Here is a 72,089-nt window from a genome sequence, read left to right on the forward strand (position 1 = left end):
GTCATTAAGGCATCAGTATTGACCACCTTTCAAGGGGACTAAAATGTTATCCCGGAGAATTTAGTAGGTTTCCCTACTATGAGAAACTACAAATTGTACATTCATTTGATACTATGCATATTGAAAGGAATGTAACAAGATATCATGGAAAATATTGGATGGAAGATGTGACAAAGAAAAAATTGCCAAAATTTTTAGTGACATTCATGATTTCAATCATGCAATGAAAAGTATCATTGAATCAAATAGCAATGGAGACTAGATTAATGAAAATGTCCTTCCTTGGTTATTTATGGAGCACCAAAGTAATGTCATAAAAGAAGTCATAAAAAAAATTCAATTTCCTACAGGATATGTTGCAAATATAAGAAATATCATATCAAAGAAAAGTGAACTTGGCCCAAGGTTGAAAACCCATGATTGGCATACATTCATCAAGGTAATTCGTAGTCTTTTGTATTTACAATATATTTGTGAAACTGCATTCAATTTTCATTGTATTACATTAGAAAAGAATGAAATGATTAGTTGACAATTATTGCAAAATGTGCTACCCCTATCACTAACAAAAAACTTTGATAATAATATCAAAAAAGTGATATATGATCTTGGAAAATACATGAGGTAAGTAGTGATATTCGTTCAATATATCAAAAAAGGAATATATTGTAAACTCTAGTATTTATAAATTTTTGTGTCTTGAATTCGTTGTAGGTGGTTTTCATCTAAAGAAATCCATAAAGAAGATATTAAATATTGGAAGAAAATATTTTGTCTTCAATGTTTTTCAATGCACAAGAACACTACCTCATACACCAAGTTGAGGAGATTGAATTGTGTGCACCTATATAGCATATGTCAATGTGTATGGTTGAGAGACACTTGAAACTTTTGAAGGGTTTGGTTCAACAAAGAGTACATCTAGAGGGTTATATAATTGAGGTCTACATATGGAATACCATTTGATGGTGTACATTAATCAATATCTTCATAATCTTGCAACAAAGACCCATATAGATTGCATTTGAGATCTTGACACCATTAAAAAATTCAAAGGGGAGTACTTGATGGGGAATGGTAGATTTAGGAAAGTGAAAGGTAATAAATTATGAGATTTTATTGTAATTAATTAATTCTTAATCTTTAGAATAAATCTTTTGTAAGCCATCTATTTACTTTTGTACAACTACTAAAGAGCAGGATGTAATACATTTATTTATTGCAAACAATCAAAGATTGGATAACGGTATAGATTGAATGATATCAAAATTTTGGTCATAGATTAAAATGGGAATTCATTTCTTCATTGGTTAAACATGACCATTGTAATGGAGATCCTAATGTTACACAAAAGGAAATCAATTTAGCATATGGTTTAAGAGATCTCCAACTACTTATAAGTTTGTTAATCAATAGTATGTTTTTGAACTCGTGATGAAATAATTTATACATGTTTGAAATTATTGTAGGTGAAACATCACAAGACTATTTTATGCAATGGTTATAATTTTTTCATCAAATATTTAGATGACACAAAGAGAACTTGTGATTCTGGGATAAATGCAGTCTTCTAAGTGACCAATATTTCATCTATTTTAAGTCATCTATTTATTTTTTTACATCTGTTAAAGAGTGGGATGCAATACACATATTTATTGCAAACAAACAAGATTGGCTAATAGTATGGATTTAACGATGTCAACATTCTAGTCATAGATTAAAATGGGAATTTATTTATTCATTGGTTAAACAAGATCATTTTCATGGATGTCCTAATGTTACAGAAAAGGAAATAGATTTAGCATATGGTTTAAGAAGTCTCCAACTACTTAAAAGGTTGTTAATCAACCATATGTTTTTGAACTCATAATGCAATAATTTATACATGCTTGATATTATTGTAGGTGAAACACCATAAGGCTATGTTATGCAATGGTTATAAATTTCACATCAAAGACTTAGATGACACAAAGAGAACTTGTGATTTTGGGATGAGTGCAATCTTTCAAGTGACCAATATTTCATCTAGAAATGACTTACATCCTCAACAATCTCAAAACTGATACTATGGTATTTTGGTTAATATAATTGACTGTGACTTTAATTCCTTCAAATTATTTCTCTTTGTCATCAAATGGTACAGACTATGACTCAATCAAAATGATTTTGATAGAACTGTTATTGAGCATGAGCATGAATTTCCAATGATTAATATAAGGTTGTTTGAGCTAGTTGGGGATAAGCCCTACGCTCTTCCAAGCCAATGTGCATAGGTATTTTACTCGGAGGTTCCATATAAACCAGGTTGGTCATTTATTTTTATACATGATCCAAGGGGAAGGCTGATAAAGTATAATGCAATGGAAGAAGAAGATACCAAGGAAGAGGAAGACTTAGATCATGATCAAGAGTTACTCGATGATGTTCTTGATGCAAATGATGCTACTACTAATCATGATGATGATGCTTCTACTCAAGATGATGACGATGATGATGACAATGATGACAACCAAGATAGGGGTAATGATGATGTTGATAATGGTGATGATCTTGATGATGAGATGGATGAAGAATAATATTAATGATGGGGGGTTTGATTAGCTAACATTGGAGTGGGTTTGATTATCAATGAGAAGAATAAATGTATAGCTATGTGATCAATGCCTATGCTATTCAATATTTAGTTCTTGATAGATCAATGATTAGTTTGATTATTTTGTCATGTACCTTTTACTATTTATAATTCATATGTGATGCTAATATTTGATGTAATTTTGAGTATATGTATCATGAATTTATTAGCTAACATAAGATAATTTATTTACTATTGTACAAACCTAAAGCCATTTCATGAGCATCCCACGCAATCTCCTAGATCATCAGGTATCAGTCAGTACACCCTATAGAGATTAATGTCTTTTACTATTTTTAAAATATCTCTCTCATTGTCACTTATCTCTCTTATTTTGTAGAGTTCAGGCACCTAAAGATGGGTATATGTCATATTTGTCTTCCTCAAGTGAGGAAAATGTAGGAATGGAAGAAGCAAGTGAGACATTTAGTATGTCTAAATCAAGGATATTGACTTGAGGTCAAAATATCATAAATAAATTCAATAAGGACATGAAATTATTCCATGGTTAAGTGGGGTCATGCTCTTATGATGATGAGAGTTAAGTCGACTCTGGTGTGCCCTTTAGGTTGAAATATCTACAAAAACAATGGGTCCCCAATGAACTTCCTCCAATAAACACTAATTTTTGTGTTGGAGAGATGATATATTGCATAGCACCATCCTCATTACATGGTGTTTCCCAAGTTTCAATTCATATCTTTTTTCTCTAAGGTTTTGAGTGAAGTAAAGTGTCAATCTCTCGAGTCTGATTCTAGATTGTCGATAGGATGGCCTTTCTTCTCATCATTCCTTTGATCTAACCTAATGTGGGAAATCATATGAGCAATGCACTAGTCCAAGACTAGGTGATTAGGGTTTGGAGGGTCTGTTATGTGTTCCTCTAATGAGAAGAAGGCCTAGATATCTTCATGATTCATCTTTTTCTATTCTTAATCATATTGAAGATAACAATTAATATTATGCTATAGTTCCATGAAGGTCAATGTAGATGATCTAGTTTAGAATGCAAGAGAAGTGGATAAATCTTCAAAAATGGTGGAAGAACCCTGGTCAAAGGTGGTATGACTCTCTTTGAAATATAATTGATATATTATATTTAATCAATATGTCTACATTGTAAAGTTAACAAGTCAATTGGCTCATAAATTAATTCTAGATCATCAAATGATGACTACATCGATGAGTGGTGTTTTAAGAAGGAATTAAAAGGGTTAAAGGTTGACATCTCCTCAGTCATCATATCTCAAATGATCAATGTTTGGCATATTCCCTCTTGTCAATGATGCATAAAAGATAGCCAATGCAGGAATATGAGAACTTGACACATGAAATGAATGGACCCACATTGTAGAACAAAAATGATAATTAAGGCATTTTTGAATCTCAATTGTCAAATCCTAGAAATCTATGGTTCTTGTTGTGTTGCATGTAGATTAGTAACACTTAAGTTTAAAGTTACAAAAGTGTGATCATAGTTCATGTGCATTTGTTACCAAGTCACTGTGGTTAGTAGAATAAAAACATATTAAGTTGCATCCTAGTGAAAAATATTGGAGTTAATCACATGGTCATTGATGATTAACTTAAACCCTAGGTTAAGGTCATGACTAAGAAAAAGGAAGCAATTGCATCATTGCGAGAAAGTTAAGGTAACTCATGGTCAAAGTTCCAATAGACTGAAAACATAGAAATGACATGGTCACTGGGTTAGATGCATGGTTAAAGATCAAGGTTGCAAAATAGTGAAAGAAAATAAATCACAAGAACACTGGTGGTTTGAGATAACTCACAGTTAAGGTAGAAACTAAGAAAAAAAAGGAATCATATCATTGCAATAATTTTAAAGTAACTTGGAGCTAAGGATGCCAAACCACGAGAGTTAGTAATCACATGATCGCAGGATAAAAGACATTCAAGAAATGTCAAGTTGCAATAGGCAACTATAGTAATAACTAATATCAAATTAGTTATCACATAGTCGTAGGTTAGAAGTGGTAGTTAAATTTAATTTTGCAAAATTGTGATAAAAACTAATGAGCAGTTGTGACCAAGTCGTTGCAGTTAATGGAATAAAGACATGTTAAGCTGCAACCCAACAAAAAAGGTTGAAGTCAATCTCATTATCGCACCAGATGAAGGCATCAAATGAGTGAAGATATAACATAAAATGGTATTCAATCTAAATTTTCAGATTTAGAGATATCGACGATGGTTGTATTCTTCTTTTTAGAAATGAATGAAGTTTAACTAATGTGGAAAAATATAATGGGACCCATGAAAGCGAGAGTAAGGAATAAAACAAAGAAGGTTTATCAAGATTTAATTTGGACCATTGATCTTAGATTGACGATGGTAATTAAAAAATGTAGTAAATGTTGGAATATGAATTATATGGACTTGGCGCCAAATAGTGGAATATGAAGAGAATGTTGATTTCTATAGGATATTTGAGATTGCATGAAGTTGAATAGTCATGGTATGTTTTCAAGAATATCACAAATTTAGAATTTTAAATGGAAAAGATGCCATGTGTCCATATCCTTAGATAATTTTAGATTTTATTCTCATTTTCTCTTTGTGACTATTGCTCTATTGAACTGAGGGAGGACATGAAACTATAAATGTATTTTATTTTGATAATACAAAGGTCAAAAAAATTGATGGTGAATTGGTCAGTAATTCCATTTACCATATTTTATTTTCATACTTTATTGCCCATTGTTATATTATTTTTGCATTGAGAGTTGAAGGACAATGATATATGATCCTATGATAATTAGGTGGATTCCATTTCACTTTGATGTTTGCAGTATAGGTAATTCTATTTACTTTCTTCATATATGATTTTGCTTCATCTCTTTTTGGTTTTATAACATGTGAGATAACTTAATTGGGAATTGAAGGATATATGTATATGAATCTATTAATAACTTGTTGAATTCCATTTCATTCAAGTCTAGTAGTCAAAGAAATCCTATTTTCCCTCATGTGTATTTCCTCTTCTATTCCTCTTTGCATTTAGATAAGTGAAATCTATAGTTAGAATAGGAGTAAGAGTTAGAAATCTTAAGATAATCTATTATGATAATTCCATTGAGTGTGATAGGTTATTCAAATCCACCTTTCTTGAATTGTTTGTGTCTAAAAGCGATTTGGTTATCATTTACTACTCTCAAGTTAAGAGCTTAATTCTATCAAAATTTTTGATCTAATAAAGACATATTCATTGCACATCATTAAAATTCTTAACGAAGTTGTACCTTGTAATTTAGAGGAAAGTTATAGAACACATACAATGACCCATTTTTTGGTAACATCCTTTTGTCACTCCAAAACATTAGGTATCAAAGAGTGAAGATTATGCAATCTAATAGGAGAACAAACTATCAACCAACACATTGTTTGGGCCTATTTTCCATGGATGACATAAAGGTCTCTTACAACAAGGTTATTGAATTCATGGAGTATATTAGACCTTGATATGATTACAATAGTTGGATGCAAATTGTTAAATATAAAAAAAGTATGTGTAGGTATGTGCTCGCAAAAAATTATATACAACAAAAATTTAGTGAAAAAAGTAAAATAGTAGCTATATACATTGACAAAAGGCCAAAAGCATTAGAGAATATTGTAGGTTTTACAAATAGTACATGACCTGCGTGAACTAAGAAGTGACCCAATTGTGTATCTGAGGTGTGCGAGGGAAATCATGTTTTTGCATGTGTGATAAAATCAATACATGGAGGCAAATAGATTCTTATTGATTAAAATTTGAATTGCATAGATACAAACAAAGCCACTATCATGGGAGAGGTAGTGCATACTATGCACATTTAAAATCTACTCCAATCAATGAATCCAACACACCATTAAATTTTAATATTTCTTTTTCTAACTTAGAATAACAACACATGTATTTTAAAATGTCTCAATGATTTTTTTTTGAAATTCATAGCTACAGTATGGATCAACAACCACAGGATATACATGGCGGTATTGGTTCTTCTCGATAGGTAAAACTCATTGTTGTTCTACAAATTAGATACAAGAAATATTTTAATGCATACTTTTTATAATGTTTTATCCTTCACTACTATTTTTTATTGATTTTAAATATAGAGCTAATAGCATTTCTCTTGCAAATGAGTGTTGATCAAGATAAGGGAAAGGAAAAAGTAGTCCATTAGGATGAGGAGCCACATGATGAGTTGGATGAATTTATTATTGATTTTGCATCAGTCACTAATCATGTGGCTGTAGTGCAAAAGATGATTTGTTCTATACGAAAAAGGATAATGCAATTGGCATCAACTCAACCTTAGACTCTTGAATTACAAAAGATGGAAAATAGGTTGATAAACCTAGTTCATACATATACAATAAGTATTAGTGTAGTTTTTAATTATAACAAAAGTTCAATTATGATTTTTATACTATGCTCTTTTATTTATGTCATTAAATAAAATTACTATGTTATTTTTACAAAGGATGTTGATGGTGTAGAGGGGTGATGCCCCAGAGGATGATACTTCAGGTGTTTCAAGTACATTTCATATTCTATCCTACACTTGTGTTTTTCTCAAACATTAGTTGTTTAATAGTTCTAACAATTTGGTTTTATTGTGCTCTAGCAATCTTATTTTTAGCTCCTACCATTGATCCTCTATTCACTGTGCTACCTTCTACAAGGAATAGAATTGAAGAGAAACTAATGACTACAAATTTGGCAACACTTGTCATGGCAAAAAATGTAGTGGTAACGCCTATTAGTAAGTAGATTCTTCTTTTTCTCTCTAATTTTTCTTGTGTTTATTCAATTTGAATTAATAAAACTTATGGGGAATTTTGTACTATTGGATTAATTTTATGTAGGAGGTGATGAGGACCTTTCAGGGTACACCCATGTTATATGTATGGGAATAATAAAGAATTATGATCAATTTCTCATTAGCAATAATGATGGTCTTCCCCAGAAAGTAGCACAACTTCCACGTACTTTAAAGATTGTTCCTTTATTTTACCATACAATCTTATACTCATAATCAAATGCACTAACCTCTTGTGTAGTTCTTTGGAATAACTACTAATCCTATTATTATTTTGCAAGGAATAATATATTTTATGAAAAACTTAATGATGAATGTTTGCATATATTTGGGCCGACAATACGCATAGGGTATCATATTTTGATTTCATTGCTAGATCATGTTTCCTTTGATCAATTTCTTCAAGTAAATTTAAAGATAGCTTTAGTTCATTTATGAATCTAACAACTTTTTTCTTTTCTTAAAAGGTGGAATTTGCAAATGAAAGACTTAAAGGACCAACTCATTGATGTCATGACAACACTTTTTGAACTCAACATCTTTCAAAGACTTAGGCTCCTTGAGAAAGAGGGCTAGAGTTTGAATTATATTACGTACAAATATAGGACCCAAATGAAAAAAGAAAACCTTGTTATGAGAGGCCCCCCTATATTCCTATTATTGAGTGAGAGAATCTTAAAAAAGAATGCCACTGAGAAAAAAACAATAGCTGATGGAGAAATGGTATCACCGAAGGAAAGAAGGTATGTCATAATATTAAGAATGAAATTATGTAAGAATTACTCTTAATGCTTATGTGATCTAATATATTTCAAAATTTGAATTGGTTTCCTAGAAAATCATAGGCAATCGAAGCAGGAAAAATAAAAGCAAGGGCAACATAAGTTTAGCACAGGTGGATATTCAAAACTTGCTGCATGAATTGTAAGTACAAGTAAATGAAATATTATATCCAAATATTTATAAATTATAGAGAATTTGGTCTTTGATGAAATTGATTACAAATTTTTTTTATGGTACCAACAAAAAATGTAGGCCATGGATTTTTTTAAAATAACTTCTCAAGGGGGTAAGAATTTAGGCTACACAAAAGGCTATACAGTTGTGGCTAAATGACTCTGAGCAATGTGTGTGCAAGGTTCTTATGTTGGATCTATCAATGAGGTAAATAATTCAATTTATTTTTATTTTGAATTCAATACTTTAGCAATTAATGTATTTTATATTAAGTTCAAAAAATATAAGTCACTATATTTGTTTTAAGGAAAGAGTGATTATATATTTGTTTAAAACTGTAAACTAGATATATTTATATGTATTAAAATGAATTATTAAGATTTCTCAATATTTTATCCAAGGGCGATGAGGACCTTCTTGGGTGTACCCATGTTAGATGTATGGAAGCAATAAATAATTTTGATCAATTGCCTATTAGCAATGAAGATGGTCATCCCTTGAAAGTAGCCTAGCTTCTAAGTACTTTAAAGATTATTCCTTTTTTTTACTATACAATTTCATACTAATAATCAAATGCACTAACCACCCGTGCAGTCCCTTGTAATAACTACTAATCCCATCATTATTTTGTAGGGAATAATATATTTTATGAAAAACTTAATCATGAATTTTTGCATATATTTGGACCGACCATACACACGGGGTATCATATTTTGATTTCATTGCTAGATCATGTTTCCTTTGATCAATTTCTTCAAGTAAATTAAAAGGTAGCTTCAGGTCATTTATAGATCTAACATTTTTTTTTATTTTCTTAAAAGATGGAATTTACAAATGAAAGAGTTAAAGGACCAACTCATTAATGCCATGACAACACTTTTTGGACCCAGCATCTTTCAAAGACTTGGGCTCCTTGAGAAAGTGGGTCAAGCTTTGAAGAATATTAAGTACTACTATAGGACCCAAATTTTACAAAAAAACATTTTTACGATAGGCCCCCCTATATTTCTATTATTGAGTGAAAGAATCTTAAAAAGGATGTCACTGAGAAAAAAGTAATAGCTGATGGAGAAATGGTACCACTTGAGGAAAGAGGGTATGCCATAATATTAAGAATGAAATTATGTAATAATTACTCTTAATACTTATGTGATGTAACATATTTTGAACTTCACATAGGTTTCCTGACACATCAAAGGCAACTGGAGCAAGAAAACAGAAGCATGGGTAGCACAAGCTCGACTCAGGTGGATATTCAAAACTTGCTGCATGAATTGTAAGTATAAGTAAATGGAGAGATATATGCAAACATTTATAAATTGTAAACAATTTAGTCTTGATGAAATTGTTTACAAAAAAATTCATGATACCAAACAAAAATGTAGGCCCTGGAGTTTGTAAAAACAACTTCTCAAGAGGACAAGAAATTAGGCCACACAAAAGGCTATACAGTCATGGTTGCCTTACTCTAAGCAGTGAGTGTGCAAGGTTCTTATTTTGGATCTATCGATGAGATAAATTAAATTTATTTTTATTTCAAATTGAATACCTTATAAATTACTGTATTTGATATTAATTTCTAAAAATATAAGTCATCATATTTGTTTTAAGTAAGGAAACAATGATTATATATTTGTTTAAAACTTTAAAATGAATATATTTATATGTATTAAAATGGATGATTAAGATTTCTTAGAATTTTTCTTGTGTTTATATGTATATATTATTGATAAATGCACTAATTATTTATAATGGATTCCAGCTTGCTAATCCTGATACATCAGCCAAGAACCATAGAGGTGATGATTCAAATGTGGATCTTAGTACTCAAGGTATATATTTTCTATTCAATTTTTTGTTTTGAATTATTAATAAAAGTAAAAATTTTAAATTGAATTTGGTTTAGTAATACAATTTTAACTATAATATTTGTTGAGATTATGAAAAGGTCTTAGATTGTAGTTGTAAGGGATGTAGAGGTTGTTACTGATGAGTGTGTTGAGGTGCAAGTTGGCAGTCAAGATGATGTGGTTGGATAAGGTAAAGAGAACTACAATGTTCTTTAAAATCTTTAAAGTCTCAACTATTTTTAAAATTTAACCCTTTAATTTGTTATTGTATAGGACTTTCCTTTGCAAAGGACAATGAGTGCACATCATGGGTGAGAAGAAATATTGATGATGACATGGATATACCTTTGCAACAATATAGGAAAGGACAAAAAAAGAAAAAAAGAAAAAGGAAATGATTCATGTGAACTTATGTAACTTATTTATGTAACTTATTTTATAATGACTAATGTTTATGTCTAGATGTTTAATTTATGTTGTATTGAATATTGTTAATGTGAATTTTCTAATGAAACTTATGTGTTAATTAATGTTATCATGTGATAATTCATGAATGTTACATTTTATTAATAGTATGAATGAATTTTAGATGTTAATAAGGAATTTAGATGTTAGGGGGGGTGGGGTGGTGTCACCAAATGAGCTTCCACCGTCATGTGGTTGTCCCTGATTAGTAGAGAATATTAAACTATTCTTGAAACCAAGTGAAGCTCAATATTAACCTATGATTGTATGGCAACTAACTTTGTGAATCTCTTTGTTTTAGGTGATGTAGGAGGATGACATAGTCAAACTCATTGATTTATGAAATTTATTTGTAGTGTATGAAGTATTCTAAAGATAAGCTTTCTATGGGATTGCCTCAAATTATTCCTCTCTAAGGTATTCTATTGTTTCTAGTTAGCTACAATCATGTTTGATTGCATTGTTATTTTTGCATCAATGTCTTGGATCACATTCTATGATTCATCATATAAATAAGAGAATGATATTAGAAAGCAATATCCAAAATAAATAACATAATTAAAGTATTTAGCTTGATTTCTTTTGAATTTCTTGTAGAATTAATGTTGTTGGGATTTATCTCACTTCTGCTTACTATTGGGCATACAAGAATTGCAAAGATTTGTACATCTGAGAGCTTAAGAGACTCTTTCCTTCCATGTCTAAAGGAGGAGACCCCGGAAGAAGAAGATAGTAGTGTTGAGGAGACTAAAAAGTTTTCAATACATAAAAATCTCACGTCATAGCTTCTCATTAAATACCATTAAGGTGGAGTTTGGCAACAAATGAGGTTGCAACTCGTCATTGTGCTTCAAAGTTGGAATTTTTTTCTTGTATATTCATATCAAATGGAGCTATTTTTCTAATGGAAAGAAAATTAAATGATCTTGTCCTTTTTTATTTTGATGTAGGGGAAGGTTCCTCTTATATCACAAGATGCACTCCATCAACTACATATCTTCGTTTTTGTATTGGCAGTTTCTCATGTCTTGTCTTTCATTGTAACTATGATACCAAAATGGGCAAAGGTATGAGTCACTAGGCTTTCTTCCTCTTATTGTTATATGCAAAAGAAATTTGTGTTCATGGTTAAATATTAGAATACTTTTATAAATTAAGAAATGGAAATCATGGGACGAAGAGACTAAAATGCTAGATTATAAATTTTCAACTAGTTAGTCTAATATTTTCCATTTTCTTGTTGAATGATTACATTTGATAACTTTTTTTTGTAAATTGGGAGACATGAAGAAGAATTTGAATAGTGGAAACAAATGATATTAGATATTCATGATTTTTTTTAAAATTTTAAATGAATCTTGTCATACAAATTGACTTGATATGTTGGGAGGTAGTAGATTTAAAAGGAAAAAAAAATCTTCAAGGGTATATGAATACAACATAATTCATGTGTTTGTGCATTCTATTGTTTCACAGTGTTCTCATGAACTATCATCATTGTTTCTTTCAAGTGTGGTGATATGTTAAATAGTATTATAGGGAGGAAGTAGAGGATCCTAAAGTCTAGTCAAAGATTTGTCTTCAAAACATGGCCAAATTAGAAAAAGAGGCCACCACAATATACCATGTACCTAAACCTATGTTTCATTTTTTTGAGAGTGGGGCACACTAGTTTCTTCAAAATGGACTCACACTATATGTTCTATATGACATGCAACACTTAATGAAGAAAGCAGGTAACCTTTATAATTTCACAATTTATAATCCTAGTTGCAAGTTACAATATGAAAAAGTCAAACTTGATTGGCCACATCTCTAGGTTTAGATATGATATCTACTAGTTTGAATTTTGAATTTTACTTTTAAAATACTTTGGTTAAATTATAGTTTATATGTGAATATGTAAATTGTTGTTTCCAAATACCAAGTTCTATTGGCATTAAGTTATTATTGCCATTAGTGACAACACTTATCTATCTCAGTTTACACCGAGCATCTAGTGTTAACCGAGCTTCACAACTTACACTGAACTTTGAAGTTTACATCAAGCATCATAGTGTGTACCAAGAATCTCAGTGTTTATCGAGTGATGGAAGTGCAATGTTTACCGAGTGATGGAAGTGCAGTGTTTACCAAGTAATGAAAGTATAGTGTTTATCGAGTAATGGAAGTGTAGTGTTTACCAAGTAATGGAAGTTTAGTGTTTACTGAGTAATGGAAGTGTAGTGTTTACTAAGTAATGGAAGTGTAGTGTTTACCTAGTGAAATCAAGGTAAACGAAGGATTTAGTTTTTACTGAGTGACACTATATCTACCGAGTCTCCAATGGTTATCAAGTTCCAAGCTATGTTGTGTGGAAAAAGCTTCTACTTCTACCGAGTGAATGACAATGCCGAGTAATGCAGTGGATGCCGAGTATCAAAAGGTCACCAAGTCAACTTGAAGAACCTAAGTTTTCTACTGTTTGGCTGACTCGGTAATAATTTTTTCACTTGTATTTTGGCCAAAATTATTGGAATGGTATATATGTAATGTATTATATCATTTGCAAGATATAATAAGTATGTTAAGAAATGGACATGTAATGCTTTGAGAAGAATAAAAGAAAATCAGTAGCAGAGCAAAGTATTCAGCAAGGTCTACAAGGAGCAGTCAAGATTCATCAGTCACAAGACGTGATCTATACTTCAAGGATCTAATTAGCAATCAAGATGTAAGTAGATCCACTATTTCATCCTAACAGGTGAATCAATTTTGTAAATCCTTTAACAAGGTAGACTTAACAATCTTTGTACAAATCTCCTAACAGAGTGGATACTTCAATGTATGTTTGTAAATCCTCTAACAAGGTAGACCTAGCAGTCCTTTGTGCTCCTAATAGGGCAGATCACCAGAAGTGGTCAATGTAAGCCTTAACAGGCCAACTTTATATTTTAGTATTGAAGTTTTGTGGGTATCATCCCCACCCCAGTTTTATTTTCTATTTGGAAGGTTTCTAGGTTACCAGATCATTGTGTACATGTGTTATAAATGTGTGATCTCTCATATATGCAGTAGATTAGATGAATGAATGGTGAATAGTATATATGGTTAAAGTGCTAAATTTTTTTAGAGTTTTGAAGTTACTGATTCGCCCCTCCCCTCTCAGTAACCTGTCGTATCTTGAATATTTCCAATAATTGGTAACAGAGCATTATGGTTCTTAGGACAAAGTTTGACTGCTTGAGCAAAGATCTAAAAGACAAATGGAGATATTCACACTTGACAAAGCAATTAAAAATGAAAAGCTAGATCTGGAAATGGTCATGGCTCAACTCAAAGAAGTAAAGGAGCATATTTCTCAATCCCTGAAGAGAAAGAAGGAACTTGTAAGACAAATGAATGACCATCAGTATGTTGACGAAAATATTGAAGAGCTTTTACCATCAAGTAGCTCAAATGAAGAAAATGAGGCAATCAAGGAACTCCTAGCAAATAATGGCTCTCTACAGGAAGAAGTAAGAAAACTTAAAAGAGAACAAGAAATCCAATCAATTAGGCTATGTGAAATCTTGGAACAAAGAAACAAATTTGAAAATGAGATAAATGAAAGGATCAATGCAAATTAAAGTCTTATCAGTCAACTATCTAATATAAATGAAGAAATCATGAATTTGAGATCTAAAAATGAAAGCCTAAGGATTGATTTAAACATTGAAAGACAAATTAGTGAAAGTTTGGGAAATGACCTAAATGTTGAAAAAAAATCAATTAGAGAATGATGAATTCTCAAGAAGATATGAATCAATTAAACCAACAAAATGAGAAAAATCTTCATAGACAAAAGGGTAAAGCAGGACTTGGATATAATGAAGAAGGTGAATCCTTCAAACAAGGTGCTCAAAAGAATCAGAAACCTACTTGAAATCATTGTGGTAAGTTAGGTCATACATCAAACAAATGTTGGAGCAATGGAAAAACAAAATTCAATGGAAAATGCTACAATTGCAATCAACATGGTCACAAAGCTAATGAATGCAAGGAAAAACCAAAATTTGAAGGCAAATTTTACAAATGCAAGAAGCATGGTCACAAGACATTCCAATGTAGATCAAAATCATTCAATCTAGTCGAACAACTTGTTAAGGAAATCTTTGGATGGGATTATAATACCTAGTGTAGATGTCATTATTTTGGAGAATATGAACACATTGGAAAAGACTGCTCAAGGCATCACTTCAGAAAAAGAGATACAACATTAAGATGTTATACATGCACTAAAATCGGTCATATAGCCAAGAATTTCATGAATATAGGAAGAATTGAAAATGAAAAGAAAGCTAAAGCTGATAAGATTCAGAAATAGATGAGACAACAGTGGATTCCTAAATCTACTGAGTAGAATAGTTCAAACAATGGCCATGTCACTCAAGAAATGGGTGACTCCACCATCTCTAGTTAGATCCATAAGCAAGGATATGGAACTACATCTTCAAGTGATATCTCAAGTAGTTCCAAATAAAAGAAAGCAAAATGATCAATTAGTATTTCAGATACACAAGAAAGCATATCCTTCATCAAGTCACATCTACCGAGGAAAGTCATTTGAAGACCTTGTCGAGCAAGATCAGGAGCAATAAATGTTTTGTTCGATCACTGAGTTGTAAGCTTCCATCGAGAAAGTGTATGAATGAAATCCTGTCAAGAACTATGTCATCTCAGCTACCTTTGTACTGAGCATTAATGATAAATTTTTTGTCAAAAAGTGCAGAATTTGATTTCATTCTTCATCGCGATTACAGAGCTAAGAAATTTCCAACAATTCCAAAGCAATTCCAAGCAATTTTAAGCGATTCTCTAGTGAAGAATTTGTTCAAATCTTTCTTACACCTACCGAGCAACAATGGAATCTAGGAGTAGTAGTAGGAGCAAGGTAAAGAAGGGTTCAGAGATGCTAGTAAAGGGTGCAGAATGGAAAGTGCCTAACTCTAAAATTTTTCCGGCCATTGCAGAATCTCTTGACCCTAATGGAGCTCAATCTCAAATTCCAACAAAGTTACTTCTTATCAATGATATTCGTACTCATTTCAGATGTTTTGTTCAAGAGATTGGAAACCTAGAAATGGATAGTGCGCTAGGAGAAATGAGTGTTGAAGGCTCTTCAAAACTTGAGCATAAGCATCTAGAGACGAAAGGGTTAACCCATACCTCACATATGCCAAGAAGTTTCCAAATGAAGTGGATCAGGTACATACTCAGTCATGTTCACAATGGGCAACTATGGTTAGACCAACTAGTGTTAATCACCAAGAAGAATATTCATTAGATTACTGGTCTCCCCATACTTAGCAAAGCCAAAACTACCAAAGAGGAGTTATAGAAGAAAACCCTAGCTGAGTGGGATGGTAGAGGTTTGAAGGTTAGCACTGTATCTAATGTTGAATTAAGGTTTGGAATTCATGTCGTTGCCCACAAAATTTATAGCTCCAATCATTTGAACAGTGTGCCCTGTGAGGCTATGGATTTGGCATTCAAAATTGTTAAGAAAAATCTTAAATTTTACTTGTCAGAATTATTATTGAAACAATTGAACAAGAATATGGATGGCATTAGGACTTCAAAGAATAATCCTTGCAAATTTGGTTCCTTGTTGACTTGTTTATTTTTCTATGTTCAAAAATTCTTTCCATCAAAGGGCTCAGTTGTCAAAAACACAACTTCAGACTTCAACTAAAAAAATAAGCTACAAAAATGCATCAAAACCTAAAAATACCTGAACCAATGTCTCCATTTTAGAACCAGCCTTTTGGTGCTTCTTTCAGATCGAAAAAATATCTCTGTATGCTCAAGTTATGGCAAAAAAACCAACAGTAGCTCCAAAATAGAACCTGGAGAGGTGCAAGGTAGATGATGTAGTGCTGACATCATGCTAATGTCAACAACTCATGGGCTTAAATTTGATGGCCTAAAGACCATCACTGCAAAAAAGAATGCCACATGGCATGCCACGTGACAACCACGTGGCAAGCATCTGATCTGGCAGTGATCACGTGGTAAAGTGCCACATGGCAGCCCTACCACATGTCACACGTGGACTACATCAAGTGTACACATGCTGGAAGGTGAGTTGGCATCCACGCAGGTTGAATTGGTGTACAAATGATAGCTCTCTGTGATTCCACACAGACAGGAGGCTGATCGGTGGAGTGGAGCGGCAGGAAGGCTAGTGGAGCAGAGGGTGGTGGGAGCAAGTGGCATTGCCCAGCCGCGGTAGCTGGTGAGTAGCCCAGCAGTGGCGACAGTGCTACGAAAGGCAGAGTTGCACATTGGCGGGCCCGTGGTGGCATGACGACGGAGCTCCCAATTTTATATTTTTTTAATTTTTTGATGCTGATCATCTGTACGATCGTACAGAAGCCCTCCAACCTAAAAAAAATTTCCTCTCAGAGCTTTGTCTCCAAAAATGAAAATTTTTATATGAATCCTAATTGCAAACAACCTTTTGGATCTAATGGCAGTGTCCATTTGGGCTGAAAGTGCTCCAAAATTTCACTCTATCCCTGATTTAAAGAAAAAATGCACAAACAAACTAGGGTTTGTGACTTCAAATCACGGCTTCAAAAATTCTTCAAAAAAGTAGTAGCAAGAGGCTTTGATACCATGTTGGAGTTGATGAAATCCAACTCTGAAGATGCCCAAGATCACTTGCATGCAAATAACTTGTCAAAGGGACGCCAAGGAAGGAATAGCATGGAGCAAGGGAAAAACCCTAAATGGACATGAGAGACCACAAGATATTACAACACAAGAAAATATGTATTTACAATGAGAATGTTATGAAAATACAATGAGGGATCCCGAATATAAAGAGCTACAAGAATCTCCTAGAACAAGCTAGAAGATGCTAGGAGATAAGTGTGACAACTAAGCATTCATCCATATGAGGTGGAAAGTCCTTGAACAAAGTGAGAGGATAAGTATGATTTAGGAGAGAAAAAACTCCTGTATTGTCAACAACTTATAACGAACTACTAGACTACAACTAAAAAATGATATGAATTTACCTAAGTAAGCTTAAGTAAATAGAATAAATAATTAATAATTAATTAATTACTCTAACATTTTATACTGTAGTATTGAAGTTTTGTGGGTATCATCCCCACCCCAGTTTTACTTTCTCTTTGGAAGGTTTCTGGGTTACCAAATCACTGTGTACATGTGTTATAAATGTTTGATCTCTCATATATGCAGTAGATTAGATGAATGAATGGTGAATAGAATATATGGTTAAAGTGCTGAATTGTTTTAGAGTTTTGAAGTTATTGATTCACCCCTCCCCTCTCAGCAACTTGTCATATCTTGAATATTTTCAACAAAGTTCACCTTTTGATTTTAATATTTTATGATATTTCATTCTTTTTTGTAGATCAATTTGCAGGCGATTCTAATCATTTTCTATTGTCCATGCTAATTAAAAATCTTGATCACATGAATATGGTGCATCAACCTCAAATGAAGATTAATATCATTGAAATTTCTACTATCCTTGCACAATAGTCAAAATCAAAAGCTTCTATAGTAATGGTTGGTGCCATGTCTAATCTAGCAAGTCATTTGCGTAAGAGCATGCATTGGACTTATGAGGCTTCCAATCTTCATGATGATATAAACAACTAGAACAAGTACTTTTAAGCCATAATTGAAGAGTGTTTGAAGCAATTTGTAAAAAAGGTGATAAATTTAATTGTTCTTTTCCTTTCTTGAATGCACATGTTGTTAGACACATATGAAATGAGTATTAAATATCTAGTAATATGTAGAGTTGGTCAATATAATTGCAACGTTAAACTTCTTTAGATACAATCCTAAAGAGGTGCCAAGAAATTGTTTAAAAGAATAAGAAATGCTTATAGACAAGGAAAGTGGAGATTTTCCTAGCAAAACATAGATGTTAGATAGTAAAGGAGTTTCATCACAATAACTTCTTGCATTTTTTCTCTACAGGAACCTATCATGATATCTTTGATTAACTTTTGGGTTTTCAGGTTGCTTATTCTAGTTCAATTCTTGACATGATGGTTGTCTCATTAAAGAATCTTTCTACAACCACTATTGTAGCTAGAACAACAATTGGTGCAACATATCTTATTGCACATATCATATCATCTATACCAAATTATTCATATTATAATAAGGCATGTCTTTGTTTCTTATATTCCTAGTTATTTCTAGCATCACTAGATAATTACTGAAACTTTTGGGCTTTTCTTATTTTAGCATCTGAGGCACAAGGGTTCTCAATACATAGGATCTCTCTTGTCTAGGCTTTCCTAGAGGCTCTATTTCATCAATTTTTGCAAGCTATGGCATAATCAAATAATGAAACAAGGGTTGGTACCCATCGAATTCTTTCAATTGTCCTTGTGTCATCTTCTACTTGTCCTTGGCCTAAGTCTCATCCTCTAGATTCACTAGGAGTACAGGGACTCAAGAAGACATTTTCAAGAAGTGTTTAAGTGTTTTCTTCAACATCTTCCTTATTTGAGAAACTAAGAAAGGAAAAAGAATCTCACCATGGAGACAAAAATTAAGATAATGCTCAAGAAAATGAAATAAAAGATATTTAGAAGATGCAAAAAAATTGGTACATACCTCAAGAGGTGGATGGACCAAAAAGTGATGCTGATATTAAACACTATACAATTTATCCAAGCCCTAACCAAACCCATAGCTTGAAGCTTCCTGCATTATGTTCTATAACTGATGGAAATCCCTTGAGGAAAGCTATGAAGAATGTGGTAAGTATACTCTACATGTTATATGTCTTAAACCTTTTTTAGTATCTCTCTTTGAAAGAATTATATTTTCCCATTTCATATGGTCTGGTAGAAATTTTAACTTTAGGGTTGAAATATTCTTTTTACTTCTAAAACTATCAAGAAAAAAGCTCTCTAAGGTTGAGGCAACATCAAATAGCACTTTTACCTTCTATTGGGACTTAAAATTGCCTTCTCAATTCGAGTACCATTCCAAGCTTTTGAACTCTTTAAAACACATTTAATTTATGTGTACCCGACTATCCTCTTGAGGCCTAAGAGGTCTTTAAGATTTCTAAAATATTGCATTCAACATATCCACTCATCCCATTAAGATTTTTTTCCATTCAAATTTATTTTACGAAGTTCTATTTTGAGCAATGTCAGAATATGTATTTTTGCCCAAGTGTCAAACAATGATAGGAGGCCTAGCTTGAATTTGAATATCTTGCACCTATTAATGTTTCATGACTTTGCACTTTGGGAATGATTATTATCCATATCATAGAACCTATGTTTCATATTTCAAGTCATTTTGACATGTTTTGACTAGGTTTTGATTCCCTCAAAGTCAATTGTTTAGAATTTTGGGAGGCCTTGTTTGACCGTTTATAACTTTCACCCAATTGACTAGAATGAGAAAATTCCTATTGCATTGAATTCTAGAGGTTAGAGACATGTTATTTTTCAAATTTGAGCTTATGACAAATGCGTTTGATCAGTTTTCAAATGAAATTTCATATACAATTTGTAAAGTTTTACTGGCATCATAAAGTGTAGATTGATTGATACCCCTATTTGTGATGTTGTAACTCAAAATATATGATAGGAAATATCAAATGGATTACACCATTATATTCTACTCTAAAAATACTTTAAGTGTGTTAGTTTGCAAATCTTGACGAATCCATCTATACACTTTCCCAAGTCCATTCTATTTGAGAAAATCACTTTTCTACCATTGTTCTTACTCCTACAAATCCAAGTAGCCCATTTTGATTGCTCACAAAATTTTCCTTGCTATTAATAATGAGACCAAATCCTATATTTATATTATCCTCATGATATTCAACTAATGTTCCAATTTTCATGCTCCCAAGTGTCTATTTGCCATATTTTCAAAGCCAAAACTGAATACCATCTATGGTTTTTTAACATGTTTGCTTGCTAGAAGTTTCACAAAGGCAACTTTGATAGCAAATATCTTTTGACTAAGAATTATTCATGAGAAGAGATTTGATAGGGTAGGAGAAAGCAGAACAAAGAACTAGTATGTCAGCTTTGAGGTATTAGTCAAGTGTTTTGGTCAATTTTTAAAGATGGTCAGAGGACCCCTTGGTAGGAAGTTGACAATTTGCAAAAAGAGTTGGAAATGAGTTTCAGAGTTTTATTCACTAGTCGAGTTTGATTTGAAATTAATGCTAGATGATTAATGGAACAATTTGACAATTTAATTGATTGAAATTTTTTTTTTTTTTTAGTTGGACCTACTTTGGGGCTTGACTAAATGGTATCAGACTGATAAGGTATATTGGGGATTAAAAATTTTCTAAATGGGAGGATTATAATGATTCTAATCATTATGAATTTTAATATGGGCACACATTATTCAAAGTTGAAAAGGTGGCAAGGTGACATGTTTAATATAAGCTCGCAAAGCCAAGTTTGTTTGATGCCTACATGTTGTTCAAGTGTGGAATATTACGATGTGATCTACTAGCAAGTAATATGTTTACATATGGAGTGTCAAAGGAAAGTGTGAATGTTCCCAGTCCAACCATTGAAGCACTAGAAGGCATTTATACTTTAGTAAGTTGGGAAAACCATTTGCCACCAAAACACATTCTTCCATGGGATCCCACACTAATGTTAACAAGTCCCAAAAAAGGGGGAATCCCAATTATGGTTCATTTGCATGGTGGAATTCATGAGCCACAATCTGATGGGTGTCCACTTGCCTAGTTTACAGAAAATTTTAAGGAGAAAGGGGTAGCATGGAAGAAGGTAGGATACCACAACAACAATCTCTAGTCTCCTAGCAACTTTTGGTGTCATAATCATACCTTGGGTTCTAACTAGAGTTAACCTCCTTGCTAGTCTTGTAGGAACCTATATTATCCGCAATCCCAACTTAGAGAAGCCATTAAATTTTCCATCTGGGCCTGAGTGCAATTTCCATATCCTCATCTTTGATAGGAGCTTTGTAACCAATGGTTCCATTTACATGAACTCCACTGGCAACAATCCCCACATTCATCCTCAATGACAACTAGAGTACTTTAGAGATGCTAATATAGTGAACAAGAGGGCCTGCCCTTTTAGAAAAGAAGAGTCGAAAGATGAAGTTACATGGACCCTAGCAACACATTTAAACAATTGCTAATCTTTCCCTTGTGGCAGGTATGAGGGAAATCATAGGTGTTTTGGAATCAAGCACCAATCCCTGACAGATGTTACCCACACATTCCCAGTTAATGTGTGGTTTCACACAAGTCTATTTGTTGCCTCACTCTTCACTTGGACATTGGAAGCAAGATATGCCAAAGATATGGATTATGAGCTTTTGCCTTTCTCTTTATCAAGCTCTGACATTAGGTAACTACGTGTTGTTTCAAATGGTCTAGTGTCCAGCTCACATGTGGAGTGGCCAAACATAAATGGCTCTATATCAAAAGTCTTTACATATTTCATGGTGGCTATAGAAATATGGATCATGGATGGAAAAAGGAGAGGCAAGAGGGAGAGATCACACCAACGACATAGTAGAGAGCATGGTAAAGGAGGTGTCACCAAGCATTTTGGATAGAAATCATTGGGAGAAACCATAGATGGTAGGAGGTTTTAAATTTTATTTTCAAAGAGTTATCCCACATTGATAGTGAGAACGAAGAATTGGTTTTTATACAATAACAAGCTAGTGGTAGTTGTCTAAAGGACACACCTTTTGAGACAAGACGAGCTTTCTCACATGGGGCCCAACTTAAGTAATTTGACCTCAAGCCAGATTTTGAATAGATATGAAACATGGAGTGATGACATTAATGATGACATGACATATGTGTGGATCTGACAGACAAATGAAATCATGAAAAGGGGCCAACTAATAATGAATCATGAAATGACACATGGTAGAGGACTCTACATGTGGCATGCTTCTCGAGTTGATGATATGGTAGGAAAGACATGTGGCGCAAGGTTGCTATGTCATGATGACATGGTATTGTGTTGAGGTGTCATGCAACATAGTGATTAGCCACCACATGGCATGGTATATGAGGTGGACATAGTGATGTGGCATAGTGATGAGGCAATGACAAGGTAGATGACATGGATAGAGGTGCCACACGTCACAACATCACTATGTCATGATCATGTGGCATTGTGCTAAGGTGTCATGTGACATAGTGACCCAATCAAAGGTTGCCACATGGTAGAAGAACTAGGCAGATGTGGAAGAATAGGGACCAATCTAGTTGTGCCACATGGCACCTAGGTGGTGGGTGTTAGATGACTGTGTAGAGACAAACCAATCAGAGCATGACATGTGTCAAGCTTAGTCAAACCTAGTTTGACCCAGAGGAAAATTTCAAAAAAAAGGAAAAAATTAATATTTTATTATCTTTTCCTCCTAAAATCATGTAAAGTTAGTTTTAAATCAAAATGGTTTTTAACCTATAGTTTAAACTTTAGGTTGAAATTTTTTTTTTCTAAAATGTAGTCTAAAAGCAATTTTAGAGACCTGGAATTCATTTTGTGACTTTGCGATAAGAAAGTATAGCACTATTATATATCTTCAAAACCAATAGAGAACAAAATTTCCATTTTTGGAGCTTGTTTCTACACAGGAAGCAATTGTTTCAAGTTATGCAAGGGTTTTTTCCTCAAGTGTCCATTTTTTAGTTACATTTAGTTAGGGTAGTTCAAATTTTATTTCCAATGAAATGGTGAACTGAATGAACATAAGATGTAGTTTGAATGTAGTTAGGAGTGAATTTAATCACCTTTAAGTCAGTTAAATGAAGATTTTATCAGTGTTTCAGATGCATCTTAGATATTTTGGAAAAGTAAGTGTTTTCATCACTAAGCAAGAGATATTTTCAATTTTTTATAGAACAATGATTAAGATCATATTAGATTTTAGTTATAGAAAAATGAGAGATGTTTTACAATAGCAGGGAATGAATATTCAAGTAGACACATGTCACTTCTAGATCAAATTCAGGATTTCATTCTTTTCCTATAGCTTTGTCCTTCTTATTCTTTTTTAGGGTTCCAATCTTGAGATTTTTCTCACTATTGAGACCAAGGTTCCAATTCTAGAGAAAATTTCTCATTGTTATGATACCATGTTGGTTCCAATATTGAGTTTTCTTAGTATTGTGAGACCAGGGTTCTAGTTTTTTATATGTTTTCAGGACTTTGATACCATTCTTCAACATATTTCTCTTGTATGAACAACAGTAATTAAGATAATGCAAATAGTTCTAATATATTTAGGGGTTTTACGAGTTGTTTGCATGCTCCTTGAATGTATAGTTTCAAGGAAATGAGTACAATGAGCAATAATCTCCTTAGTTTCATTCTTATTCTTGTCTCCTATCTCTATAATCTGCAATGTTTTGTGGTTTAGGGACAAAGAACTTAGACCCATTTGTATCCCCTTAAGGTTGTATGTCTAATATGTTTTTTTGTTGGAACAAAGAGCCAAGTAAATGCTTAATGTATTTGATAGGGTTGTTGGTTATTTGAGAAGGATATTTTATGAGAATGAGGTCTTTATGAATGTTGATGTCTGATTCACAAAGTGATCAGATAGATCTAATATCTTGATGTATGGAATCTGTCAATGGTATCATAGATGTATGTGTGTAATTCATGGAATTTCTCAATAGATAAGGCATTGATCAGCTACAAGATCAACTTGTTCTTACTATTACATATTTGGGGATTTGTTGAAATCAACATTTTAGTCATCTATTTACTTTTCTGTTTAAGAACTGGAAGGATGCCCTCAGTTAGCTTATCAATTTCTTAGGTCATGTTATTAGTTGTGTCATGTCTATGATCTTTGCATAATTATAGAAGATATAAGGGTTTAATATGCTTTTTTTAGATTCAATCTATGCTTTTAATATTAGTACCATATGAAGAATCTAACAGGTCCACCCACCTAGGTTTTGTAAAGCCTGAAGTAGAAGAAGGGTCTAGCCTTATAATTGGCCCCATGTTTGAAAAGATATGTTGTAGATCGGAAGTAGCTTCCCCTATATGTATTATATTCTCATTAGGGTAATTTGAAACCATAACATTTCAAAACACAAATACTATCCTCAGTATTTACTCAGGCAATATACCTTGAAAATATACCAGCAAATTTTGAGGTAGTTACCAATACTTATAGTCTTGCATTACTCTTCTCTTGTGTCAAGGTAATCTATGTTTTAACTTTTAAGTTATATGGCTAAATTTATCTTTAATTGCATTAGTTCTTTGTTTAAGGAATATTGCTTACTTAAAATGCTCGTGTTTTCCTTTACAAGTTATTTCCTTAGTTTATTGTGCATTTCTTTACTTGGACATAAAAGTTGGATTATGGAAAATGCTTTCCTAAGGAGTAACATTATTTATCACAACCTTGTAAAGGTAGGGTCAAGTTTGGTAAGTTGAATAAAATGGATATCTATTTGTTTATGCTAATTGATGATAGATTCTAAATGTGCAACAATGATTGCAATGGGTGGGATTCATCAATAAAGCTATACTTATGTTCTTGTTGGCCCGTGACTTTAATACAACATATATGTATAATCTTGAAGAAGAGATGCACAACATTGTACTTGTGCCTTATAATTAGACATTTTTAGGCCTTGGGATACCACTTTCTCCATTGGTCCTAAGTAATAAAATCAGAGTACTGCATTTTGATTAATTTTTGTGATCTGATTTCAATTATCCTCTATTGAATATTATTTTGATCTCTGTTCATTCACTAGGGTAAAAACATTTTTATATTTGTTTAATTAGGTGTTGATGTAGATGGAACTATTTTGAAGAGTATAGGATTCCTTGTTTGTCAACATGGTTGATGCTTCTTGTCAATGAGCCTTGTCACTATTGAAAATAATTATGCAATTGTATGTTGTCTTTGATGTTACACAAAATGCCAAGCCTTACTGAGCAAGTAAGTGATCTTCAAGCTCACTTGGGCATTGAATATAGTTTCTTGTGTATGTTGAGCATTTCAGTTATAACCAAGTTAAAAGTTAGTTCTTACCAAGCTCACTCTAGCATGGAAGGAAGATTTTGTCTTAACCAAGTTCACTCAATTACCAAAGAAAAGTTTGCATGGATCCTAAGTTGACTGAGTTGACTTAGTTACCAAAGGAAAGTTAGTTCAGAATTAGTATTGACTAAGTTGGGTTGGTTAATGAAGAGTTTATCTGAGTTCACCAAGTACTCAATTCTATATTAGTCGACTAGCAACATATTAAGTTTGATTGATTAATTGGTTAATTCAAGTCAACTTAAGGGATGAAAATTGTTTGTTTAAAATTATATTCAACCTGACTTAACAAGTTTATTCATATAAGTATAAGGTCAAGTTGAGGATTGAATTAACAAAGCAGGGGATTGAAGAAGACAAATTAAGGAAGTGAAATGGAAGGATATCAAAGTATCCAAGTTGATCAAGTTGCAAAGAACATTCTGATCAAATAGGATCAAGTATTAATGCTAGAATAGAGACCTAAAATCAGAAAAGACAATTGCATCAACAATCAAGTCAAGTAATTTTTACTCTCTAATAATTGTAGTAGTGATTCAAATCTCCTAATATAGTTAGCCTAACAACTATTTGGTAAATCCTCTAACAAGGTGACATTTCTAGATTGAAGTTTCTAAAGACCTCTAACAAGGCCACTCCTAATAGGGTGAATTAAATCCTATAACAAGTTCACACCTAATAGTATGTTTTTCAACCTTTCACTATGTTGGCTCCTAATAGGGCTCACTTTAGAAGAGTGAAAAGCAATAACTAGTTGCAATTGCTGGTTTTCCCAAATTGGGTTTCCATGTTAAATCTTGTTGTCTAATGTGTGTTTATGTTATTTGCTTTATGTTTCTACAACTAAGTTAAGTAAGGTTAATCACATTTAAATATCTTAAGATCTACATATCGAGTGACAGTAACATATTCAATTTTAACTGAGTTACAATAAGTTATTGGTTCTATATTTTGTTGACATCTTAAAGGGCCTTTTGGATTTTTTTTTGTGGTAACTGATTCACCCCTCCCCCTTTAATTACTCCCTTCCATTTCCAATATTCGCATCATACTAATCCAAAGATGGAATATACATGTTTGCAAAGTTCAAATCATAGTATACTAATTCAAAGTTTCCAGCTTTCTTTCACATTAAGGAGCATTTCTCTTTATCATGAAAGTAAGTATATATTTCTAAACTACTTTAGTTATTTGAGGACCTTCTTTATGATCCTGATACATGTCATTCCCAGTGGACTAAACCAGCAAAAATAATTTTTTTGTGATATGTTTGACATTTTTATCTCAAAGTATATCATCTAATGGTTTAGTGAACATCAATAGCATGCAACTCCAAATACATTTATGATCTATGTATTAAATATATGTTGTTTAATTCAACACAAACATACAAAAGTTATGTTTGGCCTTATTTGAGCAATCTTGTATGTTCAAGTGATAGACAATGTGATCCAAAGGATGTGATTATTGTTGATCTCAGATTGGTTTTAACAAGTGAGTGTCAACACACTTAAGCCATTTACTTAGTTCATGCTGAACTAGTAATACATGCCAAGCACAACATGTAAATATTAGACCATGCCAAGTTGTAATGAGTGACAAGTCACTCTAGTGCTGAGAAGATAGACCATACCGAGTGATTTAGATCCTGATTAAATAGGAGATGCTGAGTAAATAGTGGATGTTGAGTAATGCAAGTGCCAAGTCATAAGAAAAAATATAGTATCTTCTAAGCACAAATGAATTCATATGTTGAGTGACATAGTTTTGACATATTTGTTCTTAATGGCACAAAAAACCATGTAAACCATTTTTAAGCCAACTTAAGGATAGATTATGACCTTTTGGAGATAAGGATGAATCTATATGTGGATTCCCTATGTAATTACATGCAATCAATTAGAAAATGGAAAGGTTTAAGCATAAAAATGGATGAATCTCAGCCCTAGATTCATACCTAACCCTAAGCCACTAGATTCATCTTAAGGAAGACAAAGCCCTAAACTCCTAATAGTGTATAAGGGGTGAATTATTGAATTGGAAGAGCAAACAAGATAATTTATAGAGTGTTCAGGGTGACTTAGTAGTAAGAGTAAATTGCAGAATCAATTAGAGAAGAACAGGGGATAGAGAAGGATACATCATCGATACATCAGATTATGAAGGATGTGTTAAGATAAACCACAGACAGAAATAAAAAACTACATGCAAATATAACCAATAACAGAAAATAATAGAACACACAGAAATGAACAAAGGCACCAAGATTTAACGTGGTTCACCCAATCCCTGGGCTACGTCCACCAAACAGCAAGTCTGATCTTATTACAATCCAGTGATTACAACCTGATTACAATCTGTAATTCCTTACAGCTCAATACCACCGCAAGAACCAATTTCATATCACCACATATAAAAATACCCAACCCTAAGCCCTTTTTATACAAGTATTAAACCGCTTTAGGGTTATAACATGTCGACCATATGTCGGCCATAATATGTCGGCTACCATGTCGGCTACTTCCAAAAAAAAAAAATTCTATTTATGAAGTATGTACAGTACTTTCCTAATCAGTCACCACAATCTAACAATCTCCCACTTGGGGACTGATCAGGCTCCACACTAAACAACAATCTCCCACTTAGAGACTGATCCTGTAGCAATACAACTAACGCATGGGGCTCCCACTGGATCAAACTGTAAACACCTAAATTTGATTACACTGCTTTGGTAATCTAATTTAGCCATCTCTAAAGGCATCATTAATTAAATTCTTATTTAATTAATCCTTTGCCATCCCTAGTTGATTAATTTAATTAATCATCTATAGTCATAATTGATAAATCAAATAATCTATTATTTATCAATTAAATCCTTTTCTCCTATCTAATTCCAAAAATTCCCATTTATTAAATAAATCTATTTAAATGAAATCCTCAAATTCAAAAACCCCTAACCTATCTCTAATCCTCCATTTAGCCTAATCCACCCCATCCACCCATACTAACCAAGCTTAGCCACTAACTCACCCACCCTCATTAATGCCATCCACTTGCACATCTCTAACATCTCTAATCTAATCCTAAACCCAAGCCTAATCCACCCCCTAATGTTGTCACATTCCTTAAACAAGTTTAAGACTTTCCTAATCCAAACCAAAGTCTCTCCTCAAAAAACCCAACCACTAAGTCATGAGTGCTCTTACAAAACATAAAAGACTCTTACAAGCCCACTCATGACTCTTACACCCATCTTCCACACTCTTCCCTCTTCCACACTCATTCCTCTTACATCCCTCTTACATACTCAACCCCACTCATCATGCCTTTAACCAACCCTTTACCCTACCCTCTCACACTCATCCTCCTTGTGACAAGTGTCACCTTCCCATTGGTGCTAAACAAGCACAATTCATGTGCTCCCCTTTGAGTGCATCTTAGCCCTCCTTAAGCCTTCATCCATCCTTGCATCTAAGCCCTCCATCTCTCTACCCCTTAGCCTATAAATTGAATCCCATCCCAAGCCATTTCATCAACAATCTTTGAGCTAAAGTTACCATGCTATTTTGAGAACCAAAGCCATCAATATTACCCTTATAATGCCAAATTGAGAGCTCACAAAGCTACCAATTTGCCATTACCCATCTCCATTGAAGCAACTTTTGAGCATCTTGAGCATACATCCATAGCAAAAGGACACATCTACAGAATCAAGAAAGCATGCAGTATTTTCTCTTGTGAGGTTTGCACTTCTTGTTTGCTTTCTTTGTCTAAGCATATATGTGAATTTAGTTTTTGGTTTGTGAATGTTTACTTTATTTGTTAATTTTCTTTGCATACTAATTCTTGTTCTACATTTTGGCACGCCCGGTGGGACCCCACTATGGGTCATTTAATCATCTATTTTCATCTATATGTCATTTTTTCTAACCATCTAATGTTTGTTGTTGTTTGAGTGTGTTGTGAGGGTGTTTTTCTTATTTTTACAGGTTAAAGAACGCACTTAGGAAGAAGAAATACCATCTAAAAAAAAAAATTTGCGTTTTTCAACTTTTTTGGCGCAGTTTTGGCGTCTACAACCTGTTCTGTCTGCGAAAATCTACGTCTACAAAAATCAACGTTTGTGCAAATCGACGTTTGGGAAAATTGACTTTTAGTGGTTCCGTAGGATTTAGACCATTTTAAGCATTTTTATGCGTAGAAAAAACAACAAAAAAAGTTAAAAAAATTTTTCCCATAGTTAAGCTCTCATTTTTTGAAGATTTTGGCTAACTAACTAAATTTCTTTTTTTTTGTCTCATTGCAGGTTGGAGCACATATGGAACCACTAACCATGTTTCTTGCAGGTTTTCATGTTGCTAAAAAATGAACTTGAATGCTTAACCATTTGTCTTTGAATGCATGTTGCTAAAAAATGAACTTGAATGGTTAAACACATTTTCCATTGAATGAATTTTGCTCAAAACACACTCTTGAATGCCATGGATTAAAATCAACTTTCCTTGGAATGCATGCTTAAAACAAAAAATCCAATCTTGAATGCCAAGGATCAATTAACCATTGCAATATCAAACACTTCATTTGGAGCTTCTAAAATTGAACAAAACAAATCTCTTTTCCACATGCAATCTAGGTAAAGTTTGATTTTTGGACATTTAAGAAACTTTGTTAAGTTAAAATACAAATTTACAAAAATCAAATTGAGTAGTTCCTTGGACTCACCTCTTTTCTAATCACCCATCAAATATTAACCATTGGTTGCAATCTCAACGCCATTTATGGGGATGGGTCTACTTGAAAAAGGTGTTAAATGTTCCACAATCTAACTCACTCACTTGGTCTTTGAACGTTTTCTTTAACTTTATCAAAATTCTTAAATGGCCAAAACTCTAGATTAAATCGATCACACTTCAAGTTTGGGCACTAAAATTGAACAACAACTGATGTGGAGAGCCTCCGGGCGCGCGCTTGAAATTGAATCTCACACACTTTTTTTTTGGGCTTAAAACAAACTCACACTCAATCTTGAATGCCTTAAAGAAAATTAATCGATACTTGATGTGGAGGGCCTCCGGGCGCGCGAGTTTGCTTTTGTTGACCCTAACTCTTCTTATTGTTTGCATTATTCGATCGATTTCCTTTATCGGCGCTTCAAGTTGGAATTGAACATTGTCTCTTAAACATGAGTTCTTGCAAAGTCTAGATTAGCACACATAAGAGTCAGTTGGTAAAAGAACAAGCGTGTTTTTTAGCCCAAGGTCATCCAGGTCTTCTCTCCCCTTGTCGTCTTTCGAGGCCATCTTGGGTGCATAAGATTAGGATCCAAAACCTTGTTTCTTTTTAGGAGGCCTGCTTGGGGATTTCATCACCCCTTGGATGACCTCAACTCCAGCGTTCCAGTGGAGTATAAGAATCGGGAGGTGAATCAAAAGACACCTCTCTTGGGATCAAGATTTTGTCATTCGGGCTAAGCCTCAAGGAACTTTATACCCTTGAGAAGTGAAAGAGGAGAAGTGGGTTACCGCTCCTCTCGGTTGTGTGACATCCTTTTGGTCTCATCTACGGATTTGGGCCTCACATACCTTGCGTATATCGAGGACTCCCTAGCTAAACCAATTGTCTGCCTTGCAGAAAACGATCAGGGATGTTAATGTGTTTGGAGTGACTGATCGAAACATTTGTAGAACATACACACTCCTCGGCGCAAGTATCACATTCTGAGAACCACAAACTTCTATTTGGGTGTTCCTATCTATTGCTTGTTTTTATTTTACTTGTTGAATGAATGTTTGCCAAACTTGGTCAATCCTAGCTTAGGGCACACTTAGCGTAGTCACTGCCTATTTTGGAAGTTGAACAAGTTGAAGCAAAACAACTGAGATTTTTCCCAAAGCCAAGCAAATTCAGGAATTTATGTCGGGACAACCCAAACCCAAACAAAAGTTTCACAAGGTCAAACTCAAGCCATCTCTAGCATACCAAGAACTTTCAGCCAAGAGAAAAGAAATAACACCAAGCCCACGAATTGCCAAACTTCACAAAGCAGAGGACAAAGCTACCGATGAAGCACTTCAAGAGGCCTGGTTAGAGCGCACCATCAAATTTAGCCAACATCCAGGAGTTAATCCTTCTTATGCCTTACCAACTAGGCATGATTTCTATGATTAGACACCCTTGTTTCTCCACATCTTCTTGGATAAGCTTCACTCTAGAGTCATCTTTGTAGAAGAGCCAGCCATCTTAGCTTATCCCCTTAAGCATTATTAGCTCATCCATCTCATTTAGAATCATACCATCTAGCGAGTAATCGAAAATTTGCACATCTAAGCTTTCAAAATTGTTGTCACCTTGCTAAAAGTTTGCCATTCCTAAAATCTTCCAAATCCACCAATCTCACCAAGGTTATCCCTCTGACAGAGCTCTGTCTAGTGTAATCTAGCTTTGTCACTTGTTATCCCTCATCACCTTGAGCTAAAGGTTGGGATTCGCAAATGGTCAATCTCGTGTTCTTCCTAAAGGATCATTAGTCTATCCTTAAGTTGACACAATCACCACCAAGCTTGCACATAGGAAAGCAGACCTTTTGTGCTTTGACAACATATCTTTGAAGTTAGAATCCCCAACCCAATCCTCCTTAGGTTTTGTCATATAGCTTTGCCTCAACCTAGGAAATCATTTGCATAGAAAAGCCTTCCCCCTTTTTCATCCATCAGCATTATTGTATCTCATCCCTAGGAGCATTTTTCATGCCACCCGTCACTCGCTTAGCCAAGAAGAAAGAAACAATGGAGCCCTATCATTTGGATCGAATAGCCTCACCCCCCTTGAGCACTCAGCCATCCTTCAACCCAGAGCCAGCTATACCATCACGTACTGACATTGAAGCTTTCATGAACCAACCAGGAAATGCAGTATTGGTAAACACCATTATAGACAAAAACAAAGAGACAATCATGGCTAATTTTCGAAGGGACAATGTAGGAACCTTTGACTTTGGAAGACCCCCTCCATTATCAGATCCATCTCACCCATTTTTTGGGCAGCTGCCACCACCCATAGGCTCTTATGATCCAAATTATCCTCAATATATTCCAAAAGAAGAGCCTCCAGCCAATCCATATGACCCAACAGACCCAAACATACCATCATCCACCCAAGTTGAAATCTCCATGCCGCAAGCCAACCTAGCGACCACCACTCCATCCTTGGTTCATACCTCTCCGCTCCAAACCCCCTTTACTCAAAACACCTCACCGTTCAGCCCCTTCACTATTGCTGCTGCTCCCACACCTAGCCTTCCAAATCTACCCATCTCCCAAATTAGTGCTAGCATCTTTGGCTAACCTCAGCAATATACAACAGGGATGCCACCCATGGGGCCAAGTAATCAACCTTTCATCGCCCCCAGCTTGTTCACCACAGCCCAAAGTACAATCTCATCATTTCCATTAAGTCTTGGGAGCTCAATACCACCAGCCACAAATCCACAAGCTACTACCTTCACTCCACAAAGCTATCAAAACCCACAAGCTATTGCCAATCTTCTACCAAGCTTCCAAGTGTCCATAGCTCCCACCACCACTCTACCAAGCTTCCAAATCTAGCCACAAAGCTATCAAACCCCATCAGTTCCATTCCCAAGCTTTCAATTCCCACCACCTCCACCACCAACTAATCCATTACCTCCAATTACCAACTACTTTTCAATACCACTTCTAGGAGGTAATCCACCACCCCAGCCAACCACCAATTATTTGCAGATACCATCCCAAATGGGGGCATAACCCACATATATTGGTCAAACCCCATAAGCCCTCTGATCCTTTCCCCAAGCCTCACAACCATCTTATACCTTACCTCCACAAAGTCATTCATTTATCCCACAGCCAGCTTATGTTCCTCAATCCCAACCTCAAATCCCATATCAACAGCAAGCCTCGCAGCACATGCAGCAATATGTGCCACCTCCCCCTAAACAACCCGTCATCCACCATGCAGCTACCCAAACAATGTACAATCCCTATCAGCAAATCCCTCACAGCCATCCATATTCAGTGGCCCCATCCAGCACATACCTACCTCAAGGCACTCGTACATTGGGGGCACCCCAACCATCATCTTCCTCTTGCACCTTTATCCCAAAAGCTTGGCTGGACCAGCTCTTGAATGGTTTTATAGAATCCCCTATGGCACAATTCAAAACTTTGCTGAATTATCTGAGGCATTTGTAGCCCAATATGCCCATCTTGTCGAAACAGAGCTATCAATAGTTGATCTTGTCCACACCAAGCAAAAAGGTGGAGAAAGCCTTGCCGAATACCTGCAAAGATGGCATACCCTTACCACCCGCATATCCTGCACCTTGCCAGAACGCCATGTGGTGAAAATATTTATTGATAATGCACATCCCAGCTTGGCTCACCACATGACCATGAACTATTTGCAGACCTATAAGGATATCAAAGAGAAAGGAATGATTCTTGAGGAAGGACTCATCAAAGATGGTGTGGTAAAGATTTACAAAGAGGCCAACCAAAATCAATCACATTCCAATGACAAGTCTAGGTATTGGAACAAAAACAAGCATGTTGCAACAGATGGGGTTACTGACACTAGACATGTGAATATCGTTGGTCCTTCTCAAAACCAGTCTAACCCACCATATCAAACAAACAACCAACAAGCTCTCAATTACCAACAACGAAATAACCAAAGCTATCAAAACCACAATACAAGACCCAACTTTCAAGGGTCTAACAATCAAGCTAATGCCATCAATGTAGCTGCAGGGCAAAAGCCCAGATTCTAACCTGCACCTAGAAACTATACACCCCTTGGTGAGCCATTGGATGTTATTTTTGAGAAATTGGCTAAGGAAAACCTCATCAAATTTCCTCCTACCCAGAAAATTGATCCAAGCCAATCCAAAGCTGCATGGTACAAGGACAATGAGTATTGCAAGTTCCATAGGGTAAATGGTCACACCACCCTCAGATGCATGAAACTGAAAGACTATGTGCAAGACCTTATTGATCGGAAGGAAATCATTGTTGGTGCCCAAACCTCTCCCAATGCAGGCTTACAGATTTATCAAAATGCTTTTCCTCCACACAACAACCAAAATACTAGAAAAGCACCTATCCAAAACAACACCAACAACCGCCAGCCAAACCAACAGCATGGGAAGAACAATGACCACACTTCATCCTATATAGACAATGGTAGCCTTATAGGTTGTATATCTGAGAAAGAGTCTTCTGTCAATGTTATCAATATCCAAGGACCATACAATGAGTGTGCGGTCACCACTCGAAGAGCGTGATTTAACATCGCAGGCCCACCAGTTTCATCAGCACCATCAGCTCCATCAAAAAGCTGGTACAATATCTTAGAACACCTTGGGAACATGCCAGCCCAAATATCCATTTTAGACCTTCTTCGCACTAGTGCTGTGTACAAAGACATCCTTGACAGTGCTCACATAGAATCTCATGTCCCTTCTAATATCAATGCTACTAATTTTTGTAATCTTGTTGGACACCTTTCATCCTCATGTGCCATGTCTTTCAAACCCACCGACATACCCATGGTTGAGCCAGATCACACCCTTCCGCTTCGCATAGCCATCATGGTATCCAATTTTGTCGTGAAAAGAGTAATGATAGATAATGGATCAGCCTTGAACATTTGCACCCTAAAATTTATAAAACAAGCTGGGTATACTCAGGTAGATATGATCAGTGAGGTTATCACCATCAAAGCTTATGACAACTTGGAAAGGACCACAGAAGGGACTATTTTGCTACCAATCAAGGTTGGGCCAGTCATTCAAGAGATAGTTTTCCATGTTGTTGATCTAAACCTACCATTTAACATCCTCCTCGCTCGCCCATGGATTCATGCTAGGAAGGCTGTTCCATCCACCTACCATCAGTGCATCAAATTTCCGCATTAGGGCACTGAGGTAACCATCCATGCCGATCCAGAACCCTTTGCTTACTACAATGCAGTTGAAGCTTCATATACAAACCATTGCCCTGGAATAGACATCGGCACAGCCATCGCCAACTCATCCCACACTTGTAATGACGCAAAAACCATCCTTGCCTCCACCCTATCTACTGTAAAGATCAACAACAAAGGTTGTGGAGAATATAGTCTATCAGATGCATTTGCTGTCGGAGCAATCCCACTTGATCCACATACCCATGGATGGCCAACATATCACAAAGCTAAGGAGATACTACCTCCTCGATACAAACAGTTTGGCCCAACCACCTTTGTGTCCTCAAAAACCCCTCTTCATGAGGAGCTCACTCCAGATATCAACAATTGGCTACATAAGGATGCACCTCCAAGAAATCAAGCACGCCTTGATCACTTCAACCAGAAGTATCCCCAACAATAGAAGCTCATCACTAAAAAATGGAACTATCAAGGAGGTGGACTAGGACCACAAGAAAGGGGCATGCAATGTCCCATCGAAGTACATAATTGGGAAATAAAGTCAGGTCTTGGCTTTGGCATACCCACAACTAGGGGAACCAATGAGAACGGTCACGCTTTTTCAAACATCCACCGCAACCTTGTCGAAATCGAAGACATTCCTAAGGAAGTTGAAAAGAGAGCCTACGACGATATCCCAGACCAAATCTTCCTAGGAGACTCTGTTGTCCGAGAACTATCCATCCATCTCATTGACCTACCACTTGCTCATCCACAACTCATAGATTGGGACCAACCAAGTGTCATACATATTGATGAGTTCGCATCAGAGGAAGCACTTCTAAGATTCATGGGAGCTGAAACTCCTCATAAGAAGACAAAGCTAGATTCTGCCTACATCTACAAGCTAGATCCCAAGGGGTATTTTGGAGAAAATCCCCAACCTAGTTTCGATACACCCAAAACTAGAACTAAGGTAAAATCGGGACTAGCTAAGGCAGCAAAGAGAACCCCTCTGCTAGAAAATCTAGAGCCACAAGCAGAATATGAGGATTTAGTATTACCTCCTCAAGATAATCGACCAGAGGTGTCTTCTATTCTAATAGAGGATACTAGAGAAGTCAACATTGGTTCTTCAGAGATCCCTAGAATTGTTCACATTGCTGCATCCCTATCACAAGACCAAGCTGACCTCCTCTTTGAGGTTTTACGAGAGAACATTGGCCGATTTGCATGGTCATATCAGGACATGCCAGGACTTGATCCAAAGCTTGTAGTTCATCATCTTGCAGTCGATCCAAAGATCAAGCCCGTCAGACAAAAGCTTAGAAAAATGCACCCCAAGGTGGCATTACTAGTCAAAGCTGAACTAGAAAGAATGTTAGCTACTAAGGTTATCCGACCTATCGACTACTCAGAATGGATCTCCAACATGGTCCCTATCACTAAGCCTTCCGGTGACATCAGAATTTGCACTGATTTTAGAGATCTTAACAAAGCTTGTCCAAAGGATGATTTTCCCTTGCCCAACATAGATATGATTGTAGATCTTACAGCTAGACATGAAATTCTATCCCTTATGGATGGATTTTTCGGGTATAATCAGATCAAGATTGTAGAAGAGGACCAGCATAAGACAGCATTCACTACCCCTTGGGGAACCTTTTGCTACACCATGATTCCTTTTGGCCTAAAGAATGTTGGGGCTACCTATCAAAGAGCTATGACAACCATTTTCCATGATCTTATCCATAGCATTTTGGAAGATTATGTGGACGATATCCTAGTCAAATCTCACACCTTCATGGATCATCTTGCTGACCTGGAAAAAGTCTTTGATAGGTTGGCCCAATATCATCTCATGCTAAATCCCAAGAAGTGTGTCTTTGGGGTCACATCTGGCAAGCTTCTAGGCTTCATAGTTTCTAAACGGGGTATAGAGATCGACCCCAAAAAGGTCAAGGCTATCTTAGACATGCCTCCTCCCCAGACACTGCGAAAGCTTTGCTCTCTTCAAGGACAACTTCAATCTATCCGGCGCTTCATCTCCCAACTTGCAGATAAGTGTACACCGTTTTCACACTTGCTAAAGAAGAATGAGAACTTCAAGTGGGATCTTTTATGTCAGCGCAGCTTTGACCAGCTCAAGCAGTATCTCACCAATCCCCCTATCTTGGTTCCACCAGTTCCTGGTCGTCCCTTGATCTTGTATATATCAGCAACACCTACTACCTTAGGGGAACTTCTAGCACAACATGATGATTATAGTAGAGAGAGAGCCATCTACTATATCAGTAGAACCATAGTTGGTTATGAACTCAATTACACTCCTATGGAAAAAGCTTGTTTGGCAGTTGTTTTCTCAACTCAAAAGCTTCGCCACTACATGCTAAGTCATACCATCCAACTAGTCTCCAAGATTGACCCTCTCAAGTATATGCTCTCCAGAACAGCACTTACAGGCCGTTTGGCCAAATGGGTTATGCTACTAAGTGAGTTTGACATCCAGTATGTGGACAGAAAGGCAATCAAAGGGCAAGCTATAGTAGATCACCTAGCTGATGCACCTCTAGTAGATGCATATCCTTTGCTCATAGAATTTCTAGATGAGCATATCTGCCTAATTGAAGAACAACCCCCATGGAAGCTTTATTTTTATGGCTCATACACCTCTCATGGATCAGGGGCAGGAATATTATAAGTTACAACTCAAGGAGTTTACATTCCAAAACCCTTCAAGCTACAATTCCCTAGCACCAACAATATAGAAGAATATGAAGCTCTTGTAGTAGGATTAAAGATAGCTGCAGAATGGAATATCACTAAGTTACAAGTCTTTGGTGATTCCCAACTCATCATCAAACAAGTCTTAAATGAATATCAAACCAAAGATGAAAATTTATTACCCTACAAAGAGCTAGTTGATCAGCTAACCCAGCATTTTACAAAGCTTTAGTTTACACAAGTGCCTCGAATGCAGAACAAGGCAGCAGGTGCCATGGCCACTATCGGCTCACTCTTGGAAATACCCCAAGAAGCTACGCAGTATGAGTTTTTAGTTGAGCAGCTCCTCACACCCGCTTATGCGAATGAGGATTCAAACCGTGTTTGTATCTTGGTTGGTCGCCAATCCCCTTGGTACCATGAAATTCACGCTTACCTTAACGATGGTATCATATCCCCTCACCTCACACGCACCCAACGCCAGAACCTTATTCAAAATTCATCCCGCTATGTTATCATAGCCAATACCCTATATTGTCGGGGTTATCATGATACCCTCTCTCGATGTTTAGATGAAAATGAGGCCGCGATGGCATTAACAGAAGTACATTCTGGACTTTGCGGTGCCCACACGAGTGGTATTGTCCTAGCACAAAAAATCCTTAGAGCAGGCTACTATTGGCCTACCATTGAAGAAGACTCTTGTGACTTTGTCAGAAAGTGTCTCCCATGTCAACAACATGCAAATCTTGTGCACGCTCCAGCACAGGATCTACAGCCTATTGCACCACCTTGGCCTTTTGCTTGTTGGGGCCTTGACCTAGTTGGAACTATCACACCTCTCTCATCTGATGGACATAAATGGATAATAACAGCGACAGACTCTTTCACTAAGTGGGTGGAAGCAGTCCCCCTAGTCTCAGCTACAGGAGTTCAAGTCTCCAAGTTCATCTTGTACAACATTGTTTGCCGCTTCGGCATCCCATCCACCATATTCACTGACCACAGAGGTAACTTTGAAAATCTCAACATGGAAGAATTATGCACTTTCCTCTGCATCCATCACCACTTTTCTAGCCCATATTTCCCACAAGGTAATGGCCAAGCAGAGGCAACTAATAAAACCCTCCTCAAACTCCTAAAGAAAGTTGTCAATGATTTCGGCTGTGATTGGCACCTTCAAATAAATCCGGCTCTATGGACCTATCGAACTTCCTTCCGTACATCCACAGGCACAACTCCATACTCCCTAGTCTATGGTGCCGAAGTGGTATTACCTATAGAAGTTGAACTTCCCTCACTACGCATATCTTTGCGAGGGTAAATCTTAGATGAAGAATACAGAGTAGCTCGACTCACCCAGCTAGATCTCTTAGATGAGAAGAGACAACAAGCCTATGACCATCTCATAGTCTATCAAACTCGTCTCAAAAGGAATTTCAACAAGAAGGTGCTCCCACGACACTTTCAACCAGGTGACATGGTCCTCAAAGAAAATATGAAAGTCCAAGCAGATCGAGAAAAGAAAGGCAAGTTTGAACCTACATGGCTTGGTCCCTATGTGGTTACTGCCTCCTTTGGCTCCGGAGCCTATCAATTATCTACACCAGAAGGAGAACTCTTGAATGATCCCACTAACATCATTCATCTCAAGAAGTTCTATGCTTGAAGATCTTTGGTATACCCAGCTTTTGAAAAATACAAAAAAATAGTAAAGAGAAATAAGCGTCCAATGGTGAAAACTTGGCAATTCAAGCACCTTGGATAGGTACCTTGGTGAAAACCTGGTAATTTAGGTGCCTTGTGTGCTAAAGACTAATCCATTATCTATCACTATCCTATCCCTCATCCATCCACCCACCATCCCATAAAACACCTGCTTGTTCCCTTGGTGTTTCAATCAAATATCCAAAATCTGATGGAGCTTGTCAATACCTCCTGTACAGCTTGTAAATCTTGTACCAAAGCTTGTATTATACCTTGTAAATCTTGTACCATACCTTGTATATATCCGAATCTTGTCCAAAGCTTGTACCATATTCTAGCTTGTAAATAATCTTGTATCCTAGCCTGTATCCTCTCACATGCACACATAGAATCCCATTTTCCTTAAGCTTTTCACAAACCATCTACCTATCCACCTATCAACTATTATAGACATCCCATCCTTCACAAACATTTCCATCTTACAAAAAACCAAAATATGAACAAACTTGTACATTTGTAACATATCTTGGTCTGTCAGCTTGTACATCCTCTTTAGCTTAGTATCATTGTATCTATCCGGCTTTCGTGTTAGTTCATCCTTGGTCAACATCTTGCACACATCGCACACTTTGGTTAGATATTCCAATGCATCCTTTAGCTAGATCTCCTGTCACCAAAGTGTTATCCTTCTTAGTTCAGCTTGCCAGATGCATCACTCATCCAAATCCATCAGCTTAGGTGCTCTCTGATAGTTTCTTGCAGGATATAGCTTTCCTTATGTCTGATCTTGGTCCGTTAGTACCTCGTCCTACCCATCTCGTTGGCAAACAGTTCTCTTTTGGATTTTCTCTTTCTTCTGATTTGGGATCTTCCCTTTTGGGTCTTGAAATATCTTTTCCAAGCAATCTCCTTGTTCCCTCCTCAAGGTTGCCACGATCTTCCATATCATGGTATGCTGCGAATGGGGCAATTAGAGCGTAAGGTCTTGATCAGGTCTTTTGCTTGTTTTCTTTTTCTGCTTGTGGGTTACCTAGTGTCATTTCCACTCTGCTTCCTCTGGGATTCATGTGTGATACTGGGGCAATCCTTGTGTGTTTGTTTTGAGTCAGTTCGTCAGTCCTCTGGATGGTTGGTAAAAAGGCCTTGATGTTCTTGGCAACCCTGGAAATTAACCAATAGTCCTATAGAAAATCTAGTGCTCAACTACATGGTGGTACTTCTCTTTGAAGTATCCCCCCGCTCAAAAAGCTTCAATGGATTCCCTTCATCTCCATTATCCCCCATCCATATCCTACATCTGTCGCTCCTACCCCAGCTTATGCATCAGTATCTCTTTGAATCACTCCTCATGCTTATCTTTAGGGATCCACCAATCAAATCAATCCACCAAGCCTCATCTTTCGAGATCCACAATCGTAGTCCTAGGGATCTCCGAAACCCATCTTCTGCCAATCTGACTCTTTGAAATCCTGTTGCATCAGCTTTATCATTCTATCATCCATCTTCCTACCATGGATTCCTTTTATAGCGCTCCGCTCCTCCATCTCCCCCCCCCCCAATCTTGGAAAGTCTTAAGCTTGCTTTACTATTGTGCCTCTGATTTCCCTTTATCATTCTCCCGTAGTGAGAGTTTGAGCTAATTCAGCCCCTTCTCTTCGCCAACCTACGTCTCAGCTCGTCTCAATTTCTTGTACTTTTCAAGAAGTCGTCGAGCGTCATTTCTCTCCCCGTCGCCTTCTTGAGGGGGCATCATCTAAGTCTAGTCTCTCCTCTTCTTATCCGAGACTGGGGCAACCTTATTGCTAAAACATCTTCCTCGTGTCATCTTCATTCGAACTTCTTTGAAATAGTGTTGTCTCAACACTATGTCAAAGAGGGGCAAAATGTAAACACCTAAATTTGATTACACTGCTTTGGTAATCTAATTTAGCCATCTCTAAAGGCATCATTAATTAAATTCTTATTTAATTAATCCTTTGCCATCCCTAGTTGATTAATTTAATTAATCATCTATAGTCCTAATTGATAAATCAAATAATCTATTATTTATCAATTAAATCCTTTTCTCTTATCTAATTCCAAAAATCCCCATTTATTAAATAAATCTATTTGATAAATGAAATCCTCAAATTCAAAAACCCCTAACCTATCTCTAATCCTCCATTTAGCCCAATCCACCCCATCCACCCATACTAACCAAGCTTAGCCACTAACTCACCCACCCTCATTAATGCCATCCACTTGCACATCTCTAACATCTCTAATCTAATCCTAAACCCAAGCCTAATCCACCCCCTAATGTTGTCACATTCCTTAAACAAGTTTAAGACTTTCCTAATCCAAAAAAAAGTCTCTCCTCAAAAAACCCAACCACTAAGTCATGAGTGCTCTTACAAAACATAAAAGACTCTTACAAGCCCACTCATGACTCTTACACCCATCTTCCACACTCTTCCCTCTTCCACACTCATTCCTCTTACATCCCTCTTACATACTCAACCCCACTCATCATGCCTTTAACCAACCCTTTACCCTACCCTCTCACACTCATCCTCCTTGTGACAAGTGTCACCTTCCCATTGGTGCTAAACAAGCACAATCCATGTGCTCCCCTTTGAGTGCATCTTAGCCCTCCTTAAGCCTTCATCCATCCTTGCATCTAAGCCCTCCATCTCTCTACCCCTTAGCCTATAAATTGACTCCCATCCCAAGCCATTTCATCAACAATCTTTGAGCTAAAGTTACCATGCTATTTTGAGAACCAAAGCCATCAATATTACCCTTATAATGCCAAATTGAGAGCTCACAAAGCTACCAATTTTCCATTACCCATCTCCATTGAAGCAGCTTTTGAGCATCTTGAGCATACACCCACAGCAAAAGGACACATCTACAGAATCAAGAAAGCATGGAGTGTTTTCTCTTGTGAGGTTTGCACTTCTTGTTTTCTTTTTTTGTCTAAGCATATATGTGAATTTAGTTTTTGGTTTGTGAATGTTTACTTTATTTGTTAATGTTCTTTGCATACTAATTTTTGTTCTACACAAACCACCCTGGACTCTGCTATTCTTTTATTCACATTTAGTCTAAAAGACCAACTGAAGCTAAAGAGGAGTTCAGCTTCTCCCTTGTTACAACCTTTGTCAACATATCTGCTGAATTTTCATTGGTGTGTATCTTCTCCAGCTTTAACTGTCCATCCTCCAAAACTGACTGAATGAAATGGTACCGCAACTGTATGTGTTTGGTCTTAGAATGCAGAGCGAAATTCTTAGCAAGATGAATGGCACTCTGACTATCTGTGAACAAATAATTATCCTTGTGAGGATGTCCCAATTCTTCCAAGAAGAACTGAAGCCATATCATCTCTTTGGCTGCCTCTGTAGTGGAGAGAGCATTAATCTTCTGTAGCCTAGAAACCCAGCTCACGGCTGGCCCACCAACAGTAAAGAAATAACCTGTAGTACTCCACCTGGTATCAATATCCCCAGCCAAATCTGAGTCAACATAGCCCTGTAAATCAGTAGTAGAGCCCCCAAAGTGTAAACACTTATTGGATGTTCCTCTCAAATATCTGAGAATCCACTTGACAGCATTCCAATGCTCAAATCCTGGATGACTCATATACCTGCTAATGACTCCCACTGCATGTGCAATATCTGGTCTAGTGCATACCATAGCATACATCAAACTTCCTACAACTGAAGCATAGGGTACCTTGGACATCTTATCCTCCTCTTCCTGTGTCTTAGGACACATCTCCTTAGTCAATTTCAAATGACCAGGTAAAGGTGTGCTGACAGCTTTAGCATTCTCCATAGAGAAACATTGCAACACCTTCTCAACATAATCAGCTTGAGATAGTGTCAATGTTCTGTTCTTCCTATCTCTGCAAATCTTCATACCAAGAATTTGTTTTGCTGCCCCCAAATCCTTCATAGAAAATGCATGTGCTAATTGGCATTTCAGCCCCTTAATATGATCCATGTTAGACCCAGCTATAAGTATATCATCAACATATAAACATAAAATAATGTAGCTATCATCATCCAACCTCTTAAAATAAACGCAGTAATCTGAATGACACCTATTATATCCATGCTCATGCATAAAACTGTCAAATTTCAGATACCATTGCCGAGGTTCTTGCTTCAAGCCATATAAGCTTTTCTTCAATTTGCACACTAAGTTCTCCTTACCTTTGACCTCAAAACCCTGTGGCTGAGCCATATATATTTCTTCATCCAAATCACCATGAAGAAAGGCTATTTTAACATCCATCTTCTCTAAATGCAAATCTTCAGTAACCACAAGACTTAAAATAGTACGAATAGAAGTCATTTTAACAACAGGAGAAAATATCTCATCAAAATCAATTCCCTTTTCTGTGCAAATCCTTTTACAACTAACCTGGCCTTAAATCTTTTCATACCTCCTTCCTCTTCTTTCAACCTGTAAAACCATTTATTCTGTAAAGCCTTTTTACCTGCAGGCAACTTGCACAAACCCCAGGTCTTATTTTTCAACGAAGAGTCCATTTCATCTTTCATTGCAGACTCCCACTGAATCTTAGTATCCACCTGCACAGCTTCATCATAACTTTTAGGTTCACCAGCATCAGTAAGTAAAATAGAATACAAAGAGGGAGAAAACTTTTGTGGAGGTCTAACTGGCCTTGTTGACCGTCTAACATTCACTGGTGTGTGTGGTATTTGTTGTTGCAGTTGTTGCACATCATGAGGAATGGCTGGAGCATCAGCTTTTGGAGTATCATCCAGCACTACATAATCATCTTCTTTCTTCTCATGTTGCTGCAACAGATTTTGTACAACACTTTTTCATTGAATATGACATCCCGGCTTCTTATAATTTTATGATTTTCAAAATCCCAAAGCCTATAGCCAAATTCATTAATGCCATATCCAACAAAGACACATTTCTTTGATTTAGCTTCTAGCTTGGTTCTATTTTCAGAGTCTATATGAGCAAAAGCTTCACAACCGAAGGTCTTGAGAAAAGAATAACTCACCTTCTTACTAGCCCATGCTTCCTCTGGAATACCATAGCCCAAAGGAGTAGAGGGACCTCTATTAATCAAATATACTGCAGTATTGATAGCCTTTGCCCACATGTGTAAAGGCAACCCAGCATGCAACCTCATGTTCCTTGCGGGCTCCATTATAGTCTTGTTCATGCATTCAGCCACTCCATTTTCCTATGGAGTCCTTGGAATAGTTTTTTGTCTACGAATACCATTAGTGGAGCAATAATCTTCAAATTCATGACTGCAATACTCACCACCATTATCAGATCTGAGACATTTTAATTTCTTACCAGTCTCATTTTCAACCAAGCATTTCTATTTCTTAAAGGTTTTAAATACATCAGATTTCTGTCTAAGGAAATAAACCCATACTTTTCTATTTGCGTCATCAATAAATTTAACATAATAATGAGAGCCACCAAGGGAAGATACCTGAGCTGGTCCCCATACATCTGTATGCACAAGCTCTAATTTCTCCTTTTTGTTTTCCTTCCCTGTCTTTACAAAACTCACTCTCTTTTGTTTTCCATACACACAACTTTCATAGAAATCCATATTCACACATTTTAGACTTGGTAAAACTTTCCTTGAATGAAGTACTTTCATACCTTTCTCACTCATGTGCCCAAGTCTATTGTGCCACAGCGCTGTATCAGAATCTACAGCAGCTATTTGTTCTCCCTGCTCAACTACAGTAATTGTTCCTGAATATTCATTTTTCTCTGAAACAATCAAAGTAGAAGGAACAATATGACCTGTACAAAGATATAAGGTGCCTACTTTCACACCTTTTGCTACTACAAGGGAACCTTTTGAAACCTTCCAATTTTTATCATTAAAAGTAACTACACAACCCTCATCACCGAGTTGCCCTGCTGAAATTAAATTTCTACTTAGTTTTGGAACATGTCTTACCTCATGTAGTAGCCAATGATTCCCATTCTGCAACTTAATCTTAATTTTTCCCTTTCCAACAATCTGACAGGGTTCATTATCCCCCAAATAAACAAGCCCAAAATCCCCCTGGACATAATCAATGAAATAACCTCTATGAGGTGTAGCATGAAAAGAAGCACCAGAATCTAAAACCCATGAATCATCAACACTCTCTAAAGACAGAAGCAAAGCATCCTCTTCGGATTTTTTACTTAGCACATTTGCCTCTTTGTCTCCATCTGATTTATCTCCTTCATTTTTCTTTCGAGTCTAGCAATCTTTCTTTTTGTGCCCTGGTTTCCCACAGTACCAGCAATCATTTGGTCCTCTCGATTGAGACCTCCTCCCCTTTGACTTTCCTCTTGATTTCCCACGATTTCTAGAGTTACTTCCTCTATCATTCATTTTGCCCCTGCTTTGTGCATTTAAAGCACTTCCTGATGTAGATCCACCTGAGGATTTTCTATGAGTTTCCTCACTTAAAATAACACCGATCACATCATCATATTTTAGGGTACTAGATCCAGGAACAGAATTACTCACCGCCATTACCAAGCCATTCCAGCTTTCAGGCAAAGAAGACAAAATCAAGAGAGCCCTAATTTCTTCATCAAAATTGATACCCACAGAAGATAATTGACTACTAATAGTATTAAACTCATTTAAATGATCTGCAACAGATCCACCTTCTGCCATTTTCATATTAAATAAACGCTTCATGAGAAATACCTTATTTGAAGCGGAGGGCTTTTCATACAGTGTCGCTAGGGTTTTCATCAAATCTTTTGTCGTCTTTGCTTTTGTAATATTAAATGCCACCGATGGTGCCAAGCATAACCAAATGCTTCCGAGTGCCTTTCTGTCCAAAAGATCCCATTCAGCCTCTGACATAGTTCCCTGATTCTTGGCTTTTCCTTCCAACTGTAGACACCTAAATTTGATTACACTATTTTAGTAATCTTATTTAGTTATCTAAAAATGCATTATTAATTAAATTTCTATTTAATTAATCCTTTGTCATCCTCTAGTTGATTAATTTAATTAATCATCTATAGTCCTAATTGATAAATCAAATAATCTATTATTTATCAATTAAATCTTATTCTTCTATCTAATTCCAAAAATCCTCATTTATTAAATAAATCTATTTGATAAATGAAATCCTTAAATTCAAAAACCCCTAACCTATCTCTAATCTTCCATTTAGCCTAATCCACCCCATCCACCCATGCTAACCAAGCTTAGCCACTAACTCACCCACCCTCATTAATGCCATCCACTTGCACATCTCTAACATCCCTAATCTAATCCTAAAACCAAGCCTAATCCACCACCTAATGTTGTCACATTCCTTAAACAAGTTTAAGACTTTCCTAAACCAAACCAAAGTCTTCCCTCAAAAAACCCAACCACTAAGTCATGAGTGCTCTTACAAAACATAAAGACTCTTACAAGCCCACTCATAACTCTTACACCCATCTTCCACACTCTTCCCTCTTCCACACTCATTCCTCTTACATCCCTCTTACATACTCAACCCCACTCATCATGACTTTAACCAACCCTTAACCCTACCCTCTCACACTCATCCTCCTTGTGACAAGTGTCACCTTCCCATTGGTGCTAAACAAGCACAATCCATGTGCTCCCCTTTTAGTTTATCTTAGCCCTCCTTAAGCCTTCATCCATCCTTGCATCTAAGCCCTCCATCCCTCTACCCCTTAGCCTATAAATTGAATCCCATCCCAAGCCATTTCATCAACAATCTTTGAGCTAAAGTTACCATGCTATTTTGAGAACCAAAGCCATCAAACATACCCTTATAATGCCAAATTGAGAGCTCACAAAGCTACCAATTTGCCATTACCCATCTCCATTGAAGCAGCTTTTGAGCATCTTGGAGCATACATCCACAGCAAAAGGACACATCTACAGAATCAAGAAAGCATGGAGTGTTTTTTCTTGTGAGGTTTGCACTTCTTGTTTTCTTCCTTTGTCTAAGCATATATGTGAATTTAGTTTTTGGTTTGTGAATGTTTACTTCATTTGTTAATGTTCTTTACATACTAATTCTGGTTCTACATTTTGGCACGCCCGGTGGGACCCCACTATGGGTCATTTAATCATCTATTTTCATCTATATGTCATTTTTCTAACCATCTAATGTTTGCTGTTGTTTGAGTGTTTTGTGAGGGTTTTTTGCTTGTTTTTACAGGTTAAAGAACACACTTAGGAAGAAGAAATACCATCTAAAAAAAAAAATTCGCATTTTTCAGCTTTTTTGGCGCAGTTTTGGCGTCTGCAACCTGTTCTGTCTGCGAAAATCGACATCTGCAAAAATCTGCATCTGCGCAAATCGACATCTGCGAAAATCCGCATCTGCGAAAATTGACGTTTGTGAAAATCGACATCTGTGAAAATCGACATCTGCGAAAATCCGTGTCTGCGAAAATCGTCGTCTGCGAAAATCCGCATCTGCGCAAATCGGTGTCTCACCTGTGTTCTGTGCAGCAAATCTGTTTTGTCCTCTTCGTATTTTGGTGTCTCTGTATTTAAGCGTCTTCATATTTTGACAGACTGTCTTCTCTTCTTGCCTATGTTCCATTTCTACTTTATTATTTCTGCACTTTTAGTGGTTCCGTAGGATTTAGACCATTTTAAGCATTTTTACGCGTAGAAAAAATAACAAAAAAAGTTAAAAAATTTTTTCCCATAGTTAAGCTCTCATTTTTGAAGATTTTGCCTAACTAACTAAATTGCTTTTTTTTTGTCTCATTGTAGGTTGGAGCACATATGGAACCACTAACCATGTTTCTTGCAGGTTTTCATGTTGCTAAAAAATGAACTTGAATGTTTAACCATTTGTCTTTGAATGCATGTTGCTAAAAAAAAAATGAACTTGAATGGTTAAACACATTTTTCATTGAATGAATGTTGCTCAAAAACACACTCTTGAATGTCATGGATTAAAATCAACTTTCTTTGGAATGCATGCTTAAAACAAAAAAAATCCAATCTTGAATGCCAAGGATCAATTAACCATTACAAATCTCTTTTTCACATGCAATTTAGGTAAAGTTTGATTTTTGGACATTTAAGAAACTTTGTTAAGTTAAAATACAAATTTACAAAAATCAATTTGAGTAGTTTCTTGGACTCACCTCTTTTCTAATCACCCATCAAATATTAACCATTGGTTGCAATCTCAGTGCCATTTATGGGGATGGGTCTACTTGAAAAAGGTGTTAAATGTTCCACAATCTAACTCACTCACTTGGTCTTTGAACGTTTGCTTTAACTTTATCAAAATTCTTAAATGGCCAAAACTCTAGATTAAATCGATCACACTTCAAGTTTGGGCACTAAAATTGAACAACAACTGATGTGGAGAGCCTTCGGGCGCGCGCTTGAAATTGAATCTCACACACTTTTGTTTTGGGTTTAAAACAAACTCACACTCAATCTTGAATGCCTTAAAGAAAATTAATCGATACTTGACGTGGAGGGCCTCCTGGCGCGCGAGTTTGCTTTTGTTGACCCTAACTCTTCTTATTGTTTGCATTCTTCGATCGATTTACTTTTGTTGGCGCTTCAAGTTGGAATTGAACATTGTCTCTTAAACATGAGTGCTTGCAAAGTCTAGATTAGCACACATAAGAGTCAGTTGGTAAAAGAACAAGCGTGTTTTTTAGCCCAAGGTCATCCGAGTCTTCTCTTCCTTTGTCGTCTTTTGAGGCCATCTTCGGTGCATAAGATTAGGATCCAAAACCTTATTTCTTTTTAGGAGGCCTGCTTGGGGATTTCATCACCCCTTGGATGACCTCAACTCCAGCGCTCCGGCGGAGTATAAGAATCGGGAGGTGAATCGAAAGACACCTCTCTTGGGATTAAGATTTTGTCATTCGGGCTAAGCCTCAAGAAACTTTATACCCTTGACAAGTGAAAGAGGAGAAGTGGGTTACCACTCCTCTCGGTTGTGTGACATCCTTTTGGTCTCATCTACAGATTTGGGCCTCACGTACCTTGCGTATATCGAGGACTCCCTAGCTAAACCAATTGTCAGCCTTGCAGAAAACCATCTAGGATGTTAATGTGTTTGGAGTGATTGATCGAAACATTTGTAGAACATACACACTCCTTGGCGCAAGTATCACATTCTGAGAACCACAAACTTCTATCTGGGTGTTCCTATCTATTGCTTGTTTTTATTTTACTTGTTGAATGAATGTTTGCCAAACTTGGTCAATCCTAGCTTAGGGCACACTTAGCGTAGTCACTGACAATTTTGGAAGTTGAACAAGTTGAAGCAAAACAACTGAGATTTTTCCCAAAGCCAAGCAAATTCAAGAATTTATGTCAGAACAACCCAAACCCAAACAGAAGTTTCACAAGGTCAAACTCAAGCCATCTCTAGCATACCAAGAACTTTCAGCCAAGAGAAAAGAAATAACACCAAGCCCACGAATTGCCAAACTTCACAAAGCAGAGGACAAAGCTACCGATGAAGCACTTCAAGAGGCCTGGTTAGAGCGCACCATCAAATTTAGCCAACATCCAGGAGTTAATCCTTCTTATGCCTTACCAACTAGGCATGATTTCTATGATTAGACACCCTTGTTTCTCCACATCTTCTTGGATAAGCTTCACTCTAGAGTCATCTTTGTAGAAGAGCCAGCCATCTTAGCTTATCCCCTTAAGCATTATTAGCTCATCCATCTCATTTAGAATCATACCATCTAGCGAGTAATCAAAAATTTGCACATCTAAGCTTTCAAAATTGTTGTCACCTTGCTAAAAGTTTGCCATTCCTAAAATCTTCCAAATCCACCAATCTCACCAAGGTTATCCCTCTGACAGAGCTCTGTCTAGTGTAATCTAGCTTTGTCACTTGTTATCCCTCATCACCTTGAGCTAAAGGTTGGGATTCGCAAATGGTCAATCTCGTGTTCTTCCTAAAGGATCATCAGTCTATCCTTAAGTTGACACAATCACCACCAAGCTTGCACATAGGAAAGTAGACCTTTTGTACTTTGACAACATATCTTTGAAATTAGAATCCCCAACCCAACCCTCCTTAGGTTTTGTCATATAGCTTTGCCTCAACCTAGGAAATCATTTGCATAGAAAAGCCTTCCCCCTTTTGCATCCAATCAGCATTATTGCATCTCATCCCTAGGAGCATTTTTCATGCCACCCGTCACTCGCTTAGCCAAGAAGAAAGAAACAATGGAGCCCTATCATTTGGATCGAACAGCCTCACCCCCCTTGAGCACTCAGCCATCCTTCAGCCCAGAGCAAGCTATGCCATCACCTACTGACATTGAAGCTTTCATGAACCAACCAGGAAATGCTGTATTGGTAAACGCCATTATAGACAAAAACAAAGAGACAATCATGGCTAATTTTCGAAGGGACAATGTAGGAACCTTTGACTTTGGAAGACCCCCTCCATTATCAGATCCATCTCACCCATTGTTTGGGCAGCTTCCACCACCCATAGGCTCTTATGATCCAAATTATCCTCAATATATTCCAAAAGAAGAACCTCCAGCCAATCCATATGACCCAACAGACCCAAACATACCATCATCCACCCATGTTGAAATCTCCATGCCGCAAGCCAACCCAGCCACCACCACTCCATCCTTGGTTCATACCTCTCCACTCCAAACCCCATTTACCCAAAACATCTCACCGTTCACCCCCTTCACTATTGTTGCTGCTCCCACACCTAGCCTTCCAAATCTGCCCATCTCCCAAATTAGTGCTAGCATCTTTGGCCAACCTCAGCAATATACAACAGGGATGCCACCCATGGGGCCAAGTAATCAACCTTTCATCGCCCCCAGCTTGTTCACCATAGCCCAAAGCACAATCCCATCATTTCTATTAGGTCTTGGGAGCTCAATACCACCAGCCACAAATCCACAAGCTACTACCTTCACTCCACAAAGCTATCAAATCCCACAAGCTACTGCCAATCTTCTACCAAGCTCCCAAGTGACCCCAGCTCTCGCCACCACTATACCAAGCTTCCAAATCCAGCCACCAAGCTATCAAACCCCATTAGTTCCATTCCCAAGCTTTCAATTCCCACCACCTCCACCACCAACTAATCCATTACCTCTAATTACCAACTACTTTTCAATGCCACTTCTAGGAGGTAATCCAACACCGTAGCCAACCACCAATTATTTGCAGATGCCATCCCAAATGGGGGCACAACCCACATATATTGGTCAAACCCCACAAGCCCTCTGATCCTTTCCCTAAGCCTCACAACCATCTTATACCTTACCTCCACAAAGCAATCCATTTACCCCACAGCCAGCTTATGTTCCTCAATCCCAACCTCAAATCCCATATCAACAGCAAGCCTCACAGCACATGCAGCAATATGCACCACCTCCCCCTCAACAACCCGTCATCCACCATGCAGCTGCCCAAACAATGTACAATCCCTATCAGCAAATCCCTCATAACCATCCATATTCAATGGCCCCATCCAGCACATACCTACCTCAAGGCACTCCTACATTGGGGGCACCCCAACCATCACCTATCAATTCAGAGTGGGAGCAAATGAAGACAGCTCTGAAAGCCATCCAAGAAGGGAATGATCCAAAGACATTCAAGTTTGAGAATGTGTGTCCTTACCCATTTGACAGAGCCATTACCACGACACCATTTCCCAAACACTTTGAGGTACCTAAATTTGACAAATTCAGAGGAAAAGGAGACCCTGTCACACATATCAAAGAATTTTACATGCATTGCCAGGACGTGGCATACAATCATGTCTTCCTCTTGCGTCTTTTTCCCAAAAGCTTGGCTGGACCAGCTCTTGAATGGTTTTATAGAATCCCCTATGGAACAATTAAAAACTTTGCTGAATTATCTGAGGCATTTGTAGCCCAATATGCCCATCTTGTTGAAACAGAGCTATCAATAGTTGATCTTGTCCAAACCAAGCAAAAAGGTGGAGAAAGCCTTGCCGAATACCTGCAAAGATGGCAAACCCTTACCACCCGCATATCCTGCACCTTGCCAGAACGCCATGTGGTGAAAATGTTTATTGATAATGCACATCCCAGCTTGGCTCACCACATGACCATGAACTATTCGTAGACCTATAAGGATATCAAAGAGAAAGGAATGATCCTTGAGCAAGGACTCATCAAAGATGGTGTGGTAAAGATTTACAAAGAGGCCAACCAAAATCAATCACATTCCAATGACAAGTCTAGGTATTGGAAGAAAAACAAGCATGTTGCAACAGATGGGGTTACTGACACCAGACATGTGAATATCGTTGGTCCTTCTCAAAACTAGTCTAACCCACCATATCAAACAAACAACCAACAAGCTACCAATTACCAACAACGAAATAACCAAAGCTATCAAAACCACAATACAAGACCCAACTTTCAAGGGTCTAACAATCAAGCTAATTCCATCAATGTAGCTGCAGGGCAAAATCCCAGATTCCAACCTGCACCTAGAAACTATACACCCCTTGGTGAGCCATTGGATGTTATTTTTGAGAAATTGGCTAAGGAAAACCTCATCAAATTTCCTCCTACCCAGCAAATTGATCCAAGCCAATCCAAAGCTGCATGGTACAAGGAAAATGAGTATTGCAAGTTCCATAGGGTAAACGGTCACACCACCCTCAGATGCATGAAACTGAAAGACTATGTGCAAGACCTCATTGATCAGAAGGAAATCACTGTTGGTGCCCAAACCTCTCCCAATGCAGGCTTACAGATTTATCAAAATGCTTTTCCTCCACACAACAACCAAAATCCTGGAAAAGCACCTATCTAAAACAACACCAACAATCGCCAGCCAAACCAACAGCATGGAAAGAACAATGACCACACTTCATCCTATATAGACTATGGTAGCCTTATAGGTTGTATATCTGAGAAAGAGCCTTCTATCAATGTTATCAATATCCAAGGACCAGACAATGAGTGTGCGGTCACCACTCGAAGAGCGCGATTTAACATCGCAGGCCCACCAGTTTCATCAACACCATCAGCTCCATCAAAAAGCCGGTACAATATCTTGGAACACCTTGGGAACATGCCAGCCCAAATATCCATTTTAGACCTTCTCCGCACTAGTCCTGTGTACAAAGACATCCTTGACAGTGCTCTCATAGAATCACGTGTCCCTTCTGATATCAATGCTACTGATTTTCATAATCCTCATGTGCCCTATCTTTCAATCCTCCGACATACCCGTGATTGAGCCAAATCACACCCTTCCGCTTCGCATAGCCATCATGGTATCCAATTTTGCCATGAAAAGAGTAATGATAGATAATGGATCAGCCTTGAACATTTGCACCCTAAAATTCATAAAACAAGCTGGGTATACTGAGGCAGATATGATCAGTGAGGTTATCACCATTAAAGCTTATGACAACTTGGAAAGGACTACAGAAGGGACTATTTTGCTACCAATCAAGGTTGGGCCAGTCATTCAAGAGATAGTTTTCCATGTTGTTGATCTAAACCTACCATTTAACATCCTCCTCGGTCATCCATGGATTCATGCTATGAAGGTCGTTCCATCCACCTACCATCAGTGCATCAAATTTCCGCATCAAGACACTAAGGTAACCATCCATGCCGATCTTGAACCCTTTGCTTACTACAATGCGGTTGAAGCTTCATATACAAACCATTGCCCTGGAATAGACATCGGCACAGCCATCGCCAACTCATCCCACACTTGTAATGATGTAGAAACCATCCTTGCCTCCACCCTATCTACTGTAAAGATCAACAATAAAGGATGTGGAGAATATAGTCTATCAGATGCATTTGCTGTCGGAGCAATCCCACTTGATCCACATACCCATGGACGGCCAACATATCACAAAGCTAAGGAGATTCCACCTCCTCGATACAAACATTTTGGCCCAACCACCTTTGTGTCCTCAAAAACCCCTCTTCATGAGGAGCTCACTCCAGATATCAACAATTGGCTACATAAGGATGCACCTCCAAGAAATCAAGCACGCCTTGATCACTTCAACCAGAAGTATCCCCAACAACATAAGCTCATCACTGAAAAATGGAACTATCAAGGAGGTGGACTAGGACCAGAAGAAAGGGGCATGCAATGTCCCATCGAAGCACATGATTGGGAAATAAAGTCAGGTCTTGGCTTTGGCATACCCACAACTGGGGGCACCAACGAGAATGGTCACGCTTTTTTGAACATCCACCGCGACCTTGTCGAAATTGAAGACATTCTTGAGGAAGTTGAAAAGAGAGCCTACGACGATATCCTAGACCAAATCTTCCTAGGAGACTCTGTTCTCCGAGAACTATCCACCCATCTCATTGACTTACCACTTGCTCATCCACAACTCATAGATTGGGACCAACCAAGTGTCATACATATTGATGAGTTCGCATCAGAGGAAGCACTTCTAAGATTCATGGGAGCTGAAACTCCTCATAAGAAGACAAAGCCAGATTCTACCTACATCTACAAGCTAGATCCCAAGGGGTATTTTGGAGAAAATCCCCAACTTAGTTTCGATACACCCAAAACTAGAACTAAGGTAAATCTGGGACTAGCTAAGGCAGCGAAGAGAACCCCTTAGCAAGAAAATCCAGAGCCACAAGCAGAACATGAGGATTTAGTATTGCCTCCTCAAGATAATCGACTAGAGGTGTCTTCTATTCTAATAGAGGATACTAGAGAAGTCAACATTGGTTCTTCAGAGATCCCTAGAATTGTTCACATTGTTGCATCCCTATCACAAGACCAAGCTGACCTCCTCTTTGAGGTTTTACGAGAGAACATTGGCCGATTTGCATGGTCATATCAGGACATGCCAGGACTCGATCCAAAGCTTGTAGTTCATCATCTTGCAGTCGATCCAAAGATCAAGCCCGTCAGACAAAAGCTTAGGGAAATGCACCCCAAGGTGGCATTACTAGTCAAAGCTGAACTAGAAAGAATGTTAGCTGCTAAGGTTATCCGACCTATCGACTACTCAGAATGGATCTCCAACATGGTCCCTGTCACCAAGCCTTCTGGTGACATCAGAATCTGTACTGATTTTAGAGATCTTAACAAAGCTTGTCCAAAGGATGATTTTCCCTTGCCCAACATAGATATGATTGTAGATCTTACAGCTGGACATGAAATCCTATCCCTTATGGATGGATTTTTTGGGTATAATCAGATCAAGATTGCAGAAGAGGATCAGCATAAGACAACATTCACTACCCCCTGGGGAACCTTTTGCTACACCATGATGCCTTTTTGCCTAAAGAATGTTGGGGCTACCTATCAAAGAGCTATGACAGCCATTTTCCATGATCTTATCCATAGCATTTTGGAAGATTATGTGGACGATATCCTGGTCAAATCTCACACCTTCATGGATCATCTTGCTAACCTGGAAAAAGTCTTTGATAGGTTGGCCCAATATTATCTCATGCTAAATCCCAAGAAGTGTGTCTTTGGGGTCACATCTGGCAAGCTTCTAGGCTTCATAGTTTCTAAACGGGGTATATAGATCGACCCCAAAAAGGTCAAGGCTATCTTAGACATGCCTCCTCCCCAGACACTGCGACAGCTTTGCTCTCTTCAAGGAAAACTTCAATCTGTCCGGCGCTTCATCTCCCAACTTGCAGATAAGTGTACACCATTTTCACACTTGCTAAAGAAGAATGAGAACTTCAAGTGGGATCTTTTATGTCAGCGCAGCTTCGATCAGCTCAAGCAGTATCTCACCAATCCCCCTATCTTGGTTCCACCAGTTCCTGGTCGTCCCTTGATCTTGTATATATCAGCAACACCTACTGCTCTAGGGGCACTTCTAGCACAACATGATGATTATAGCAGAGAGAGATCCATCTACTATATTAGTAGAACCCTAGTTGGTTATGAAATCAATTACACTCCTATGGAAAAAGCTTGTTTGGCAGTTGTTTTCTCAACTCAAAAGCTTCGCCACTACATGCTAAGTCATACCATCCAACTAGTCTCCAAGATTGACCCTCTCAAGTATATGCTCTCCAGAACAGCACTTACAGGCTGTTTGGCCAAATGGGTTATGCTACTAAGTAAGTTTGACATCCAGTATGTGGACAGAAAGGCAATCAAAGGGCAAGCTATAGCAGATCACCTAGCTGATGCACCTCTAGTAGATGCATATCCTTTGCTCACAGAATTTTCAGATGAGCATATCTGCCTAATTGAAGAACAGCCCCCATGGAAGCTTTATTTTGATGGCTCATACACCTCTCATGGATCAGGGGCAGGAATATTATTAGTTACACCTCAAGGAGATTACATTCCAAAAGCCTTCAAGCTCCAATTCCCTAGCACCGAAAATATAGCAGAATATGAAGCTCTTGTAGCAGGATTAAAGATAGCTGCAGAATGGAATATCACTGAGTTACAAGTCTTTGGTGATTCCCAACTCATCATCAAACAAGTCTTAAATGAATATCAAACCAAAGATGAAAAGCTATTACCCTACAAAGAGCTAGTTGATCAGCTGACCCAACATTTTACAAAGCTTTAGTTTACACAAGTGCCTTGAATGCAGAACAAGGCAGCAGATGCCATGGCCACTATCGGCTCACTCTTGGAAATTCCCCAAGAAGCTACGCAGTATGAGTTTTTAGTTGAGCAGCTCCTCACACCTTTCTATGCAAATGAGGATTCAAACCGTGTTTGTATCTTGGTTGGTCCCCAATCCCCTTGGTACCATGAAATTCATGCTTACCTTAACGATGGTATCATATCCCCTCACCTCAAACATACCCAATGCCAGAACCTCATCCGAAAATCATCCCGCTATGTTATCATAGCCAATACCCTATATCGTCGGGGTTATCACTATACTCTCTCTCGATGTTTAGATGAAAATGAGGCCGCGATGGCATTAAAAGAAGTACATTCTGGACTTTGCAGTGCCCACACGAGTGGTATTGTCCTAGCATGACAAATCCTTAGAGCAGGCTACTATTGGCCTACCATTGATGAAGACTCTTGTGACTTTGTCAGAAAGTGTCTCCCATGTTAGCAGCATGCAAATCTTGTGCACGCTCCAGCACAGGATCTACAGCCTATTGCACCACCTTGGCCTTTTTCTTGTTGGGGCCTTGATCTAGTTGGAACTATCACACCTCTCTCATCTGATGGACATAAATGGGTAATAACAGCTATAGACTATTTCACTAAGTGGGTGGAAGCAGTCCCCCTAGTCTCAGCTACAGGAGTTCAAGTCTCCAAGTTCATCTTGTACCACATTGTTTGCCGCTTCGGCATCCCATCCACCATCTTCACTAACCACGGAGGTAACTTTGAAAATCTCAACATGGAAGAATTATGCACTTCCCTCCGCATCCATCACCACTTTTCTAGCCCATATTTCCCACAAGGTAATGGCCAGGCAGAGGCAACTAATAAAACCCTCCTCAAAATCCTAAAGAAAGTTGTCAATGATTCCGGCCGTGATTGACACCTTCAAATAAACTCGGCTCTATGGGCCTATCGAACTTCCTTCCGTACATCCATAGGCACAACTCCATACTCCCTAGTCTATGATGCCGAAGCGGTATTACCTATAGAAGTTGAACTTCCCTCACTACGCATATCTTTGCGAGGGAAAATCTCAGATGAAGAATACAGAGTAGCTTGACTCACCCAGCTAGATCTCTTAGACGAGAAGAGACAACAAGCCTATGACCATCTCATAGTCTATCAAACGCGTCTCAAAAGGAATTTCAACAAGAAGGTGCTCCCACGACACTTTCAGCCAGGTGACATGGTCATCAAAGAAAATATGAAAGTCCAAGCAGATCGAGAAAAGAAAGGCAAGTTTGAACCTACATGGCTTGGTCCCTATGTGGTTACTGCCTCCTTTGGCTCCGGAGCCTATCAATTATCTACACCAAAAGGAGAACTCTTGAATGATCCCACTAACATCATTCATCTCAAGAAGTTCTATGCTTGAAGATCCTTGGTATACCCAGCTTTTGAAAAAATACAAAAAAAAAAATAGTAAAGAGAAATAAGCGTCCAATGGTGAAAACTTGGCAATTCAAGCGCCTTGGATAGGTACCTTGGTGAAAACCTGGTAATTCAGGCACCTTGTGTGCTAAAGACTAATCCATTATCTATCACTATCCTATCCCTCATCCATCCACCCACCATCCCATAAAACACCTGCTTATTCCCTTGGTGTTCCAATCAAATATCAAAAATCTGATGGAGCTTGTCAATACCTCCTGTACAACTTGTAAATCTTGTACCAAAGCTTGTATTATAACTTGTAAATCTTGTACCATACCTTGTATATATCCAAATCTTGTCCAAAGCTTGTACCATATTCCATCTTGTAAATGATCTTGTATCCTAGCTTGTATCCTATGACATGCACACACAGAATCCCATTTTCCTTAAGCTTTTCACAAACCATCTACCTATCCACCTATCAACTATTATAGACACCCCATCCTTCACAAACATTTCCATCTCACAAAAAACCAAAACATGAACAAACTTGTACATTTGTAACATATTTTGGTCTGTCAGCTTGTACATCCTCTTTAGCTTAGTATCATTGTATCTATCCGGCTTTCGTGTTAGTTCATCCTTGTTCAACATCTTGCACACATCGCACACCTTGGTTAGATATTCCAATGCATCCTTTAGCTAGATCTCCTGTCACCAAAGTGTTATCCTTCTTAGTTCAGCTTGCCAGACGCATCACTCGTCCCGATCCATCAGCTTAGGTGCTCTCTGAAAGGTACTTGCAGGATATAGCTTTCCTCATGTCTAATCTTGGTCCGTTAGTACCTCGTCCTACCCATCTCGTTGGCAAACAGTTCTCTTTCTGATTTGGGATCTTCCCTTTTGGGTCTTGAAATATCTTTTCCAAGCAATCTCCTTGTTCCCTCCTCAAGGTTGCCATGATCTTCCATATCATGGTATGCTGGGAATGGGGCAATTAGAGCGTAAGGTCTTGATCAGGTCTTTTGCTTGTTTTCTTTTTCTACTTGTGGGTTACCTAGTGTCATTTCCATGCTGCTTCCTCTGGGATTCATGTGTGATACTGGGGCAATCCTTGTGTGTTTGTTTTGAGTCAGTTCGTCAGTCCTCTGGACGGTTGGTAAAAAGGCCTTGATGTTCTTGGTAACCCTGGCAATTAACCAACAGTCTCATAGCAAATCTAGTGCTCAACTACATGGTGGTACTTCTCTTTGAAGTATCCCCCCCGCTCAAAAAGATTCAATGGATTCCCTTCATCTCCATTATCCCCTCCATCCATATCCTACATCTGTCACTCCTACCCCAGCTTATGCATCAGTATCTCTTTGAATCACTCCTCACGCTTAGCTTTAGGAATCCACCAAGCCTCATCTTTCGAGATCCACAATCCTAGTCCTAGGGATCCCTGAAACCCATCTTCCGTCAATCTGATTCTTTGAAATCTTGTTGCATCAACTTTATCATTCTATCATCCATCTCCCTACCATGGATTCCTTTTATAGCACTCTGCTCCTCCATCTCCCCCCCCCCCCCCCCCCCCAATCTTGGAAAGTCTTAAGCTTGCTTTACTATTGTACCTCTGATTTCCCTTTATCATTCTCCCATAGTGAGAGTTTGAGCTAATTCAGCCCCTTCTCTTCGCCAACCTGCGTCTCAGCTCGCCTTAATTTCTTGTACTTTTCAAGAAGTCTTCGAGCCTCATTTCTCTCCCCGTCGCCTTCTTGAGGGGGCATCATCTAAGTCTAGTCTCTCCTCTTCTTATCCGAGACTGGGGCAACCTTATTGCTAAAACATCTTCCTTGTGTCATCTTCATTCGAACTTCTTTGAAATAGTGTTGTCTCAACACTATGTCAAAGAGGGGCAAAATGTAAACACCTAAATTTGATTACACTGCTTTGGTAATCTAATTTAGCCATCTCTAAAGGCATCATTAATTAAATTCTTATTTAATTAATCCTTTGCCATCCCTAGTTGATTAATTTAATTAATCATCTATAGTCCTAATTGATAAATCAAATAATCTATTATTTATCAATTAAATCCTTTTCTACTATCTAATTCCAAAAATCCCCATTTATTAAATAAATCTATTTGATAAATGAAATCCTCAAATTCAAAAACCCCTAACCTATCTCTAATCCTCCATTTAGCCTAATCCACCCCATCCACCCATACTAACCAAGCTTAGCCACTAACTCACCCACCCTCATTAATGCCATCCACTTGCACATCTCTAACATCTCTAATCTAATCCTAAACCCAAGCCTAATCCACCCCCTAATGTTGTCACATTCTTTAAACAAGTTTAAGACTTTCCTAATCCAAAAAAAAGTCTCTCCTCAAAAAACCCAACCACTAAGTCATGAGTGCTCTTACAAAACATAAAAGACTCTTACAAGCCCACTCATGACTCTTACACCCATCTTCCACACTCTTCCCTCTTCCACACTCATTCCTCTTACATCCCTCTTACATACTCAACCCCACTCATCATGCCTTTAACCAACCCTTTACCCTACCCTCTCACACTCATCCTCCTTGTGACAAGTGTCACCTTCCCATTTGTGCTAAACAAGCACAATCCATGTGCTCCCCTTTTAGTGCATCTTAGCCCTCCTTAAGCCTTCATCCATCCTTGCATCTAAGCCCTCCATCTCTCTACCCCTTAGCCTATAAATTGAATCCCATCCCAAGCCATTTCATCAACAATCTTTGAGCTAAAGTTACCATGCTATTTTGAGAACCAAAGCCATCAATATTACCCTTATAATGCCAAATTGAGAGCTCACAAAGCTACCAATTTGCCATTACCCATCTCCATTGAAGCAGCTTTTGAGCATCTTGAGCATACACCCATAGCAAAAGGACACATCTACAGAATCAAGAAAGCATGGAGTGTTTTCTCTTATGAGGTTTGCACTTCTTGTTTGCTTTTTTTTGTCTAAGCATATATGTGAATTTAGTTTTTGGTTTGTGAATGTTTACTTTATTTGTTAATGTTCTTTGCATACTAATTCTTGTTCTACACAAACCACCTTGGACTCTGCTATTCTTTTATTCACATTTAGTCTAAAAGACCAACTGAAGCTAAAGAGGAGTTCAGCTTCTCCCTTGTTACAACCTTTGTCAACATATCTGCTGAATTTTCATTGGTGTGTATCTTCTCCAGCTTTAACTGTCCATCCTCCAAAACTGACCGAATGAAATGGTACCGCAACTGTATGTGTTTGGTCTTGGAATGTAGAGCGGAATTCTTAGCAAGATGAATGGCACTCTGACTATCTATGAACAAATAATTATCCTTCTGAGGATGTCCCAATTCTTCCAAGAAGAACTGAAGCCATATCATCTCTTTGGCTGCCTCTGTAGTGGAGAGAGCTTTAATCTTCTGTAGCCTAGAAACCCATCTCACGGCTGGCCCACCAACAGTAAAGAAATAACTTGTAGTACTCCGCCTGGTATCAATATCCCCAGCCAAATCTGAGTCAACATAGCCCTGTAAATCAGTAGTAGAGCCCCCAAAGTGTAAACACTTATTGTATGTTCCTCTCAAATATCTGAGAATCCACTTGACAACATTCCAATGCTCAAATCCTGGATGACTCATATAGCTGCTAATGACTCCCACTGCATGTGCAATAACTGGTCTAGTGCATACCATAGCATACATCAAACTTCCTACAACTGAAGCATAGGGTACCTTGGACATCTTATCCTCCTCTTCCTATGTCTTGGGACACATCTCCTTAGTCAATTTAAAATGACCAGGTAAAGGTGTGCTGACAGCTTTAGCATTCTCCATAGAGAAACATTGCAACACCTTCTCAACATAATCAGCTTGAGATAGTGTCAATGTTCTGTTCTTCCTATCTCTGCAAATCTTCATACCAAGAATTTGTTTTTCTGCCCCCAAATCCTTCATAGAAAATGCATGTGCTAATTGGCATTTCAGCCCCTTAATATGATCCATGTTAGACCTAGCTATAAGTATATCATCAACATATAAATATAAAATAATGTAGCTATCATCATCCAACCTCTTAAAATAAACACAGTAATCTGAATGACACCTATTATATCCATGCTCATGCATAAAACTGTCAAATTTCAAATACCATTGCCGAGGTGCTTGCTTCAAGCCATATAAACTTTTCTTCAATTTGCACACTAAGTTCTCCTTACCTTTGACCTCAAAACCCTATGGCTGAGCCATATATATTTCTTCATCCAAATCACCATGAAGAAAGGTTGTTTTAACATCCATCTTCTCTAAATGCAAATCTTCAGTAACCACAAGACTTAAAATAGTACAAATAGAAGTCATTTTAACAACAGGAGAAAATATCTCATCAAAATCAATTCCTTTTTTCTGTGCAAATCCTTTTACAACTAACCTGGCCTTAAATATTTTCGTACCTCCTTCCTCTTCTTTCAACCTATAAAACCATTTATTCTGTAAAGCCTTTTTACCTGCAGGCAACTTGCACAAACCCCAGGTCTTATTTTTCAATGAAGAGTCCATTTCATCTTTCATTGCAGACTCCCACTGAATCTTAGTATCCACCTGCACAGCTTCATCATAACTTTTAGGTTCACCAGCATCAGTAAGTAAAATAGAATACAAAGAGGGAGAAAACCTTTGTGGAGGTCTAATTGGCCTTGTTGACTGTCTAACATTCACTGGTGTGTGTGGTATTTGTTGTTGCAGTTGTTGCACATCATGAGGAATGGCTGGAGCATCAGCTTTTGGAGTATCATCCAGCACTACATAATCATCTTCTTTCTTCTCATGTTGCTGCAGCAGATCTTTGTACAACACTTTTTCATTGAATATGACATATCGGCTTCTTATAATTTTATGATTTTCAAAATCCCAAAGCCTATAGCCAAATTCATTAATGCCATATCCAACAAAGACACATTTCTTTGATTTAGCTTCTAGCTTGGTTCTATTTTCAGAGTCTATATGAGCAAAAGCTTCACAACCGAAGGTCTTGAGAAAAGAATAACTCACCTTCTTACTAGCCCATGCTTCCTCTGGAATACCACAGCCCAAAGGAGTAGAGGGACCTCTATTAATCAAATATACTGCAGTATTGACAGCCTCCGCCCACATGTGTAAGGGCAACCCAGCATGCAACCTCATGCTCCTTGCGCGCTCCATTATAGTCTTGTTCATGCGTTCAGCCACTCCATTTTCCTATGGAGTCCTTGGAACAGTTTTTTTTCTACGAATACCATTAGTGGAGCAATAATCTTCAAATTCATGACTGCAATACTCACCACCATTATCAGATCTGAGACATTTTAATTTCTTACCAGTCTCATTTTCAACCAAGCATTTCTATTTCTTAAAGGTTTTAAATACATCAGATTTCTGTCTAAGGAAATAAACCCATACTTTTCTAGTTGCATCATCAATAAATTTAACATAATAATGAGAGCCACCAAGGGAAGATACCTGAGCCAGTCCCCATACATCTGTATGCACAAGCTCTAATTTCTCCTTTTTGTTTTCCTTCCCTGTCTTTACAAAACTCACTCTCTTTTGTTTTCCATACACACAACTTTCACAGAAATCCATATTCACACATTTTAGACTTGGTAAAACTTTCCTTGAATGAAGTACTTTCATACCTTTCTCACTCATGTGCCCAATTCTATTGTGCCACAGCGCTGTATCAGAATCTACAGCAGCTATTTGTTCTCCCTGCTCAACTGCAGTAATTGTTCCTGAATATTCATTTTTCTCTAAAACAATCAAAGTAGAAGGAACAATATGACCTGTACAAAGATATAAGGTGCCTACTTTCACACCTTTTGCTACTACAAGGGAACCTTTTGAAACCTTCCAATTTTTATCATTAAAAGTAACTACACAACCCTCATCACCGAGTTGCCCTGCTGAAATTAAATTTCTACTTAGTTTTGGAACATGTCTTACCTCATGTAGTAGCCAATGATTCCCATTCTGCAACTTAATCTTAATTTTTCCCTTTCCAACAATCTGACAGGGTTCATTATCCCCCAAATAAACAAGCCCAAAATCCCCTTGGACATAATCAATGAAATAACCTCTATGAGGTGTAGCATGAAAAGAAGCACCAGAATCTAAAACCCATGAATCATCAACACTCTCTAAAGACAGAAGCAAAGCATCCTCTTCGGATTTTTTACTTACCACATTTGCCTCTTTGTCTCCATCTGATTTATCTCCTTCATTTTTCTTTCGAGTCCAGCAATCTTTCTTTTTGTGCCCTGGTTTCCCACAGTACCAGCAATCATTTGGTCCTCTCGATTGAGACCTCCTCCCCTTTGACTTTCCTCTTGATTTCCCACGATTTCTAGAGTTACTTCCTCTTTCAGTCATTCTGCCCCTGCTTTGTGCATTTAAAGCACTTCCTGATGTAGATCCACCTAAGAATTTTCTACGAGTTTCCTCACTTAAAATAACACCGATCACATCATCATATTTTAGGGTACTAGATCCAAGAACAGAATTACTCACCGCCATTACCAAGCCATTCCAGCTTTCAGGCAAAGAAGACAAAATCAAGAGAGCCCTAATTTCTTCATCAAAATTGATACCCACAGAAGATAATTGACTAGTAATAGTATTAAACTCATTTAAATGATCTGCAACAGATCCACCTTCTGCCATTTTCATATTAAATAAACGCTTCATGAGAAATACCTTATTTGAAGCGGAGGGCTTTTCATACAGTGTCGCTAGGGTTTTCATCAAATCTTCTGTCATCTTTTCTTTTGTAATATTAAATGCCACCGATGGTGCCAAGCATAACCAAATGCTTCCGAGTGCCTTTCTATCCAAAAGATCCCATTCAGCCTCTGACATAGTTCCCTGATTCTTGGCTTTTCCTTCCAACTGTAGACACCTAAATTTGATTACACTATTTTAGTAATCCTATTTAGTTATCTAAAAAGGCATTATTAATTAAATTTCTATTTAATTAATCCTTTGTCATCCCCTAGTTGATTAATTTAATTAATCATCTATAGTCCTAATTGATAAATCAAATAATCTATTATTTATCAATTAAATCCTATTCTTCTATCTAATTCCAAAAATCCTCATTTATTAAATAAATCTATTTGATAAATGAAATCCTCAAATTCAAAAACCCCTAACCTATCTCTAATCCTCCATTTAGCCTAATCCACCCCATCCACCCATGCTAACCAAGCTTAGCCACTAACTCACCCACCCTCATTAATGCCATCCACTTGCACATCTCTAACATCCCTAATCTAATCCTAAAACCAAGCCTAATCCACCCCCTAATGTTGTCACATTCCTTAAACAAGTTTAAGACTTTCCTAAACCAAACCAAAGTCTTCCCTCAAAAAACCCAACCACTAAGTCATGAGTGTTCTTACAAAACATAAAGACTCTTACAAGCCCACTCATAACTCTTACACCCATCTTCCACACTCTTCCCTCTTCCACACTCATTCCTCTTACATCCCTCTTACATACTCAACCCCACTCATCATGACTTTAACCAACCCTTAACCCTACCCTCTCACACTCATCCTCCTTGTGACAAGTGTCACCTTCCCATTGGTGCTAAACAAGCACAATCCATGTGCTCCCCTTTGAGTGCATCTTGGCCCTCCTTAAGCCTTCATCCATCCTTGCATCTAAGCCCTCCATCCCTCTACCCCTTAGCCTATAAATTGAATCGCATCCCAAGCCATTTCATCAACAATCTTTGAGCTAAGGTTACCATGCTATTTTGAGAACCAAAGCCATAAACCATACCCTTATAATGCCAAATTGAGAGCTCACAAAGCTACCAATTTGCCATTACCCATCTCCATTGAAGTAGGTTTTGAGCATCTTGGAGCATACATCCACAGCAAAAGGACACATCTACAGAATCAAGAAAGCATGGAGTGCTTTTTCTTGTGAGGTTTGCACTTCTTGTTTTCTTCCTTTGTCTAAGCATATATGTGAATTTAGTTTTTGGTTTGTGAATGTTTACTTCATTTGTTAATGTTCTTTGCATACTAATTCTGGTTCTACACCAACGGCTTCCATAAATCCTTCTGATATAATAGTCTTCCATTTGCATCTTCCATAACTGGAAGTTCTGCCCATTAAACCTATCAACCCTCAACTTACCTTCATCTGCCATTGCTCCCACTCAACTGTGAGACTCCCAGTTAACCGTGAGACTTTCCTGCAAAGGATAACTGAAAGACAACCTTTCTCTGATACCACTTGTTAGGATAAACCACAGACACAAATAAAAAACTACATGCAAATATAACCAATAACAGAAAATAATAGAACACACAGAAATGAACACAAGGCACCAAGATTTAACGTGGTTCACCCAATCTCTGGGCTACGTCCACCAAATAGAAAGTCCGATCTTATTACAATCCAGTGATTACAACTTGATTACAATCTGTAATCCCTTACAGCTCAATACCACCGCAAGAACCAATTTCGTATCACCACATATAAAAATACCCAACCCTAAGCCCTTTTTATACAAGTATTAAACTGCTTTAGGGTTATAACGTGTCGGCCATATGTCGGCCATAATATGTCGGCTACCATGTCAGCTACTTCCCAAAAAAAAATTCCTATTTATGAAGTATGTACGGTACTTTCCTGATCAGTCAGCACAATCTAACAGGATGAATTAGACATTTTGCAGAGGTGATCTATCATTAGGCAAGCAAGTGCTAAACGCAAGACCTATGTTGAGACATTTTAATAGGTGATTTCAGTTAAATCTCTTAATAAGGTAGTCCTAACAGGTTGTATGAAATCCTTTAATAGGGTTCTTACTTAATTATAAGTTAATGTCCTCTAACTAGGCACACTTCTAATAGGGTGTTAAAATCCTCTAACAAGGTTGGACTTAATAGTCTTTGTAAGCCTTTAATAGGGTAGGCCTTTCATAAGCCAGACCATGATTCATGGTCAAACCATTGTAACCTTAATTAGATATACTTTATTGCTACAATAGTGAAGATTTTTTGGGTGTCATCCCCACCCTAGTTTTACCTTTTCACTTGGAGGGTTTTTGGGTGATCATATCTAGTGTTATGTGTGTGATTTATTACATGTTTACATGATTTAGGTGAATATGTTTTACATGTTATTTTAGTTTATATATTGAATGCATATGATAAATGTAAGGTGAAATTTTTATGGGTCCAAGTTTGAACTCCTAATTCACCCCCTCTCTTAGAAGTTTACTCTCTTCCCACTTGTAATTCCAAGAATTGGTATCAGAGCCAAGTTCTCTGAAAGAGAAACTTTGTAGATTAGAGGGAAGATCGTGAAATGGAAGTCTACAAGTTGGCAGAGACTATTGAGAACCAAGAGATTGAAATGCATCTCATACTACATCAACTAAATGAGGCAAGAGAGGAACTAAAGAAATCCTTGAAGAGAAGGAAATAGATCGGTATTGTAAATGATGACACACTATATAAATAGATATACACCTCCAAGCTATTCGTAGAAGGTAACACCAATGAATTTGATGCAATAGTTGTAGATCTAATGGAAAAGAATAGAATCCATGTTGAGGAAGTAAAAAATCTCAAGTTCGAACAAGAATCGCAAGCTATACTACTATGTGAGGTGACTGAAGAGAAGACGAAAGCCATGGAAGACAAAGCCATGATTGAAGAAGACAAAAGAGTTTTGGCAAACATATTGGAAGAGAAGTCAGTAGAACTAACAAATATTTCCAACATGCAATTGGATACTCTAAGTCAAATAATGAATGCCAAGTATGAACTGAATGTCAAGGACATTGAGATAACTACATTGAAGTTGCAGAGTGAACAATTGTAGATTGACCTAAAAAGAGAAAATGAATTTTTTAAAAGTATCAACAAGCCAAATGAAGCCATCAAATACTTTGATCAATTATGGAGATCCCTTAGATTCAACAAAGATACATTAGGATTGGGCTACACAAGCACTGAAGAAGGAGAATCATCCAAAGTTGCTCAAGAAAGGAACATCAATAGTAAGAACTCCAAAACCACTTGTCATAATTTTGGTAAGAAAGGACATATTGCTAATCTGTGTAGGAGCAAGGATATAGACCAAAGCGTCAAGCCTAAGAACATGACTCATTGTCATATGTGCAACAAGGTCGGTCATCAAGCACATGAATGCAAAACTAGGACCATGCATAAAGAAAGATTTGAAGGAAATTGCTACAACTATCAGAATTATGGACATAGTGCTTTTGATTGCAGATCTAAACCCATTTGGTCATCGAACAAGCCAGCAAAGTTAAGAAGCTATGAAAACTTTTATAATTGGGATTACAATACAAGATATAGCTGTCACTATAGCCAAGAATATGGACATATTCCTAAGAATTGTATTAGGATACATTTTAGTGGTAACTACAAAAGGTGGTTGATTCAAACTACATGTTTTAGTTGGTTGAAGATTGGTCACATTAGCAAACATTGTCCAACTAGGTCAAAGGCACCAAATTGTGAATTTGATAAAGGTAGAGGCAAGACAGATGTTGAACACATCAAAGATGAGATGAAACAGACATGGAAAAATAAAGATGATTACAACACATCAAATGGAGAAGGGATCACTCCATCTAATGGGTTAGGTGATCACACCTCATCAAACAAAATAATCAAGAGGTATGTGGGACTAATATTCAAGTGTTATATCATACATTAGTTCCAAGGGAGATAGTACTAAAAAGACTACATTATCATGAATAAAGATGCAAGTTGTTGAAAATTCAAGTTAAATTTTTTAAGTTCTTCATGTTGTTGCTGAGTATAAGAAGTTTTCTATATATGTTGAGTGGAATGCTAGCTGATGTCAAGCTACCTAACTATCTAGTTGATGTTGAGTTCATAGTAGCTATCAATAAATGGTTATATGAATGGATGCTGAGCAATTTTGAAAATGATTGATGTTGAGCTTATAGTTGTATAGGCACTAAGCATTAAATGTAACGTTTTCAAAGGGTATATGATTGATTTTTGCCTATTATTCATCATTTAAAATTCAAGCAAGAGCAAGCGAAGCAGAAGGAAATTTAAAAAAAAATTCAATGCATTTGTAAAGAATTTAGTAATGATCTTACACCAGCATAAAGATTTTACAAGGTATTTATCATAAGCCGAGCTACCTAGTTTACTTTTGCATAAACCCCAGTTTGATAGAATGGCATCTAGCTCGAAAAATGTAGAAGTGAAAGAGGTTTTGAATGTTCATCTTGTCCATAAAAAAGTGAAACAACCTATATTTAAGGCCATTTCTAACATAGCTTACAAACAAGATCTTTTTAACACACTATCCATGATCTAGGCAATTGTTATTATGGTACAAGATAAAGGAAGTGTTATAACTATAAAATAGGAGGAATAATAGATATGAAAATTAGAGAAGCATATGATAGCTTATGTGAAAATGGTTTTCTGAAGGAGGAATATAAAATCATTAAGAAGAAGGATTTAACATGCCCTAGATTTTCCTAGTGTATTTAAAACTGAATGGATTAGAATTGTGTTGACCTGAATGCACGATGGATCTTTATGGCTAGAGGGTGGACCAATTAAGATTTCCAAAAGAATAATTCATAGGGTTAATGGCTACCCAAACCTAGATCGGCCCAAGACTCTCAGGATTGATTCCAAGGAAGTAATAGAGAAAAAGACAGGAGCAAAATGGAATAAGAGGGACATGACAATAGATACTATTTTTGATCCACTACTAAACTTTGTTGTAAGGTTAATTTCTCATAATTTCTTCAACTACAACAACTGATAAAAAATCTTGGAGCAATCAGGAAGACCAAGAGTGCTCAATGCAAATTTGGTTCAATTCTAGTTTGTATATTCTTTTATTTGCAAGATATATTTCCCTCTTTTGGTATAGTAGGATGGAAGAAAAACAAGTCAATAGTAGTATAGATCAATGAGTTTTTTGAGAAAATGGGAGAAAATTTTGAAATATTGATAACAAGTTATTTTGAATTTTTTAAGAAATCAATGAAGCAAAGAATGAGGATACCATTTTCTTTGGTTGAGCAAAATTATAATGAGATATGTTTTCTGGTTGATGTTGATTACACCTTTGTACAAGCAACAACTCTAAGGGTTATATGGATAAGGACACTTGGATATTAGATTAATGTTGATGAAGCTTTGGTAGCCATAACAACACTCCTAGCAGAGGAGATTGACAAAAGTGCAAAGATATTTGGCAACTATGAAATGGTAAAATCAAAGGTTACCATGGAGTTGAGAACTACCTCCACACTCAAGAAGAAAGATAAGTTGGTCAAGAAGCTAAAGGCCAAATTTGGAGAAGGTGCAAATGAGGAAGAAGAGGAAGAAGATGAAGAGGAAGAACAAGTACAAGCACAAGAAACTCTTGCATTGACTCAAGGCATAGGAGAGGATAAGAAAGAGGAGGAAATAGAAGGTGTTGGAGAAGAAGCTAAGGAATAACCTACTCATGCTGAGCCAAAGAAAAGGAAGGCTAAGGCATAGCCAATGGCTTAGGCAATGAAGAGTCAAACTTAGTCAAGCCAAGCCTACAAATCCTACTACTAGAGCAAGCACACAAGCCACAACATAGAAGGCCAAGGAGAAGTCCAAGAAAATAGAGCAAGGTGGCCAAATGCAAAAGAAACAAAGAAGAAAATATGTTGCACAACCCAATTCAGATGAAGAAAGGACATAATTAGTTGATATAAGCCAATTTAAAGTGGTAAGTCACAAACCACTCTCTAACCTTGAAAATTCATGTGAAAATGTCAAGAATAATGCAAATTTATCTAGTTTAAAACACGTTGATTTTTAGAAACTTGGAAAAGAAGAGAAGAATCAAGTAGAA

At 37.2% G+C, this 72,089-nt stretch overlaps 1 pseudogene; it reads left to right on the plus strand.

Annotated features, from left to right (window-relative positions):
- Window positions 1-12,087: 12,087 nt before the first annotated feature.
- On the plus strand, window positions 12,088-48,390 carry LOC149551232 (protein SEMI-ROLLED LEAF 2-like; annotated as a pseudogene).
- The last annotated feature ends 23,699 nt before the right edge of the window (window positions 48,391-72,089 follow it).

Source organism: Cupressus sempervirens, chromosome 6 (assembly GCF_028749045.1).
Source record: "Cupressus sempervirens isolate cs-2001-9-10 chromosome 6, ASM2874904v1, whole genome shotgun sequence".
Taxonomy (NCBI): domain Eukaryota; kingdom Viridiplantae; phylum Streptophyta; class Pinopsida; order Cupressales; family Cupressaceae; genus Cupressus; species Cupressus sempervirens.